This window comes from Pinus tabuliformis, chromosome 2_1, assembly GCF_031772625.1.
Source record: "Pinus tabuliformis cultivar Carrire ecotype Pingquan chromosome 2_1, CPIR1, whole genome shotgun sequence".
Taxonomy (NCBI): domain Eukaryota; kingdom Viridiplantae; phylum Streptophyta; class Pinopsida; order Pinales; family Pinaceae; genus Pinus; species Pinus tabuliformis.
This window is the reverse complement of record NC_142299.1, coordinates 904,938,937-905,011,025: the sequence shown is the minus strand read 5'-3', so window position 1 is coordinate 905,011,025 and position 72,089 is coordinate 904,938,937. Positions and strand designations below refer to the sequence as shown.

Sequence of the window (72,089 nt, the reverse complement as noted above, 5' to 3'; positions counted from 1 at the left end):
CTTGATGAAATTAGTGCATTAGAGAATTTGTTATATTTTCTCTTAGTGATCAATTTTTTGCAACGTTGGAAGTGAATGGAAACTCTCTCCTTACTTTAGTTAGGATTCATCGAATTGAAAGGATTACATTATCATATTCGATTGCATTTAGTTTTGAGTCGGGTCATAACACCATTGGTTTCGTATCCATTCCCCCTTTTGAGTAATAACAGCCTAAATAACACAGCAATTAATTAAAATTCATCTAGTGATTTTTACATTTTTAGGGCTCTTTCCACCAATCTAGCTTAGGCTAGTGTCTTGGAATAGGTTTTAGTTAACTCTCCAAGATAGTAAAACAAACAAGTAGTTATATCTTGCGGTAGGAGATAAATTCCAATTGTTACATCTATGCTCTGGGAATGCTCCTCTTAAAGGAGAAGCACGAGATCATATCTGAACTAGTGTGGGAATCAATCCTTCCTCATTGATAATGATAGAAGATATTCACGTATTAAAAATGGTAAACCTTGGATTGACCATTGTCGAGGAGCCTGGGGTCACTTGTTGGTAAACCTTGGATTATGTCAAGGAGCCTTCAAGGGGATTGAGCTTGTTACTCTGCCCTTGCATGTGTATCAGATCGTAGACTGTTCCCCTAGGTATATTTGTTTCCGTTGGTAACCTTAGTGACCATATTCTATAGGATTCTTTCCTAAGGTGACGGTGTAGGGAAGATCCCACTGTACCTAGAGCAAACGTCGGCTAGACTCACTTGGATTTTCTGGGGGGTTCTCTTCACTTGAGACGGTTTAGTGGAGAAACTTGTGCCAATCTATTCATTAAGAAGGTTGTCGGGGTAACTGTTCCAACCGCCATTTCTATATTAAATTCTGCGACGTTGGATTTCATCACCAACTAGTGTTTTCGGTACAGAAAGTTACTCTTTGTGTGTGGTTTGACTCCTAGATTTGATAGTGCGTGTTAATTTATTTGTTTTTACTTTTAGAGACCATAGGTGTGAATTGTGAATTTTAATTGTTAGGTGTGAATTTTGAATTGTTAATTTTAGTTTTAAATTGTTAATAAAATTCATTGAAGTTGAATATAATGGCAAATGTTCCGGAATTTACCAACCAAGGAACCCGTCTTAATGAGAATCCTAGTACTTTTCCTTACTTTGGAAATGTTGGTCCTCCTTATATGGCTACTTTGTCATTACCTAGATTTACAATAGGTTTACCAATATGGTTATTTTCAACTTCGTTGGCCCCAAATACTCCAATTGTTCCACCTCAACCGAATGCTTCACCTCAACAGAGTTCACCATCTCAACATCACCAACCTTCTGTTGACCCTTTACCTTCTTCGCCTAATTTTTCTTCCTCCATTTCTTCCTCTTCGCTTGGTAAAAGCTTTGATGCTACTAACCAGGTGGCTAAGAAGAAGAAGAAAGGGAAGAAGAAGAAGAAGAAGAAGAAGAAGCAAGATAAGAAAGAAGTCAACCAACCAACCATGATTGTCAGTGTTAGTTGTGTTGAGGAAAACTCCGATATGCATCGTAAACCCAAATACCCTTGCAAGCTTTGTAAGGGTGACCACTTCCTTATCAATTGTCCTGGTATTCCAAAGGTCTTGGAAGTATGGTCAGAAAAATATCATCAACTTTCCATTGATCCATCAACCAGTGATAGTAAGGTTCCTGGGAAAAAGGGTAAAGTTAGGTTTCCTTGTAAGTTATGCAAAGGGAGTCATCAAACTCACATTTTCCCTCACATGGATGAAGCCTTGAAATTGTTGGAAAACCTTACTGTTCCACAGCAAGAATTTCCAACTGGTTACCGTAAACTTTCTCCCAACCTACCGTCAACTGACGGAGTCATTGATCTAATTTCAAGTACAATCAATCCCACTCTACCATTGTAGAGTGAAACTCATATCACTCAGGTTGATGGTCCATTAGTTGATCAAGTGGTCGATTCAATTTCACATTCGGTCGATCCCACTCTCCCTTTAGAGAGTGAACTTCATACCGCTCAAGTTCTTCTTGTTACATCAGATTCTTCTATGTCGAGGGGCATTTCACCTGATTCTATAGAACCCCTTCCAAGTACTGAGGTCTTTTCCTTTGATTGGAATAGACTGACAGAACCTCGTCTTCCTTCCTCCATCCCTTTCCAAATCATTGTCAAGGTTGGTGGTAGGGACATGCACCACACACAGGTAGATGAAGGTGATTCTGTGAGTATTTTATCCTCAACTGCTTGGAAAGCTTTGGGTTCCCTTCACCTTGCGCCTATTACGCAGAATCTGAAAGCTTTTAACAGAACCATTAGTGAACCTTTAGGGATCCTTCCTAAGTTTTCTATTACCTTGGAAGGTAAAACTGTCTGTATTGATCTTATGGTAGTTCGAGGTCCCTTGGATTTGAATTTACTCCTTGGGCGAGACTATGTTTATGCAATGAAAGTTGTCGTATCGAAACTCTTTCACGTGATGTCTTTCCTTCACAATGGAAATATTGTGACTGTAGACCAGCTTTCGTTCCCTACTCTTGTTTCAACTACCAATAATATGACACCCATAAATTTTCCTGATTCTAAAGTGGTATCTACCCCGCCACGGATTAATTATGTGGCAACTGGTCCCATGTTTTCAGTTACCGATGTATGTGAGCCTCTCACTATTTGCTCATCTTCCTTTGATTTAGATTCGGTAATTGACATGGAAAACTCTATGGGATTACTTGAACATGATGTTCTTATCCCTTTTGAGTCCCTTGACATGTGTTCGTTCTAGAGAACTATTCTTCCTTCTGATGAAGACCTCTTGGAAGCCATGATCAAGGTGTGTCCATTGACATGTTTTTCTTCCAGTTGGAAGCCATGATCAGTGAGCGCGAGGATAGTTTTTTCCTGTATCAACCTCGTTAAAAAATGAAACAGGCTGTCATGAGGATAGTTCTTTTCCTGTGTCAACCTCGTTAAAAAATGAATCAGTTGGTCAGAGGATAGTTCATGTTACTGAGTCAACCTCGTTAAAAAATGAATCAGGTATGAGGACAGTTCTTTTCCTGTGTCAACCTCGTTAAAAAATGAATTAGTTGTTCGAGGAAAGTTCCTGTTACTGAGTCAACCTCGTTAAAAAATGAATCAGTTGGTTAGAGGATACTTCCTGTTACTGAGTCAACCTCGTTAAAAAATGAATCAGGTGTGAGGACAATTCTTTTCTAGTGTCAACCTCGTTAAAAAGAATCAGTTAGTCTCGAGGAAAGTTCCTGTTACTGAGTCAACCTCGTTAAAAAATGAATCAGGTTCGAGGATAGTTTCTTGTCTTGTGTCAACCTCATTAAAAAATGAAACAAGGATAGATTATATAGGTAGATTGTAGAGAGTAGTCATGAGCATAGTTCCTTGTCTTGTGTCAAGCTCGTTAAAAAATGAATCAAGGATTTTAGAGCATAGTTCCTTTTCTTGTGTCAAGCTCGTTTAAAAATGAATCAAGGTTTTTAGAGTATAGTTCCTTGTTAGGTAGATTGTAGAGAGTAGTTATGAGCATAGTTCCTTATCTTGTGTCAAGCTCGTTTAAAAAATGAAACAAGGGTTTTGAGGATAGTTCTTTTCCTGTGTCAACCTCACTAAAAAATGAAACAACTCCCACGAGTCTTTCCAAGATTTCGAAAGTAAACCTTCATTTCATCCATCTAGTTGAATGCAATGAAGCTTGGGGGGCATGTGAACTTATAACAAGCATAGTTTTTCGTTTCAAGCTTGCGTAAACATGAAACTGAATCCGAGCATAGTTCTTTTCCTGTGTCAAGCTCGTTAAAAAATGAAACAAATCCTCCTCTACTTGAGTCGAGAGTTTGACTAGGTCTCATAAATGTTAAGTTGTATATTTAGGTTAGTTATTTCAGTTTTTGCATAATTTTCTTACAGTTTTAGGTCGAGTCTTTCAAATGATCTCGTAACTAAACCTTCATTTCATTCAACTGGTTGAATGAAATGAAGTTGGGGGGCATGCGCTCTAGCAATTATGCTTAGGGGGCATCAAGCACAGTTTTCTCTCTATTTCAAGCTTGTGTAAAAATGAAACTACTTTCAAGCACCGTTTTCTCTCGGTTTCAAGCTTGTGTAAAAATGAAACTACTTTGAAGCATAGTTTTTCTCTGTTTCAAGCTTTTGTAAAAATGAAACCTATCTCAAGTCAATTTTAGTTATTTTCAAGACTCATTAAACTCATGAAAATCCCAAGATTATTTTGCTATCTTTCATTCTCGTAAACAAATGAAAATGCCTAGTTCTTTCCGTCTTTTCCTGCTCGTAAATTAAATTGAAAGTCGGCCATATGAGTACATTTTTATCATTTTTTCAAACTTGTTAAAACTTACAAAAAAGTGAACCCTTAGAGTCACCTTTAAGCTCTTTTCTGACTCCTAAAACATGAAAATATTGCCGAGTTTTTCTTTTTAAGCTCGTTAAAACGGAACCAAAAAGATGGTCCACTTACAGCGCTTTTCTGACCGTAAAAACATGAAAAGATTGCTGGATTTTTGTCGTTTCAAATTTGATATTGGTTATAAAACGACGTGTCTTTGATCGCTTTTTTACTTTTTCGGATCAGAGGCACTAATTACGAAAAGTACTCCTTGGTCGTAATGATCAAGCGGTTCTCTCAAGTATTATTTTATACATTTTAGGGCTTGGGAGACACAAATTTACGAAAAAGGACAACCATGGAGTCTTCTTAAGTTTTTTCAGACTCTCTAAGATTGAAAAACGCCAAGTTTCTCCTATACTGGACTCGTTAAAATTTAACAGTAAAGGACCTGTTCAATTACAAACAGGAACATACCACTCCTTCTTAGGGTTCGAATTTAAACTAAGTTGGACTCATCCAAAGGATGAGCTTATAATCAAGCAAATGTTATCCTCCTCAAGCTTGTCAAAAATAAAGAGGTACTTTCCAGAAATGGTGGGGGAAAAGAGAGAAAAATGAGCTTGTTTGTCATACTTTGTAACCACTCTTGAACACGACACTTTTATTCACCTGGGTTGGGAAATCCTTTGCCTAACAGTTGATCAAACCATATTGAAAGTCTTCAGCCGGTTTCTGGGTATTAACTTTGGGTCAATTGTCACCAAACCATCTATTGTGTCATTATGTGTTCAAGAGGTCAGTGCAAATAAACCATTCATCTGCAAAATATCTGTCATCCATCTTGACCATCCCTGAGTCAGTCCTTGCAACTAAATTTCTTCAAACTTGATCTATGATTTCGTGTTGTGGGCTTGCCTACGACGGATCGCTTTCTATCGACTTCAGCTCATTATCTAGAAAGATGATCTAGAAATTGTCAGTACCTTGGGATCTGCATGCCTCAATGGCAGGTTTCTTGCCTTCGACGATAGGTTGCATCATTGACCTTCGATCAAAGGATTCTGTGACATGTTCGACATCAGCACATCTATTCACATCTCATGGATTGTACTGAGTACTTTGAGAGCCATTGACATTACTAGTGGTTTCTCTCACACTTGTTAACAGTTTACATCATTGACTGGTAATCAAGTGGTTTCTACCATGTTCGACTTCGACACATTCATTCGCATGGATAGAATCGTACTATTTCTGGAAGTAGAAATGAAGACCCTGGATCTAGTTTCCGCCATCCAGGATGCGAGGAATTTTGTATTCATTATACAGTGGACTATTCATAAACAGATGGCTGCATCCATACTGTGTCTACATCTGTCTATACTTGTGATGTATTACAAGATCATTCCTATATCAAAGCAGTTTTAGTTTCTAGTCAGTTTTGATCTAAGTATGGGAATGCCTACCTCAGCGATGATATGATCTCATATATATATTTTGCATTGAATGTTTTTATAGGTTCCAACAGGGCTCTCCATAAGATGATCCTCGAAATGATAAAGTACTTCACTCTTCCTAGATAATAAATGAAATCCTCATCTACTACAGACTTCGCACTTTAGGGGGCAATCTGTTACACAAAATATTGTCACCATGACTATTTGCAGTCAGTATGGGTCTATCATCATTCATACTGTCCTCCTAAGCAAGTCTCAAACCTTAGCTCTTCATGTCAAGCTTTGAAAATGAGAGAAAGACCTTTGAAAATCAATAAAGCTCTGGTTCCGCACTTTCTCTCACTATTGCCTGTGGACCCGCACCCCCTGTTCACGTTACCTGTGGACCTGCCTGCTCTGTCTCTAAAGGAGTGGGTGCAGACCCCCGTGAAAGTCAAAAAGGCGCAAGTTTATTCTAAAAAACTCACTTTGGGTTAATTCTAGATTATTCTAGAAGGAATTTTGACGTGGATGGTTCGCTCTTAGGTGGTTCATGCATCCCAAAAGAGAAGGAGTTAATCCCTTGATGAGAGGAGCTATCCCTTTGAAGGAGGGCTTTATCCCTTTGAAGGAGGACCTAGTAACTTCCCTCCATTACACTATAAATTAAGGCATTGGGTTGGTTGCTAGAGAGGTTAGAAGCTGAACATTTTTTAGGGTAAATGCTGGTGGAATTGAGACTTCCTAGTTAAGCTTGAGAGAAGAGATCACATACCTTTTGGCTTCATTGGGAAGAGAGTGAAACTTGTCAAAGTAAAGGAGACTTCTTGTTGGACGCTAGGAGGAGCTTGTACAACATCAAGGCACAGGTTGTAAAGTTATTCTTTGATTTGAATTAATACAATCAGATTCATTTTTCTCAAAAAATTGTCTTATGTCATTTGTTTCATGAATTCCTTGATCATCATGATAAGTATGCTTTATGATATTGGATTTTCAGGTGCTATTTAATTTGTGTGTTTGTTTGTGTTTGCAGATTTGCTATAAGGGAGCTCATTTGGATCAAAGGAGCGAGGCTTCCACAAACTTGCATTGGACCCAAGGTAGGCCTAAAACACTTGTTTGCCTTTGTTTATGAATTGCATATTTAGAGAAAGATATGATTTGATTGGCTTGCTTGTCACTAGATATATTTAGATACTATGGAGGTCGATCTTGTCCACAAGAACGACTCATTCCGTGTGACAACCAGGTTAAGCATGCTTTGATGTTACCCTAGACCTACCTTCCTTCAACCTAAGGTAGATCCAGGCACTAACATAGTGGCGACCATATTGGGGAATGTAGTGTTATGTTCCTCAGCAAAATGTATCAAGTTAGATCTGATTGTTGATGGTGGACAATGATCAGACACCAAAAGACTAAAATCATTCACCTGGCGACCCCAGTGTCGAAGAATCCCAAGGTTCATAATTTTTATGGCAACTCCACTCAATTTACATTTTGACAAGTCCAATTGCTCCAAAGAAGGTATCTCGCTGAGAGATGCAGGGATCCGTCCTTCCAATTGATTTCCTGATAAATTTAGTAGGCGTAAGATACTCTTGCTTCCTATATTTTTAGGGATTTGTCATGTAAGATTATTACAAGACAAATCCAACATAGTATTTGTAGGTAATAGATATGACAGAGTATAATCATTTCCTTTCATACCAGTAATAATTTCCTCATATAACTCATCATTATTTGACACATTTGCAAAGCCAGTGAGCCTATCAAGATGTGTTGGTATCCTTCCACTGAATTTGTTGTTAGATAAATTGAACACATGCAACCTAGTAAGATTTGTGATGTGTTGAGGAATTCAACCATGCAGATTATTATAACCAAGGATTAAAGCTTCCAAGTACTGAAAGGATGTGAAGTATTGAGGAAGCTCCCCCATCAATCCATTTTTCCTTAAATCCAGGAGCCAAAGCTGCATACAATTGGCCAAAGATGCAGGCAATGTCCCAGTGAAGTTATTAGAGTGAGCAGAGAATATTGTCATACCAGTACAATTGCCAATGCCCTTAGGAATCAGTCCCTCCAAGTTGTTTTCTGATAAATCTAATGTGTCTAATGAAATCAAACCATTAATACTTTCATGTATACTCCCTGAAATATTTTTATTATATATGGTTAGTATAGAGAGATAACTCACATGACCTATGCTATATAGGATATGTCCAGTTAACTTGTTTGAATGCAACATTAAGGATTCCAACAAATAAAGCTTTCCTATGGCTCTTGGAATTGTGCCTGTCAAATTATTGCTTGAAAGGTCAAGAAATTGAAGGTTCTTTAAATTAGTAATGGATTTAGGGATGCTACCATTGAGTGTATTATGACTAAGATCTAATTGAACTAATTGACTCAAATTATTAATAGTTGAAGGAATATTACCACTTAATATATTATTACTAAGATCTGGTTGACCTAAATGACTCAAATTGGTAAAAATTATAGGAATGCCACCAATACGCATGTTTAAAGAAAGATCTCGCATTTCTAACTTAGTCAAATTGAAAATAGCTTTAGGTGTATTGTTAGTGAGCCTATTGAAAGTGATATCTAAAGAGGTCAATCTGGTCAATTTGGCAATGCATTCAGGGATGTGAGCGAGTTCATTGCCGGAGAGATCTAAAGAGGTCAAATTGGCAATTTCTAGAGGGATGTGAGTGAGTCCAATTTCGTAAAGTGCTAAGTCGGTCAGCGCGGTCAAGTTGCCAATGGATTTAGGTAGGTTTGTTATGAGGTTAAGACTAAGAGATAGATAAGAGAGGTGAAGCCTGAATATTACAGGAGGAATAGAACCAGAAATATTCAAGCCATAAATCGATAGTTGTTTAAGTTTTGTCAAATTACCCAACTGATGTGGTACACTGCCTGAAAATTCATTGCATTCCAGAAGCAGTTGCTCTAGTTTCTATAAGAGGCCCAAGTCGGCTGGAATAGAACCATTGAATGCATTGTAACTGATGTCAAGTACTCGCAATGCTCTAAGCTGGCCCAACTCAGCTAGAATAGGACCCTTCATCCTATTTTCAGAGAGGTCAAGAACTTGCAAAGCTTTAAGGTGGCCCAACTCAACCGGAATAGGACCCTTTATCCTCTGACTGCTCAGGTCAAGTACTTGCAATGCTTTAAGCTGGCAAAACTCACATGGAATTTGTCCTTCCAATTCATAATTTTCGGAAAGATCCAAGGTGTGGAGTTTGTGCAGCAGGCCCAATTCAACTGGAATAGACCCCTTGAACTCATTTAAGCTGAGGTCAAATACTTGCAATGATTTAAGCTGCACAATCTGGGGAGGAATTCTTCCCTCTAAAAGATGACCAGAAACATTTAAAGTGCGCAATAGAGATAGATTTTCGAGAGACACAGAAAGGGTACCTTCTAACAGTTGGGTAGCAGTGGGAAATGCATACAAAGAGAGGTCAATTTGGATGACTCTGCGAGTTTTCTGCCGACAGCAAATGCCATACCAAGAGCCCTGAATGTGTTTTTGATTATATATAGATTCAAGTACTCTAAAAATTTCTTGAGGTACTCAGATTGTATAGATTTCACAACTCAAACTTATGCAGGGGCAATCAGTTTATCAATATCATTGTATTTTAGTAAGACATAGGGGTCTTGTGTTTTCAAGGAAGTTGGTTTCTTAAATGTGAATTAATGTAATTATTTAGGCTTTTGAGTGATTTTAATGAGAATAGGAATTAATTGAATATTGTGAGACATATTTGTAAATATCTCGAATGTAGGAGAATATGAGAGATTTAGGATAGTTGAGAGATTGAGGGATTTGAGAATTAATTGTAAAAATCATATTAGGAGTTAGTTCATGATTTTAGGGATTGAAGAGGATCCTTAGAGATAAGGAAGAGATTCTAGGATTTTGTTGAGGAGTTTATGGATCTAAAACAGGAATTGGTTTTAGAATCCCTTTGTATAAACGTAAGCCTAAAAGGAAAAATCAGAGGAGATAGGTTGGATAGATAGCTGGTTAGGCAAGTAGAGTGTGGTTGTAAGCCTATGGGCAGATTGTAAAACAAAGGCCACTGACATTAGAAGATCAGGCCTGAGAGAGAAATTATTTAAATGTGTATTTATATATACAAAGATTAATTCAAAACTATATAGATGTGTGATTTGAGTATTGAATGATGAGTTACATGTGAATCAATGATTTTGTACAATATATGTATGCAGGCAGAGTTTGGCAGAATACACAGTGAAGAAGAATGAGACGGAGGATCGCAATGGAGAATGAACCGATTACAAGACCAAAGTAATATCCAAGAATGATAGTGATTAAATAATATGCAACATTAATCTTAGGAGGGAGTCGCGCAGCGGAACAGTGTAAGGATGAAGAACCATGAAGTAACCCAAGCCACAAATAACCATTGAAGAAATATCATAAACCTAACTAAAAAGGAAGAACGAAGAAGCGAAGCATTAATGCTCAGGGGACGTTGGATCTAACAGATTAACGGATGGGATTAAGTCACAGAGAACGAGATGATCAATATCACATCGCAACATAATTTAGGGGTAAATGAACCAGCCTTATACGATTGCGATTTGTGATAAGCGATAGCATCGCTGACCATTGGATCAACGGTGGAGGATCATTATGGAATCCCGCATCACAATAGTCCAATGGTGAGTGATTTAACCTCGGCTACAAGCAATTGTGATATGCGATTACAATGTCTGATGTGATCGGAGGTTTGTTTGCATCGCAAATATTCCATTGTAATGTACCGAGCCTTAACCAATGCGACATGCGATGTGGAGCAGTCCGATAAATAATGTGGTATGTGATGTTAAACAGGCTGAAAGGATTTGCGATGTGTGATAGAAGAGTGGACCCGAGAAAGTAATGAATGTGGTTTATATTATATTGAAGTCAAGAGGGTTATCACATATTGGATGCGATAAAGAGTCGTGTGTTAGTGAGATACGAAAGGAGAATTGTGATAGTGATGAATTGATGGAGTAAACCAATGATCGGGAAACAAATATATAAAAGTCATGGTATGATGGATAGTTGATCGCATCCCACAGATCGGGGATTTCTAATGCAAGTTCTTAAGTCTTTGAAACCCTCCGATTGCGATTGCGATAAGGCATGCATCGAGAAACGTGCATAGGCGAGGAATTTTGAAAAGGTATGGTTTGCATATGTTTTGTGTGTATTCTATTATAAAAGAAATTATAATGGGATTAAAGTGCTGATAGATGGTTTGCAGGTTAAGTCCATGAATAAGCAAAGCATAAAGGGTTTATGGGGTTTGGTTAATGTGTGTGGCATAAAGGTTAAGGATTAATCAATACTTAATGAGGTAGAGTGTAAAGTCCCAATGAAGGATTTGAACAAAGAATTAGACTGTGTTTAATTTATGAAATCATTCTGCATAAGACTTAAGTAAGGGGCCTTAAACCATTATGCATTATTGAAGATTTGACTCGGTAGAGAGTTAAATTCCTAGGGAAAAATAGATATATGCATTTTACATGCATATTGTGGGTACACGCGGGTTGTCCTACGTCACAAACTTATAATTCCAACAAATCCTTGTGAAATTATGATCAACTTTGATAAGAAAATATACCTAAAACACTCTAAACTATATAGCTTCTAATACTTTTTATTTTATTTTAATATTTTACACTACCTTTCATGGTTTAAATTTTCATTAAAGAAATTCAAAATGAAGCTTTGTCTTCAAATTTTATTTTTTATTTGTATATATTAATGTAAAAGAAAAATATTCTATTTATATGTATTAAAAACATTTTTATTTTTATATTGTTATTTAATATTAAATAAATATAATCTAAAAATATATCATTTTTAATAAATTTTAATTGAACTTAGTTCTTAAACAATAATAATAATAATAGCAGTGTCATAAAGATAAAATATCTAACATTTATTTTTATAATTAACTAATTATATTTTATTTTAAGGCACTCTTTGATGTGAAGTCATCTGTTTAATTCCTCAAGTCAGGTTGATATTTTGGACATGATGAAATTGTAGTCTCACCATATTTTGGACATGATGAAGATGTAGTCCCACCAAGCTTACAAAAATAATCTACCTTACAAATCCAAGAATTTTGCATTAGTTTCCATTGAAATTTAAAGTTTCACTTTCCAAATACAATGTAGATATTTAAGTTTTTAAATTTTAATTAAAAATAAATAATTTTAGCATGGATATTTCCTTAATTGAACTTGATGTTCCACCTTAACTTTGCTCCTGTTCCTAGGTCGTTCCATTTCATGATATTATTTGCTCCATCGATCCATTTCTTCGTGCCTTCCCTCCCATGTAGCAGAAGAACTATGGCTAAGAATGTGGTCACTCTCTGGAATTCCAAGCTTCCTAAGCCCAACCTTTCCAGAGATGAATATAATGCCCTTCCTCAACTCTTTTTTTTTAATGTCTTTCATCAATTTGACTCCAACCCCAATATAATCAATCTTAAAGTTGATAAAATCAATGTGTCTATTGTTATGAATTCCTCTTATTAAAGGACAACTCAATCCAACCCCAATATTCTCAATCTTAAAGCTAATAAAATCAATGTGTCTATTGTCATGAATTCATATTATTAAAGGACCCGGATGCGGGTGTCCTCGAGGTTCATTTAAGGCGGATTAACTCTCCGCCGGCAGCTGTCCCTCCACCTGGAAATCTGGCGCAGCTCCCACAAACCCACCGCGATTGATATGAATGCCAAGGGGTACAGAATGATGGTTATGCATTCGACAATGAATGCGCGCCCAGTTCGAGAGCCCACGCAGGTTGTTTTATCCATGGCTCGACTTCTGGTTTCTGCTATCGCTCTCCTCGGCTCCTTCCATGTCCGTCTGCTTTTTTTCCCGCACCCCTGTTTCGTTCTGGCCGCTTGGGGGTTCATTCGAAATCTGGTTTCGGCCTGGTTTGCCCACTCTCGGCCCTATTCTATCTGGTCCTGCTTAATACCCTTCCCAGGTCTCTCTGTTAGTTTGAAAATGGTGTGACGTCGTGGTGTTTCTCGCTGTGGAGGCACCAGTGGCAATCGTGGTCGCGCTTCTCAGTCTGCCCCCCAGAATATAGTTCCACTAGCCTCAGCCTCCCCGTCCTCTCCGCCTTCTGATCATGGCAGGCCCTTCCCGCACAATTCCTTCCAAACCACCCGTTTCAAATTTCACAGTAGGCTCAATAAACCCGTTCTGTCAGCCAGCATTACAGTGATCCTAGCTGAGGAGGAGGATAAGCCCAGCAGCTCTGTTCATACCACTACGTCTCAGTCTCAGGACGATAGCATTCTTTAGGGAGATGTGGCTGGTGTCGTGTTCAATGGTGACAATATGCAGGAAGAGGGGAATGCGCCTGAAGCTCCTCAGCCTCCAGTGGACTCTACATAGCGCAATTTGCCTGCGGTCGAGCCGGAGCACCCTCCCGGTGGCATTCTGAATTTGGAAACTCCTCCAGGTGGCGGAAACCTGGGAGATGAAGACAACACTGTCGTCACATGGATGGGCTCTCCTAGCCAGGTGGAAAGGGATGCTCTGGACTCTCAGAAACATGTTTGATGTATTCGGTACAATGCACACTGCTGGCAGTCTCTCTTCTGGTCTTTTTATCTTTCTGTTATGCTTCTCCGGATAATGGTAATTCTGTTTTGTTTCAACTCCTGGTTTGGTAACGATACTCGCCATTATAGTATTATGAATTGTATCAGGTCATGGCTCAGAAAGCTATTGTTTTTGTCAAATTTTGTATATGGCTATCAAGGCAGAATGATTATCAGTAAAGCCATAGTCTTCGATAGTTTTGCAGTGATGATCACAGCTCTGGTTCACACTTTTGTCTGTAAGGGATTTGAAAAATATGTCTTAAGTTTTCTCAATCCCGGGATGGTTGTCACAGGGGTTTATGTTTATCAGGATATCTGGTTGAGGGATGGCTTCAGCCCCCTCTGAGGTCTTGACCTCTCTGTACATATATTTTTCTCTTTTTTAATAGAAGTAGCCTTTACGCAAAAAAAAAAAAAAAAAAATCTTATTAAAGGACATTCAATAATTGCAATACACCGTTCTACAAAAGTTTACATCAATAATAAAAATAAATATTTTTTTAATAAGTAAACAGAGATTTAAAATTAAACAACAAATTTATGTGTGTGTGTGGTAAGCTTGGCAGGATTATATCTTTATTATGTTCAATATATCACCTCAATGTGGGAAATCAGTGACTTCACATCAAGAAGTGACTTAACAAAGCACCCGAGTTTGGTAAGCTTGGCAAGATTATATCTTCATTATGTTCAATACATCACCCCGATGTGGGAAATCGATGACTTCACATTAGGAAGTGCCTTAACACAACACCCGATCACCATCTATCCAAGACCCCATGGACATAATTAAATATATATAACTAAAATGGAATGATTTTGATATTTTTATTCTTTAATATCAAATAAAAAAAATTGTAATCATTAAACGTGTAATATTTCATCTTTAATATAAGTTAATCGATATCAATATTTAAAAATTAATAAAAGTAATTTAGAGGAAATGAAATCTCTAATATTTATTCTTATAACAAAAATAAAAAAATAAAATATCTATACTTATTTGTTTTCTTCTACTCATGTCAAGTCAATATATTTATTTTAATAAAAACAAGCCAATATGAGTCCCTCAAAAGCATTGATAAAGATTAATACAAAGATTAAAATCTCAAAAAATCCAATTTTCATTTTATTAAATAAATTATCCCCAAATTTCTTATCTTTATGCTTCATTTATGTCAGATCAATATACTTATTTCTCATCACTTATGTCAATTTAATACACTCATTTTAGTAAAGACAAGTCAATATGAGAGACTCTTTTCCTTCATCCATCCTAATATGGTTAAGCCAATATGAGTAGCTAATAAGTATTGATATAATCTAATAAAACCATGAAAGTTGGAGGAAAATGCAATTTTCATTTTGCTAAAGAAATTTCCCCCAAATTTCTTGGCCCCTATGCTCCACTTATGTCTCGTCAATACATTCATTTCAATAAATTCAAGTTAATATGGACCCCTCACAAGAATTGATAAAGTCTAATAAAAATATTTCAATCCCATAAAAATTCAATTTTCTCTTTATTGAAGAAATTTACTCCAAATTTCTTACCCATATATTTTATTTATGTCAAATAAATACATGTATTCCCTCCACTTATGTCAATTCAATCTACATATTTTAATAAAGTCATGTTAATACGAGCCACACTCTCCTTTTCTCCATCTTAATAAAGTTGAAATTAACAAGGCCGCATAGCTAGTGTTTCCTACCGCATAGTTTAATTATTCAATTTTGAAAGCTATGAACCAACTCTTATATTTATATTTGAAGAAGGGCTACAAAATATGATAGCTCAATTGGTGATTATCTTTTCTATGTAAACTATAAAATTCAAAGCCTTGCCAGTCATTCCCAAAGGAAAATCAACATTCTTAATTCAAAAAATTTATGTGTCATTACTTAAACACACCAATTAAGCAAAAAAGTTTTGGATTCTTTATATTGAAATTTTTTTCTCTATATATGTATGAATTAATAATTCATAGTATATTGGTTAGAATAATGTTTTGAACAATATTTTAATTTTTGAATCAAGAATATAATTGTTTTTGAAAAAAACAATTTAATTAGTACATTAAATATTTTTCTTTATAATATTTTTATAAACAAGAATGTGGAAATATTTTCCTAATCATTAAAAATTAAAAAGATATTTTTGTTCATTCAAAATAAAAATAGAATTAAAATTAAAATATAGACTAGAAACCTTATTTAACAAATAAAATATAATAAATTCAGATGTTCTTTGCTTTATATGTATTTAAATTGTTTAAGTTGTGTGATGGCAAATTGTTAACTAAAAGAAAATAAATTTGCTAATGGGGGAGAGAGTGCACATGGAGAGGCAACTATACTATAGCTAGTTAGAGCCAAAAATATGTTAGTAAAAAAATTGAGAGGAAAAAACCGAGATACAAAATTGTTGGCAAAGAGCTCTCTAGTTGAGCCACACTGTCAAAATCAAGCTAGGTTAGTAGTGGTAAACTCATGAACTTCAACACCTAAAAAGTGGATGAGTAGTGAAAGTATTGTGAGTGGAATATACCTTTTTTTATTGAATTTTATAGGAGGATTTTTATTAAGTTTGAAATTATTTTTTTGGTAATTTTTTGTTTTAATTTAACAATTTTATGTTTATTTTAAAAATTTAATGATTTTAAGTGAAATTGTGATTTTTAGTCATTTAAAATGTATTTTTGATTATATAAATAAATTCAATCTTCTAAAAAAATCTTTAAAATATTTCAATTGTGTAATAATGAATAATTGTTTGATTATTGAATTATAAAATCTTTAAAATATTTCAATTGTGTAATAATGAATAATTGTTTAATTATTTCATTATAATTCAATGATCTAATTTTTAATAAGATCTCAAATATTTTATGTTTTAAATTGTATTATTAAAAGTAGAAAAATATCTTAACTATTTTATGTTTTAAATTGAATTATTATAGGCAGAAAAATGTTATTGAAAATATATGAAATATTTAGACTATATTGCATCAACAATCCAAAACTATGATTTCCTATTTTTGAAAAAATGTAATTTTAAACTTTTATATCTTTATAAAAAAAATTCATTTCTAAATTTAAAAATATAATTTAAAAAATACAATATTAAAATTTTATAAAGAAATAATTTTTAATTTAAAAATATAATAATTTTAGATTATTAAATTTACAAAAATATCTTATATTTTTGAAAGAATTAAATCTATTTTATATTAAAAATATTATTTAAAGAAAGAAAATTACAATTACAAATTCTACGCCCAACAAAATAAACATCATTACTTCTACGCCCAACAAAATAAACATCATTACTTGAATTCTACGCCCAACAAAATAAACATCATTACTTGAAATGTTTAGATTCGGTGCCACTGAATTTGGTGGGTGAACATATCCTGCAACAGTCGTTTATTTAGTCAAAGTGCCAATTTTGGAGGTATTGGCTGCCATTTAATTATGTGCAATCACTGAGGTTGGTGCAGAGTAATGGGTTGGAGCAGAGAAATAAATAGTAGAACCACGTATGAAAAACAAACCAAACCATACTTGTGGTGTGCAATCACTGAGGTGCATTGAAGATTTGACATACAGCGGCAACACAAACAAGACTCTGTCGTGTGCAATCACTGAGGTGCATTAAAGATTTGATGTACAGCGGCAACCACATGATTCAGCTTCAGCGGAGGCACCATGATTACGAAAGGAGTAGTCTAGAGGAATTGCTCGGACAGTCAAAAATGGCTGGAATCTGGATATAGAAATTTCAAAAAATCTTGTAGAGATAGTGTTTGAATGGTGGAAATGGATTCAGCACCATCAAAAACTTCTGGGACACTTAAAATTTTGAAGTTTAAACAACTATAACTTGGATTTACAAAAATCTTTGCCGGATTTTGTCCAAATATGATTGGAATTTCCATGACTTTCCGGACAATTCCTTCGGCTAGTTAGACTACTACATTAATAAGACCTGAGCTATCTTGACCTTACGGACCACCAGCCTGTTATTACAGGTGGCGTGGTTTTCTTTGATAACACTGATGAGTCACACCAACATTTGCGAATAGCAACCAGAGATGGCAGTCCTCACTATTGGTTTGACACCTGAGTTGAATAGGTTTTGCCACCTTAGAGAAAAAAAAAAGAAGCAAAATAACTATTTAACGTTCAATGCATTTGCCATTGCATTATATCCTGCGGAGGCAGGAATAATAACTCACCAACATTGATATAATCTAATAAATACATTAAAATTAGAGAAATTTGCAATATATAAATACATTAAAATTAGAGAAATTTTTTGTTGATGAAATTTACCACAATGAAAATTTAAATTTCCCCAACATTGATGTAATCTAATAAATACATTAAAATTAGAGAAATTTGCAATATATAAATACATTAAAATTAGAGAAATTTTTTGTTGATGAAATTTACCACAATGAAAATTTAAATTTCCGCCTTTGTATAGCTTTAAGTTTTTATTTTTTAAATACAAGTAAATAAATATTTTTCATTTATACTTTTATAAAGTAAACATAGTTTCAAAATTAAACAATAATTTTTTTTAAGTTCATATATTAATAAATATGTGAAAAATAATATATATAATTAAAATACATCATTTTTTATATTTTAATTTTTTACTATCAAACAAATAATTTTTATTTTTTAAAAGTTTATATATTAATAAATGTGAAAAATAATATATATAATTGAAATACATCATTTTTTATATTTTATTTTTTTTAATATGAAGTAAATATTTTTTTTTGTGTTTCTCTTTAGCCCATAATGATAGAAATGTTATAATGCAATATCCTATAAATCTTAAGTTTGAAAAATAAAAGAAAAAGAAAAAAAAAGAAAATAATTAATAATTATAATTATCGATAAAAAATTGATTACCTGCAATTACATAAAAATAAAAATAATATAAAATATAAAAGTAATATTCGAATTCAAGCTTATGTGATCCATTTCATAATGTATAAAACATTTTTTGGAAGAAGTCATATTGAAGATTTTGGTCAATGTGAATTCTTCCTAAAAATATTTTATACATTATAAAAGTTATATATATATATATATATATATATATATATATATATATATATATATATATATATATTAATGAAGACCAACCTAGATCCATATTAATTTCCAATTTACCAAATATCTTTCTTTTTAAAATATGTGTGTATATAGATCCATCTTAATTCTAGATTTACCGAATGTCGAGAGGGATTAAATCTCTAGGTTTGTATCTCCATAGATTTGATTCCTCCTTGGATTGGGGTAATCATTAAATATGTAATATTTAATCTTTAATATAAGTTAACTAAGTTTAATATTTAAAAATTAACAATAATAATTGAGTAGAAATGAAATCTCTAATATTGATTTTTATAACAAATATAAAAAAAAAAAATGAGTAGCCCATTATGGTAGAGATGTTGTAATGTAATGTCCCATAAACATTTTGATTTTTTCAAAATAAAATAAAATAAAAATAAAAATAACCTTACGTTAAAATAAAAATAACTCCAAAATAAAATAATAATAATAAATTTCTACATTATTTTATTAATTACATTTCTTAATTTTTGTTGAGTAGTTAAGGTAGACTTGACTTGGTCAAGTTATCAGTGGTTTTTGAGCTCTAGATTTATGACAACCCATGGCATTCATGTGGAATATAGCTTATTTAAAGTGGAAAGTTAAATCAACGTAGATCCATCTTAACTTCCATCTACTAAGCCCCTAGAGGGATCAAATTGCTTGAGCCTCTCACAAGCATTGATAAAGGTTAATAAACATATTAAAGTACAAAAAAAAAAAAAAAAAAAAAACTAATTTTCATTTTGTTGAACAAATCATCCCCAAATTTTTTATCCTTATAGTTTAATAAAAACATGAAAGTTGGAGAAAAATGCAATTTTCACCTTGCTAAAGAAATTTCCCCAAAATTTCTTGGCCACTAAACTCCATTTATGTCAAGTTAATGTATTTATTTTCTTCTACTTATGTCAAGTCAATACATTCATTTCAATGAAGTCAAGTTAATATGGGTTCTTCACAAGTCTAATAAAAATATTTTAGTCCCAAACAAAATCAGTTTTCTTTTTATTGAAGAAATATCCCAAAATTTCTTGTCCTTATCCTTTACTTATGTGAAATCAATATACTCATTTTAACAAAGTCAAGTTAATATGAGAAACACCCTCCCTTTCTTCATCTCAATATAGTCAAGTCAATATGAGTAACTAACAAGTAATGATATAGTCTAATAAAAACATTAAAGTTGGAGAAAAATGCAATTTTCCCTTTGTTAAGAAATTTCCTCCAAATTTCTTGGTCCCTATACTCTACTTGTCACATTAATGTATTTATTTTACTCCACTTATGTCAATACATTCATTTCAATAAAGTCAAGTTAATATGTCCCCCTCACAAGCATTGATAAAAGTCTAATAAAAATATTAGTCTATAAAAATCTAATTTTCTCTTTATTGAAGAAGTTTCCTCCTAATTTCTTACCCCCATACCTTATTTGTGTCAAATCAATACACTTGTTGCCCTCCACTTATGTCAATTCAATACACTCATTTTAATAAAATCAAATTAATATAATCAATTCCCTACCTTTCTCCATTCTAATAAAGTTGAATTCAATATGAAACCAATATAATTGAATAAAAACAATAAAGCTCTAGAAAAATACAATTTTCACTTTGTTGAAGAAATTTCCCCAAATTTTGTCTGGTGTCTATGCCCCACTTATGTCAAATTAATATATATATTTTCCTCCACTTATATCAAGTCAATACATTTATTTTAATAAGATCAACTTAATATAGATCCCTCACAAGAATTAATAAAGTCTAATAAAAATATTAGAGTCCCATAAAAAACTGATTTTCTTTTTATGAAAGAAATTTCTTCCAAATTTCTTACCCTTATCCTTTATTTATGTTTAATCAATACGCTTATTTCCCTCCAATTATGTAAATTAAACTTAATATAAAATAATTAATTAAAATAATTAATCTTTAACATAAATTAATTAAACTTAATATTTAAAAAACAATAACAATAATTTAGTTAAAAATGAAATCTCTAATATTTATTTTTATGATAAAATTTATAATATATATCTATATATATATATATATATGGGGTAAAATTTATAAAAATATATATATATATTTTATTTTATTTTATTTTATGTTATTTTCTCTCACTCAGTTAATACATTTATTTCAATAAAAGTAATTTAATGAGTCACTCATATATATTGATAAAGTCTAATAAAAAGTCCATTTTTTTCTTTATTGAAGAAATTTGGTTCCTATGCTTTAATTTTGTTAAATCAATACACTTATTTCTCTCCATTTATGTCAATTCAATGCACTTATTTAATAAATTCAAGCTAATATGAGTAACTCCCTCTCTCTATCCATTCTAATAAAGTCAAGTCAATATGAGTAATTCTCTAATAAAGTCAAGTCAATATGAGTAATTCACAAGCATTGGTATAGTCTAATAAAAACATTAAAGTTGGAGAAAAATATAATTTTCACTTTGTTAAGAAAATTTCTCCCATTTTTTTTTGTCCCTATGCCTTACTTATGTCAAGTTAATATATTTATTTTCATCCACTTATGTCAAGTTAATATATTTAATTTCCTCCACTAATGTCAGGTCAATACACTCATTTGAATCAAATTAAGTCAATATGAGTCCTTCATCATCATTGATAAAGTCTAATAAAAGCATTAAAGTTGGAGAAAAATACAATTTTCACTTTGTTTAAAAAAATCTCTAAAATATTTTGGTCTCTATGCTCCACTTATGTCAAGTTAATATATTTATTTTCCTCCACTTATGTCAAGTTAATATATTTATTTTACTCCACTTATGTCAAGCTAATATATTTAATTTCCTCCACTTATGTCAAGTCGATACACTAATTTGAATAAAATTTAGTCAATGTGATTCCCTCACAAGCAGTGATAAAGTCTAATAAAAACATTAAAGCTAGAGAAAAATACAAGTTTCACTTTGTTGAAAAAAATTCTCTCAATTTTTTTGGTCTCCACGCTCCACTTATATCAAATTAATATATGTATTTTCCTCCACTTATCTCAAATAAATATATTTATTTTACTCCACTTATGTCAAGTAAATAACCTCATTGCAATAAAATTAGGTCAATATGAGTCCCTCACAAGCAATGATAAAGTCTGATAAAAACATTAAAGTTGGAGAAAAATGCAATTTTCACTCAATTGAAGAAATTTCCTATGAATTTCTTGGAACCTATACTTCACTTATGTCAAGTTAATATATTTATTTTTCTCCACCTATGTGAAATTAATAGATTTATTTTCCTCCACTTATGTCAAGTTAATATATTTATTTTCCTCCACTTATGTCAATTTAATATATTTATTTTCCTCCATTTATGTCCAGTGAATACATTCATTTCAATAAAGTCAAGTCAATATAAGGCTCCACAAGAATTGATAAAGTCTAATAAAAATATTGGAGTCCCGAAATAATATAATTTTCTCTTTACTGAAGAAAGTTCCTCCAAATTTCTTACCCCTATGCTTTATTTATATCAAACCAATACATTTATTTCCCTCCAATTACATCAACTCAATACACTCATTTTAATAAGTTAAGATGAGCAACTTCCTCCCTTTCTCCATCTTAATAAAGTCTATATGAGTAACTCACAAGCATCAATATAGTCAAATAAAAACATTAAAGTTGGAAAAAAATACAATTTTCATTTTGTTAAAAAAAATTATCATAAATTTCTTGGTCCCTATGATCCACATATATTAAATTAATATATTTATTTTCTTTCACTTATGTCAAATAAATACCTTCATTTCAATAAAATCAAGTCAATATGAATCCATAAACATGGCTGAAATGTAATAAAAACATTAAATTAGCGAAAATTGAAATTTTGACTTTGTTAAAAAAATTTATCCCAAATTTATGGGCCCTTATTCTTCATTTATGTGAGATTAACATACTTACTTGAGCAACTTTATTGAGGAGTTAGCCCCTTGAGGGTTATCACTTTGGTGGGGGGCGGTGTTTCACGAGCCGCAAAAGTTAAAAAAAAAAAAACTTTTTTATCGGTATAACGGTGTGTTTCTACGGGTTATATCTTTAAAACTTGTATGATATATGATGATTAAATTAATTTAGGAGAAAATTTTTTGTGATCTGAAACATTAATTTTTTATTATATCGAAGTTTGCAAATTCGTTTTTATTATAGAACAATAAATTATAGTATATTTATTTATTTATTTAGTAAATGATTTAGATGAATTTTAAAATAAAGATAAAATGTGACTAAGGCTATAATTCGTTTATGGCATTAGATACGTCCAAAGAAAAAGGATACCGCTTTTAACGCAATCTACATTTTATTAACTATTTATAAATTATATATTTAGAAAAAATATTATGAATCATTTGTTTCCTCATATCATATATTATTTAAATAAAATTTATCATTTAGATATTATATTTATATTTAAAATAAATTATTTATATTTTCTATTTTATTTCAAAATATTATACAAATTTAAAAAATAAAAAATATTATTCATTTTATTTTTTTATCTCATATATTATTTAGTTTAAAAGTCATAATTTCAAATTATCATAATTGTGTTTTCAAATATTTGTTTTATTTTTTATTTATTTATACTGGAAATGAATTATTTATATTTTTTATTTTATTTCAAAATATTATATATAAATTTAAAAAATCTAAAATATTATTCATTTTATTTTTATCTCATATATTATTTAGTTTAAAAGTCATAATTTCAAACTATCGTAATTGTGTTTTTAAATATTTGTTTTATTTATTTTATTTATTTTAAACTTTAAATTATATCTAATTAAAAAATATAATTTTAAATTATTATAATTATTTTGTTAAATAATAATATTTTATTTAGTGTGGTTTAATTATTATACATTTTCAAATTTTTGAAAGGAAAAATATTTTTTAATTAAATTTTATTGTTATTTCAAATGTTTTTTTAACTATATATAAATTTAACATCTAAAAAAATTAATAATATATTTAAATTAAACTAATAATATATTTAAATTAAACTAAAACTATATACGTAAATATTACAACATTTCATTTCATTTTATTTTAAGATTTAGATTTTCTTGCCGTAATATTTTGGATTACTTTTCCTACAAGTTTAGATTTCCCATTAACAAATTCAATGTAAAATTTTATCATTAAATTTTATTCTTTTAAATTTTAATATATTGAATTTTCTTTATTATTAATTATTAAATAAATAAATAAAATTAATTTAAAACTATATAATTTTTAATTTAAAAATAATAATTTTTAATTTTTAATATAATTTAAATATTTAATATAAATTATATAATTTTTAATTTAAAAATATATAATTTTTTATTTTTAATATAATTTAAATATTTAATATTTATCTTTGTATTAGAATTTAGGTTTTTTTAATCCATATTTACATTTTATGAGAGATTCTTCAGCGTAAATCACATAGAATATCATTTGTGGAAGCGTTTCGAACCAACTAGTGTGGTTCATCGTCAGGACAACTTGTCGAGACGATGAACCACACTAGTTGGTTCGAAACCCTTCGACAAATGATATTCTATGTGATTTACGCTGAAGAATCTCTCATAAATTGATATGGATCACAGAAGCCTCAATTCAACAACCATATTTACATTACTAAGATTTTTTTTTCACACTTATTTTTTCTTGTTCATATGTTTTGCATTAATCTTGATGAAAATTTGTCCACAAGGTGTAGAGTAGAATAGACAGTGATGGGGTAATTCGAAACTCTATGGGCAAAAATCCAGTCATGTTAACGGTTGGTGTTCTAATCATGTTAAGGGTTGGTGTGGCCCAAGCCAGCCTTGATTCTTGGGAGATTTTGATGGCTTAGATGCCGCTAGGTAGTCGCTTCTCAAGCCACAGGTGAAGCCATATAATATCTAATGATCTAATGGGATGAGCTCAGACCACTTGATGAAGAAGCAATCTCTCCCATGGGCTATTTTTAGCCTCATGAATGTTAAAATAATTTATTTCTTCCTTTTATATATATATAGTCTAATTTACAAAAGGGTCTTTTCCATTGAAATCCCGACAATACAATTTCAACCAAATTTGTGGTTTTTTGTTGTTTAAAATGAATTTTTGAATACAATAAGATATCATGAAAAACCCCTGAGGCACTCAAATTCTACACTTTGAACAACTCAAACTTGAGTTTCTAAGTATATCTACCAAATTTTCGTTAAAATTAACTAAAACAAAAGGCTGAAAAAAATTATTATACATATAAAATATTTGGCACATTTTTATATTTTTTTTAATGTGAAATAAATAAAATTCTATAATCACTAAATGAGTAATATTTAAACTTAAATATAAGTTAATTAAACTTAATATTTAAAATATAATAACAATATTTTGGTGAAAATGAAATCTTTACTATTAATTCGTATAACAAAAATAAAATATTTTTAATTATTTGTTTTCCTCCATTATATAAAATGAATATATCTATTTCAATAAAACCAATTCAATATAAATTCCTTTGGAGTATTAAGTCTAATAAAAATATTAAAGTTCTAAATAACCCAATTTTCTCTTTATTGAAATTTTTTGTCCCCTCTATTTTATTTATGTCAAATCAATACATTTTTTTTCCTCTTCTTATATAATTTCAATATACTCATTTTAATAAAATCAAGTTAATATGAGTGACTCCCTCTTCTTCTCCATCCTAATAAAGTCAAGTCAACATGAGTAACTCACAAGCATTATATAGTTTAATAAAAACATTAAAGTTGGAGAAAAATGCAAATTTTCACTTTAGCTAAGAAATTTCCCCCAAAAATTTTGGTAATGCAGGAAAATCCTACTTTTCGTGCATTTGCAAACTACTCCAAATCACATAGTTTTTGGCCATGTTTGCCACAAAATCGTGCTGGAATTTCTCGCCATCATCAATGCTCATTACTCAAGTTCAATTCCACCATTAATAGATATGTTATACTCCAATGCACTCCAAATGTGTGTTTTTCCCATCTCATGCAAATATACTCTAACATGCCTTCACACATGCATCTAGCTTGGCACTTACAATGCTCACATCAAAAATTCAAACCTCTCCTTCTAGCACATTCAAGGCAAGATCAAAAATCATTTTCATTCTCCAGTTTCAAATACAATGTTGTTGAAGTTTCTTCGAAGGATAAACTTACAAATTCCGCCTTCTCCAAATCAACACTAAGTTTGTAAGGTGCAAAAATCTCTCCCTCATAAGGTAGAGAGAGAGTTAATTGTCATCTACGTCATTCTATAGGCATCCTTTGACAATCTTCTGCAAATGAAATTCATGATTAGACATGCGTTGAATCCTCTTCACAGGATTCTACTACAATATGTACAAAATACTTCACCAGGTTCACTTCATTCAAATTGTCTTAATCCTTGTATTGGATTTCTTTTAAAAATGATAGATTAATCAACAAATCTATCATTAGTTTCAGACTCCACACATATATTGAAACTCTTAGAGTTTAACATCATGTTGCACATAGACTCTAAATTTCTATTAATTCTAAATTTTACACAAAGACTAGAATCCTTATATATTCAAACAAAGGTAATTCATGAACATAATTACATGAAATTGTATTTCATTTCACAAATGTGTACATAAATTTCTACTCATAAATATGTGTTCCTCTCTATAGTTTGATTTCACTTTCATTTGGCCATCCTCTTTTCCTCACACTTGCTCTATTTTTTATTGTCCATAAGCTTACAATAGATATAATTTAGAAACATCATAGATTTTTCTAGATTTTAAAATCACTCCATAAATCGGTCCATAAATCGTATTTTCCTAACTCCTAAATCACTCAATCTATCCTTAGAATCACTCCATAAATCACCCTTAAATCTCTTGTGCTTTTTATGATAATTAAAGAAACTAAAATTATTTATAATAAGGAATTATAATTCCTTCTCCATGTCAAACCCCCTTTGAATCTTTGTCTCCAAAAGGATTTGATAGTTTTGGGAGTGAGAATGCTCCCGATTCCCAAAGTAGAAAAATTTATGACCTCCTAGAAATAAGCCTTTGAAGTAACAATCCTCATGGATCCCACATCTTGTTCTGCAGATTTCCACGCATTTTGACTTCAAAATATTTTAGATTCAACTGGATGTTATTGTTGATTGTTTGCTTCCTTCACTATATCTTATTTTGGGATTCGTCTTCATAAGTTCCCATAGCTCATTTATTTCGATATCCAACTCATCCATTTGTGGTTGGATCTTCTCTTTCATACGATTATCATAAATCTTATCCCACTCTGCTTCGACATACATCTTCCAACAAATTCTTAAGAAATTTATATGCCTTCTCCACTGCTGCTCTACAACAGATTCATTGTTGTCTTCTTCAAAATTCTCCATTTTGATTTCATATTTCATCTCAACAATACTTTTTTGCATTTCCTCTTCATTTATGCCACTATTTTATTGCACTTTGAGTTTCTCCTCAAAATCAGCTAAGCTTGTAAATTGTATGTAGTCCTCATTACATGTATCCTTTTTCATCCATTCCTCTAATAACCTTATTTCTTCCTCAAAATATCTAAACATTTTCTTTGAATGTTTTACTTGATACTTGATTTCATCTTAAGTGTATGCTTCCTCTACATCTTCAACATGTTCTTCCTCTTCTTCAATAATTGGTTTATTAGAACGATTGATGAATCCTATCTGCTTTATTTTGATAGGTAGATCCTCATCAACTTTCACAATGTAGTCAACTACCATGTGTAGTATTTTATTATAACACTTGTACCTTTTGCTTCTTTAGAGTGCCCTAATAAGATTCCTTCATAAACCCTAACATCAAACTTTCCCAATTTCTCGTCATTATTTTTAATATAACACTTAATGTTGAACACTTTGAAGTGTTTATTGATGTTGTTTTTCCACGCCATAACTTAGAGGGCGTCTTGTCATAATTAGGCCTGAGATATGCTTTGTTTAGTATGTGAATTGTTGTGTGAATAGATTCAGCTCAATAGGTATGTGGTATGTTTCCTTCCTACATCATAGCTCTAGCCATTTGTTGTACTTACCAGTTCTTCCTTTCAACAACTCCATTTTGTTGGGAGTGTATGCAGTAGTATATTTTCTCCTTATTCTATGTTCATGACAAAAATCTACAAATTCATTTGATGTGAAATCTCCTCCTCTCTCTAATCATATGTGCTTTAACTCATAGCATGTTTGGTTCTTTACTAGTGCTTTGAATAACTTGAATTTCTCAATGCTTCTTATCTATATATCAAGAAGGATACCTGTGTTAGTCTGGAAAATTAGTCAATTACTAGAATGAAGTAATACTCACCTCTAAGTTATTTTGTTATAGAAGGTCCACATAGGTCCATATGTACTAGCTGAAAAGGCTTGCTAGTTGATAGTTGATCTTTAATCTTGAAAGAAACATGAACTTGTTTCTCCATTTGACATGAATTGCAGATATGATTTTATGGCTTTGTGATTTTGGGCAGGTCTCTTATAGCTCTCTTTTTGTTGAGTCTAATGATATGGTTGAAGTTTAAATTCCCTATTCTTCTATGCCATAGCCAACACTCATCTTGTTTCCCCGAATGACATTCTTTACTATATTCCTTCAAAACATATATAATGGTTTCTATTCATATTCCATTGGCTAGTATCTTTCATGTTTTAGCTGACTCTATTTCACATTCCCGAGCCTTAAAGATGACATCATATCCTCTAATGCACATCTGGCTCACACTCAGCAATTTATGTTTCAGTTCAACCACAAATAATACATCATATGCTTTGCCTCTGCCATTATTCAAGCTTACTCTACCTTTTCCCATTATTTTCCCTGGTGCATCACTATCAAAGGTGACATTGCCAATTTTGTTTCCATTTAGAGTCAGAAACTTGCTCTTGTCTCTAGTCATATGTTTGGAGTAACCATTGTTCACATATTGCTAATTGTTCTAATTATGAACATCAAGAACTAGACTACACTTATTGGTTTCATTCTCTTCCTTTTTATTTTTCCACAACATGGATTCCTCTATACTATGATTGTCCTAAGACTATGGTTTGAAGTTTATGAGTTGACATTCATAATACTTATGTCCAAAATTGTGGCAACAACAATATTTAGTGACATCAAAAAGTAGGGGAAATGGATTATTGTTCTTACTTATGTTTGTCCTTGCATTTACAAATTTGTTGCTGACTTCATTTATTTTCTAACTTCTTGTTTCATTCCTTCTGATATATGCTTTGTAGTTCACAACATTATGGCCAAATTTTTTGCACAAAAAACAATATCCATAGAAGAAATTTTCATACTTGGGAAAAGATGGTTCTTGTGAATATGATCTCTTTGACATCTTATAGTTTTGTCTTTTGAAAAAATAAGGCTTCTAGTAACTTATTGCTAGCTTGTCAAATATTCTTGTGTGTTGTAGCCGAGTAAGATTTTTCATTTTCTGCTCCTGAGCGGGATTTATCTTTTGTTATTGTTGAGTAGTGTTGTTCCTTTGTTCTTGTTGAGGTGCATTGTTTCCATGTTATTTCTAAGGTGTGTTGTTGAAATCATTATACATTAGGTGCTAATTGTTATCATTATCTCCTATGAATACTTTAGTGAAGTTGACGGTGTTTTTATCCTCTGTCTTTTGCTTAGTGGTTTCTCCTTCATAGCCCAAACTAGATTTCATAGGCGAAAATATATGAGTATTCAATATCTCATCCAACCTTTTAGACCCCCCAATGTGTTTAAAGTTCATATTTAACTCAACTTGTTCTTTCTCTAACTTCTTTCTCGTCACAACTATTTCTTCTTCTAGTTTCTCACATTCTTTCCCTTTCTCTTTTAATTGTTGTAGTAGGATGTCTTCAACATTTTTTTTTCTCTTCTAACTCAACCTTTAATTGGAGAAGCTCTCATACTTAGGCTCTTCTTTAATATATTTAATCAAAATTTCCTTTCGTTTTCTATTCTTTTGTTTGAGTCTGTCAATTTTTTCTAAAGAATTATTTAGCTCTTCTTCAAGGTAAACTTCACCCTCTTATTCTTCACTCGACTCACAATCATTAAGTTTTTCAGATTAAGATTTTAGAGCCATAAGCATAAATTCACTAATTCCTTCTTCATCAAAAGATTCATTTATATCACCGAAGGAATTTTTATCTTCTTGTGTATACAATATTTCTTTTTAAATCTTCTCATTCTTTATTCTATTATATTTGTTCTTTTATTTACCTTTTGATTTATTTCTTACGTCTTAAAAGGACATTTTGAGGTGTAATTACCTACTCTTCCACAATTAAAGCACTTGAAAGGAAGCATATATTTATACTTACCAGTCCCTTTCTTCAGCCTTCTCACAAATTTTGCTTCTTATTCATCTAAGTCTGAACATGAGCAGTCCTGGACTTCTGTAGATTTATTATTTGTTTTGAATGTTTCATCCCTTATGGTTGATTTTCCTTTTGTGATCGTCATTTCGTAGGATGTTAGACAGCCAAGCAATTCATCCCTTGTTAGGGTTTTAATGTTAGAAATTTCTTCAATCGTTGATAGTTTGGGATTTAACTTAGCAGGGAGTGATCTCAACACTTTTTTGACTATGGTGGATTCCTTAAAGGTTTCATCAAAACCTCTCATAACATTTACTATTTCACAAACTCGAAGAAAGAATTTTCTATATCTTCATCATCACTCATTCTCAATGACTTAAGCTGCATTTTGTAACTTGTAATTTAGCCATTTTTACTTTATCATCTCCTTCATGAATGTTTTTAAGTTTATCCCACTTTTTTTTAGCAGCCTTACAGTGCATTACTTTTACAAATTCTAATTTAGCTAGTCCACTTAGGATAGCATTCACAACTTTGGTATTGCATGAAAAGTCCAATTTATCATCATTATTAACAATGATGGGTGGTTTCTCATACCCATACTCTATTGCACCTGGAACATCTACTCAAAGGGACATCAAATATGTCTTTGTTCTAACTTTCCAAAAAGTATAATTAGTACCAGTAAACAAAGGATCTTTGCTTATAGAACACCCTTTATCACTAGCCATTACTATGAGTTAGATCTTCCTTTCGGATGTTAGGCTCATGCAAAAATAATTGGCTCTGATACCAATTGTTGAAAACTAGGCAATTACTAAGGGGGGGGGTGGGGGGGTGGTTGGTGTGAATAAGTAATTATGTCTTTTATATGAAAATTTTCAAATTATTTTAATAGCCTTTTAGCATTTTCTTTTATAATTAGTATAATTATATCAGTGTTCAACAATTAACTATGAATTCATAAGTAAACACACAAGAAAGACATTTAGCTCATGTAGACACTAGATATAAGTGGAAACCCATAAAGGGAGAAAACCACAATTTTTTTGTTGTGATGTAAAGGCAAGCACCAACTTCGTATTTTACATTAATTTTGTAGGCTTCTACCTATAGGAGGCTTCAACCTTTATTTTCTTCTGTGAGCTACAACTTGTTGGGAGAACGTACTCCCTCTTCTACAAACTCCAACTTGTTTCTTTTCCCTGAGAGATGTCTTGATTACAAACAAAATGATTACTAGCTCTCCACTTCCTTGGCACTTGAGAATGACCATATATAGCCATATTGAATTGACATGTTTTACATTGACAAAAGTATTCAAAATTTGGTTTATATTTGTTCCATGTGTAATTGATAATTAGCAGATTGAATCATAGTATTTGGAATGATGGTCTGGCCATTTTTGGCGATGGTCTGGTTCCGCAAAGGATTCTATGGTTTAACTAAGAGAGTGACAGAGGGCAACAGGTACCGATGGAGGCCCAGGGAGGAGGGAGCTCCACTCCCTCCTCCCTGGGAATAGAGAACAGAGCCAAGATGGGGCCCTGTAAACCAAAGACCATAACTAAACCTCGAGTTATTCTGAATGATCCAGCTCTGCAAGCACACAGAGATCACATGGCAAACTATGCCATCATTTGCAAATTTATGGGAATCTGGCCGTCAGAGAAAGCATTGTACACCTCGATAAAATACAACTGGAAACCAAAGGGGGAGTTGAATATACATCTTGGATCCAAAGGTTTTTTTACAGTGGTGTTCATGAACATGGAAGACAGAGACAAGATTTTTGAAGGAGGACCATACTTCTTTGTAGCTGTTGGTCTCTATATGCAGTCATGGATGATGAACTTTGTGCTAGAACATGAAACCTTCACTTTGGTACCAGTATGGATTAGACTCTACTCCTTACCTTTAGATTACTGGATGCCAGAGTCTTTAAAAGCTATAGGCAATAAATTAGGTCATTTCTTAAAAATTTCAAAGGCAACTCTACGGAGAAAATACACCTCCTATGCCCGTATATGTGTGGAGATGGACCTATCAGGAGCCCTTCCAGATGAGGTCATTCTAGAAGTCTATGACGAGGAAAGGGTTCAAACAGTTGACTATGAACATATCTCGTTCAGATGTCACAAATGTCATGAGCATGGGCACCTATCTAGAGATTGTCCTCTTAACAGAAGGGAGGAAAACCTAAACACCAACAAAGGGAAAGACCAGACAGGTTTCACCAAAGCGGGAGGAAAAGGAAAAGGAGGGGGGAAGGAAGACACAAAAGAACCCTATTGCAAATGATAACAAAACAAGAAGTCACAACAGTTTTGAGATCGTAGAAGAAAAAGAAGTAGATGGAGGTGATCAAGAGAGTACAGAGAATCAGTCAGCAAGGGGGAAAGGAAAAGAGACCAGCATGGATTTCACCCAGTAACAGAATGAACACACGAAGTACCCTTTGAGCACCATGGAAATACAAAAAGACCAGGAAATGACTCAAAGTGAAAGTGGTATAGAGGACCAAGACTTACAGGAGATCCTAGAGCTGGAAAAGTTCCTAGAACAAGGAGGAAACCTGGGAATAAAATCCATCCCTCAAGAGGATGTGGATAAGGTACAACAGATATTCCTTAACAAGTCACATTAAACAACTGCAGGAGTCAAAAGAGGACATGATAACCAGGAAAATAAATGAACTTCCTCAATAGGATTAATAACAGGAAAACTGACAAAAAATCCAGGTAAAAGGACAGGAAGAAAAAGACAGAAAGAACTACTACTGGAATGTGGCAAACTCATGTTTGACTCAGAAAGGATGAAAGATCTTTCCAGTTACTCCTTTAAAACCCCACCTCAATGAAAATCACAACCTGGAACATTAGAGGACTAGGGAGCAGAAGAAAACAAAGGAACCTAGGTAACAGGATCAGAGAGGAAAAACCTGACATAGTATTCATACAGGAAACAAAATGCTCTGTGGAGAAGATCCGCGAGAAACACAGCAAATGGTTAAACAGATATGAATACCTTGAAGTTAAGGCAAATAAATCTGCTGGTGGCATTCTCACTCTATGGGATCCACAGAAATTTGGTGTGATTGATGCAAAGGCATCCAGACATCACCTTTCTCTGATTTTCCAACCGGTGGGTGACAAACAATGTTACATGATCACCAATGTCTATGGTCCGCAGCCAATGGAGGACAAAATTCAACTCCTCACAACACCGGAGGAGTTGAAGAAGAGATACCCAACTCTACCCTAGATTCTAGGGGGGAGACTTTAACATGACAAAATCACTCATGGAGAAGAAAGGAGGAACTAGAACACTTGGTAGAGATTTAGTTGCCTTCCAGAACTTCATCACCAATATGAAATTGGTTGATATGGAAACAAGCAATGGAATCTACACTTGGAATAACAAAAGAGGGGGCCATACCCAAGTAGCCTCAAAATTGGACAGATTCATTGTTTCAGAGGAACTTCTTCTCATGGGAAACAACATTACTGTGCACATACTGCCTTTTGGAGGTTCAGATCACTGGCCTATCCAATTGGAAGCTTCTTTTTTTGGTAAACCAAGGAACTCCCCCTTCAGATTTGAGAATGCTTGGCTCACACACTTAGATTTCCTCACAAACATTGAAAAATGGTGGAAGGAAGAGCTTCACCTTCAAGGTACAAAGATGTTCCTTCTACACTGCAGGCTCAAACACATTAAAGGTAGAGTCAAAGAGTGGAATAAAAAGGAATTTGGTAATATATTCAAAGCTAAAGGAGATGTGGAAAAGAAACTAAAGGAAATAAACCATATTCTTATCACAGAAGGCTATACAGATGAAAGGAAAGAGATGGCAGAGTCACTCCAGCAGGAATGGGATAACAGATGTCTTCAAGAGGAAATATTCTAGAGACAGAAATCTAGAGTTCAATGGATTAAAGAAGGGGAGAGAAACACCAAATTCTTTCACAGATCCACCATAGCTCACAGAAACAACAATTGAATTGTGAAACTTAAAGATCAGCACGGAATAGAAAGAAACACTCATGAAGAGATGGAGAAGGTTCTAGTCCAGCATTTTCAAAAGATTGTTGAGGAAACACCGGAAGACAGAACCCAGTTTACGGAAAAAATTTCTTAGTACATTCCTAGATTGGTTACTAGAGAAGATAATTACAATCTCAATAGACCAGTCACAGAGGAAGAAATTGAGGAAGTCGTTAAAGAGATGCATAATGGGAAAGCACCAAGCCCGAATGGCTTCAATGTGGAATTTTTCAAAGCTTGTTGGAGGATAGTTAAACTGGATATCTTGGAGGTAGTGGAAGGCTCTCGACGTTTTAAGACAGTCTTAAAGGCGCTTAATGTATCCTTCATAGCCTTAATCCCCAAACAGGAAAAGGCCACCTCTCTAGACAGATTTAGACCTATAGCACTATGCAATGTGGTATACAAAATAATATCCAAAGTAATTGCCAACCATCTCAAACCACTCCTCCCAACCCTAGTGTCAGAGGAGCAAACGGGCTATGTGGAAGGGAGACAAATTCTAGATAACATAATTCAAGCACATGAAATGGTTCATTCACTCAACACCAATAAACAGGCAGGAATGATAATTCAGCTGGACATAGCAAAGGCCTATGACAAACTTAGCTGGTCGTACATAAGAGCAATATTAAAAGCCTATGGCTTTGATTACAATTGGATTAAATGGGTTATGGCGCTAGTCACCACCGCCAGCTGTTCAATTCTTCTCAATGGCTCTCCCTCTGAAACCTTCAAGCCTTCTAGAGGTCTCAGGCAAGGAGATCCTCTTTCTCCCTTCCTTTTCATTCTAATGATGGAAGGGTTAGGGAGAGAAATCAAAGCTGCTAAGGAGGAAGGGATAATTCAAGGTCTGAGACTCACTCAAGGAGGGGACACGGTGACACCTCAGCAATTTGTGGATGATACTATGCTTCAAGGCACACCCACTGTCAAGGAAGCCAAAGCATTCAAGCAGATTCTGAGTGAGTTTGCTAGGGCAGCAGGCACAAAGGTAAGTCTTACTAAATCAAAGATCTTCTTTTTCAATACAAAGAAATCTTTCAAGAATTTTAGGCTTTCAAAGGGAGTCACTGCCTGCGAAGTACCTGGGAATTCCCCTCACCGACAAACTGCTACACAAGGATATCTGGAAGCCTGTTCTTAATAAGCTAAAAGATAAGATTAGCAAATGGACAAATAGAGCACTAAATCTAGCAGGGAGACTGATTCTAACTAAGGCTATCCTCCAAAGTATCCCTATTTATATGTTTTCAGCCATTCTGGCACCAATTGGTGTAATCACTAATATAAGAAATATTCAGAGAGACTTTCTCTGGGGGAAAGGTGAAGAAAAGAAGAAATGGGCCCTTGTGGCATGGGATAGGGTATGCAAACCTAAGTCCCATGGTGGTTTGGGTCTTCATGACCCAGGAATTCTTAACAGAGTTCTTGGAGCCAAAATCTGGTGGAGATGGCTAAAGGAAATACAAGCCCCCTGGGCAAAACTATGGAAGCAAAAATATGCAAGAGGGTGGCAGGAGAAGAACCTCATCAAAATGACAGGACAAGTTAAAGGTTCTGCAATATGGAATAGGGCATGGGAGAACAGGGCCCTAGTCCAAAATCACAGTTTCTGGGAGATAAGAAATGGAAATCTGGCCTGGTTCTGGGAGGATAATTGGCAGCAGGAGGACAATCTCCGAAGTGAAGAATTAGCAGACATTCACACCGATACCATCAACAAAGGATTAAGGTGGGTACGTGACTATTGGGACCAATCAAGGAACAATGAGAAATGGAGAACATGGAAACTTCCAGACTACAGTGGAATAGGCATGTTGCACACTCAAGCTATAGCCCTTAAAGGTCTTTTAGACAAAAGGAAAATCTTGACCTCAACCTTGGACGATCAACTAAGATGGGGAAAGAACAAGGCAGGTCTCTTCAACCTTAAGGAGGCCAAAAGGATAGATTCAGGGCTTAACCTTCCAAACATTGATAAGACGTGGAAAGAACTCTGGGATAATCCTCATTGGATGAAAGTCAAACTGTTCAAGTGGCTGGTTCAACAGGGCAAGATTCTGACATGGGATAACCTAAGAAAAAGAGGCTTTGTTGGCCCCTCAAGATGTCACTTATGTAGACAACAGGAAGAAACTACAAATCATCTCCTGAATAGATGCACTTTCACTACAATACTTTGGAATTGGGTGGGAGAAGTCTTTAAGCAGACAGACAAAAATGTAAATGACATCATTGCTACTTTGAAAAAATGGTGGAAATTTTTTTCGGATAATGAGATCATTAACTCTGCCTAGATGTTGGTCCCAGGATTCATAATCTGGAATGTTTGGAAGGAGCGCAACAACAGGATTTTCAAGGATAAAGCGAGTCTGATGAGAAACATCCTTAAGCTAATCCTTAGACAGCTCAAAGAGACTATTCACATCTTGGGAGGTGTAGCCACTGGCAAACCTACCAGACAAAGAGAAGCCAGAATATTGAAGAAGTTAGAGCTCAAGGTTCATCCCCCTCAAGGTTCTATGCAGATCAACAAGAATACCTCAGCAGAAAAGGCTTCATGGCAACCCCCTTCACATGGCTTTTTAAAATTTAACATTGATGGGGCATCAAAAGGGAATCTGAGAGAAACGGGATATGGAGGGGTCATAAGGGATGAGGAAGGAAACATACAAATCATCTTCCACAGTTATCTAGGAAAAGCTACCAACAATATGGCTGAGCTCATGGCGATGGAATTATGCCTGGAAATATTGCTCGAGTACAACATTCACAATGTCATCATTGAGGCTGACTCGGAATTAGTCATTAACTCAGTGAAGAGGATAAGTGCGGTGTTGCACCAGAGAAAATCCCAAGACATTGGTGGCTTCTGCAAGTCTACCAAAGGATCCAAGTGCACTTAAGAATGCTGAGAACACTTAGGTTGGTGCATGTCCGTAGGGAAGCCAACAAAGTTGTTGATTGGCTTGCAAATGAGGGGGTTTGAAACAAGCATATCAACTTGTGCTACTGGTGGGAGGGGGTAATGGATGATAGGTTGAAGGAGGAATGCTCATCCCGGGCCCTCATTGACAAACAACAGTATCAGGAAAAATCAAGAGAAAGAATTTTAATTTATGAAAATGATAAATAAGTTCAATTCAGATAGCCCATCAGCAAAGAGGCACTGTGAGTTTTCTAAGGGAGCTTCTAGTAACAGAGGCAGATATCTGTTCACAGGAGGAATGATTCCATGGAAGACAAAGGTGTTAAAGGATGAGATTACTGGGTATCTCGTGAGCAATTGTGTGGTCCGATTTGATCTGTGGCCATCAGATCTAGAGAGGGAAGATCATTGGCCACCTTTTTGGTGTGCAAGTTGGTGGGGCAAAAAGGAGAAAACCACTTATGGTTTACCACCTTCAATGAGCACCTTCCAGACCAAAGATGACTTTAATGAAAATCCAGTGATTCCACTCAGGAAGCAACACGTGGCGAAGGACCAAAAAATCAAATCGCCTTCATTACGAGGTATTCAACATGATTTTTAAGTCGCGCGATATGAACTCATACCGTCGGATCAGAAGGAAAGGATCAACGGCCAGCGTTGATCGTGCAACTTTAGGGTTTTTCGCGAGTAGTTGTGTGGGCCGATTTGGACTGTGGCCGTCAGATCTGGAGAGGGAAGATCAACGGTCACCTTTTGGTGTGCATGTTGGTGGGGCCAAAAGGATAAAACCACTAATGGTTTACCACCTTCATCGGGCGCCTTCCAAACCAAAGACGGTATTAAGGAAAAGCCAGCAATTCCACTCAGGAAGCAACACGTGGTGGAGGACTGAAAAAACAAACCGCCTTCATCGCACGGTATTCAGTAGGCTTTTAAGCCGCATGATATGGACTACGGTCGTTGGATTAGAAGGAGAAGATCAATGATCAGCGTTGATCGGGCAACTTTAGGTTTTTTTTTAAGAACTGCTCCCTTGTGCGAGTTGATTCTTGACCATCAGATTGTTAGAAGATAGCTCTTTGGTAAGTTTTGGGCAATCTAGACGTTGTTTTGATCTGATTTTTTGAGGTTTTTTTTCAGGCACTTAGGGTATTTTCACTCCCCTTTGTAGGAGTTTGGGCCTCTGGGAATTTGTTGTAACATGTGTAAAATATTTTTTTACCTAAGTTAATAGAAGGATCATCTATTGCTTAAGAAAAAAAAGATAATTAGCAGATTGAATCCTCAAACACTTTGTCTCCAAATTGATTGAGGTATTATGCACCATTAAAAAGAAAATTGAACTCCTTTGCTGGGTTGATATTTCCACAAGTTATTATAATGAATTGCTTAGGTGCATTGATAGTTCAACTCCTGTTTGGTATTGATCCTTTATTCCTTTGCAACTTTCAGACCTAAGTGTCTCTCTCATTTCTTCTTGTAGGAGGAAGAGACTCACTTGGAGTTTGCTCAATGATCCATTGATAGTTAGCTCAATCAGTGTCATATTGAAACAATTCTCAATGCTTACCAAACAATCTATTGGAATTTCAAAAAGGCTATGGGACAACTGTTGATTTGAGAGCCAAAAACATATGAACTTCTCTTTGAAACTTAAGCTTGACATCAATATAAGTTTTACATTAATGAAATCGAGTATGTACTTGGTGGAACTGTTATCAGCTTCCGGAGTGCCCTTGTTTCCTTTAATATTGTTACCCATGTTATCTTTATATACCTCACTATACTTATAGTCAAATTTATGGAATAGATCATTCATGAGGTCATAGGTGGAAAGACTATTGAGGGTTCTATCATACATGCTTCTAATGCACAATTAAAAAATGGAATTAAGGCCAACTTCATTAGTCTCTGCATTATGATCATTTCATTTGTACCCCATGTAGACATGGGAGAATCTACAAAGATTAAAAGAAAAGTTGCTACAGGTCCTACATATGCTAACTCGGATTGGAGCATTGTTTGTGTCTCAGACTGAAACAAAGTAACCCTCATATACTTCTTAGACTAATATTGATTACCTGTATCAATATGAGGATGATAAGCATAAGCATTGTGAGGATGATACCAGTGCTAATGTGGACTTATTCTTGTTAACTAACCTTTGACATCAATGCCAAAACCTTCAACAATTACATCAATAATGAGCACTTTTGTCCAATTAAAACATCAACGGGCCATTTTTTAAGCAAAATGTAACACGACAAGGAACTTGCTGGTGAATTTGTACAAAGATTTACAATTTGGGGCATCCAAATAATGAGTGTCTATGAATTCAAATTAAGGGGATTGGAAGAAAAAGATGTCATGCACCAACTCATCAAAGAAATAGAGATGAAGATTGGATATTAAGAATTGTTGACAATCATATTTTGTTCATTATTATTTTTTTAAGTTATCAAAAAGTTAGAAATCTATTATAAAATTTTGAAAATTTTATCACCTCACTTATATATTTTATATTTTGTTTTGAAAATATACATTTTATTTGAAATTAGAAAACATTCAACATGTAATAATAATATTATTTAATTTAACTAAACATTTTTTTATAACATTATTTTATTTTTTTATTTTTTCCTAAAATTATAATTTTTAATTACTAGTAATATTTTTTTTTAAATTATAAATATTACATTTCTAAAAGCAATAAAATTATTCAAAAAATAGAGATAGTATTTAATCCAGACACAGATACACACTTAATTTTAAAACGTTCAATCATTTAGAATTAATATTATCAATCAACATATGGTAATACTAATGATCTCCTACTTTAATCCAAACGATAGTCATATTATCATATTCTAATAAAAAATGGTGACCCAGATAGGGAAAGTGATAAAGAGAAATGTCGGTATTGACTTGACTTGAGTGGGCATATGGTTCAATAATTTGCCTGCAAATTTCTTCGCTGCACAAAAAAATCGCGGGTATTCTCATATTTTAGCAATAGAGTGGAAATTTCTGCGATAGAATGGAAATCGCAATATTTTGAGATTCCAACGTACTGTACTTCAAATCTCGTGAGAGAATATGATCAGATTTTAATGAAAAATATCTGAATGAATTAGAAGAAATGCTTCCACTGAGTTTATTTGAGTGAGGGAATAAAGTCGGCGGAAATCTTTTTCAATGGAGAGAAAATCACAATATTTTAAAATTCTAATGAAAAATGACACTGCATTCGCATGAAATTTACAATTTAATAGTAAAATTAAATGACAATGAAACAAGTTTTAAAAAATGTATTTGAATTTTTTTAGGAAAAGACTATTGTTACAATAATAATAAGACATACATTAATATATTGAGGTATTGAAAAGATTTTGTGATTTTAGGAATTTGTAAACTCTAAAAATTTATATTTTTGAAAATTCGGGAAAAAACAACTCATACAATAATAATAAGACATAGAACATTACATTGAGTTATATAGACAAAGCCTTGTGACCTATTTTGGGAATCGGTAAACTCCATAAAATGGCTTTCGTGTGTTGGAGGACATGCCCATTACCCAACATCTTGCTTTGTCCCAAATGATGAACATAGCAACGACTCCACCAAATCCGATCCCTAATCCCAATGAAAATGCTAACAAGGACACTTTTTCGTTGGCATAGGTCAACAATCCTCTTTTAGCATTACTATTATTGCTATTACCTCCAGCAATTGTTCTATCATTTTGCTTGCATGTTGGTAGAGGAAGCCCACATAAGCATTCATTCTTGTCAAAAGATGTTACATTGAAAGTGGAAAATTGTGTCCCTGTCGGAATTGGGCCACAAAGGTGGTTATATGAAACATCAAAAGAAGCCAACATTGATAACTTAGAGAGAACCTCAGGAATAAGTCCACTCAAATTATTTTTTGACAAGTCCAATTGCTCCAAAGAAGGTATCTTGCTGAAAGATGTAGGAATCTGTCCTTCCAATTGATTTCCAGATAAATTTAGTAGGCGTAAGCTACTCATGTTTCCTATATTTGTAGGGATTTGTCCTGTAAGATTATTACAAGACAAATCAAATATAGTGTTTGTAGGCAATAGATATGACAGATTATACTCAATCCCTTTCATGTCAATAATAGTTTTCCAATATAATTCATTATTATTTGACACATTTGCAAAGCCAGTGAGCCTCTCAAGATGTGTTGGTATCCTTCCACTGAATTTGTTGTTGGATAAATCCAACACATGCAACCTGGTAAGATTTGTGATGTGTTGAAGAATACAACCATGCAGATTATTATAACTGAGGATTAAAGCTTCCAAGTATTGAAAAGATGTAAAGTACTGAGGAAGCTCCCCGGTCAATCTATTTTTCTTTAAATCCAAGAGCTGAAGCTGTGTACAATTGACCAAAGATGCAGGCAATGTCCCAGTGAAGTTATTAGAGTGAGCGGAGAATATTTTCATGCTTGTACAATTGCCAATGCCATTAGGAATCGGTCCCTCCAAGTTGTTTTCTGATAAATCTAATGCCAGTAATGAAATCAAACCATTAATACTCTCAGGAATACTCCCTGAGATACTGTTATTATATAGGTTTAGTACAAACAAAGCTTTTAATTGACCTATACTATATGGGATATGCCCAGTTAACTTGTTTGAATGTAACGATAAGTATTCCAACAAATGAAGCTTTCCTATGGCTCTTGGAATTGTGCCTTTCAAATTGTTATTTGAGAGGTCAAGGAAATAAAGGTTCCTTAAATTGGTAAGAGATATAGGAATGTCACCAATAAGCATGTTTGAAGAAAGATTTAGTTCATCTAACTTAGTCAAATTGAAAATAGCTTCAGGTATATTGTTAGCAAGTCTATTGTTACTGACATCCAAAAAGGTCACCCTGGTCAACTTGGCAATGCATTCAGGGATGTCACTGAGGTCATTGCCCCGGAGATTTAAGTACGTCAATTTGGTCAAATGGGCAATTTCTACAGGGATGTGAGTGAGTCCACTTTCGTAAAGTTCTAAGTGGGTCAGCGTGGTCAAGTTGGTAATGGCTTTAAGTGCGCTCCCTGTGAGGTTAAGGCTAAGTGATAGATAAGAGAGGGGAAGCCTGAGTATTTGAGATGGAATAGAACCAGAGATATTCAAGCCAGAAATGGATAGTTGTGTAAGTTGTGTCAAATTACCTAACTGATGTGGTACATTGCCTGAAAATTTGTTGCCTTCCAGAAACAAGCACTGTAGTTTCTGCAACAGGGCCAAGTCAGCCGGAATAGAACCATTGAGTACATTGTGACTGACGTCAAGTACTCGCAACGCTTTAAGCTGCCCCAACTCAACTGGAATAAAACCCTTGATCTGATTGAAGCCGAGGTGAAGTTCTTGCAATGATTTAAGGTGGCCCAACTCAACTGGAATAAAACCCTTGATCTGATTGCAGCGGAGGTTAAGTACTCGCAAGGCTTTAAACTGCCCCAACTCAACTGGAATAAAACCCTCGATCTGATTGCCGCTGAGGTCAAGAACTTGCAAGGATTTACGCTGGCCCAACTCAACTGGAATAAAACCCTCAATCCCATTCCAGCTGAGATCAAGAACTCGCAACGATTTAAGGTGGCCCAACTCGGGAGGAATCCTTCCGGATAAATAATGACCAGAAATATTTAATGTGTGCAGTAGAGACAGATTGCCGAGAGACACAGAAAGGGTACCTTCTAACCAGTGGGTACCAGTGGGCAATGCATACCAAGAGAGGTCAATGTGGACGACTCTGCGAGTTTTGTGCCGACAGCGAATGCCATACCAAGAGCACATGTTCTGCGAGTTGTGTGCCGTCCAGTTGGAGAGCACACCTGATGGATCCGCTGTGATGGAGTTACGGAAGGACAAGAGAGCATGGAGGTCCCTTTTCTCGTGGGCGTCCATTGATGATGATGATATGCGTTCAGACTCAGCCATGCGTTCAGACTCAGGGTGACGTTGGAGCGTACTGAATCCAGCAAGGGGCATGTTGGAGCCCTCTCCGTGATCACTGGCATGCAAATACAGAGATTGGTGATGATTCCACGGTGGGTGATTCATAGACGTTGCTGCAGGCATAGAGGCAGCCACAACGCATAGAAACAATAATTTGAGAACCTCCATTTTTCCCTTTCCGATTACAGAGCCTTTCAGAAGCTCAGGTTAAAAACTTCAGACCTTCAAAGTAAAAAACCTTTCATAACGAACTTCAGAACCTCAAATTACAGAGCCTTTTAAGTACTTGTGTGCTTCTGCCTATCTACACACACCTATTTATATATACAGGAAAGTACTGTTGGAGACGCAGAGCGATATTTTCTCGGGAGGAATTGGTGGGTGGGGGCACACAGACGAAGAGAAGGCGCGGGGAATCATTGTTGATAACTTTATTGAGAGGGAGGCGTGTGGTAGCAGTTAGCCCCTTCCGCGTGACCCATTTGGTGTGGGGGTGGTGTTTCAACGAGAAGGAAAGGTTTAGCGTTTTAAATTTTCTTTTATAACATATATATATATAACAACAACATTTTCGGAGCATATTTTAGTTTTGTTTTCCGGCAAGTTTAAATTTCGACCTCGCAAATTCAACGTGAACTTTTATGTTTAAAATTTTATTCTTTTAAATTTTAATATATTCAATTTTTTATTTTTTAATATATTAATTTTTTTTTATTTTTTAAATATTAAATAAATAAAAATATATAGTTTTTAATTTTTAATATAATTTAATTAAATTTAATACTTAAACAATCATAATATTTTAAAAAGATAAAATATCTAACCTTTATTTTTATAAACTATATATTTTTAAAAAAATTATGAATCATTTGTTTCCTCGCATAATATATTACTTAATTAAAATTTATAATTTCACATTATTATAATTTTATTTAAAATAAATTATATATATATTTTTAATTTTATTTTAAAATATTATTATAAATTTAAAAAATAAAAAATATTATCTATTTTATTTTTATCTCATACATTATTTTATTTAATTTAAAAGTCATAATTTCAAATTATCATAATTGTGTTTTTAAATATATTTTTTATTTTTAATTTATTTTAAAATTTCAATTATAATATATATATATATATATATATATATATATATATATATATAATTTTACATTTAACCGCTTGAAAAAATTAATAATGTATTTAAATTAAACTAAAATTATGTATGAAAATATAACAACATAATAACAACATTTTATTTTGTTTTAAGATTCAGATTTTCTTGCCATAATAATTTGTATTACTTTTCCTACAAATTTAGATTTCCAGTAATAATTTGTATTAATTTTCCTACAAGTCTTAGATTTCAGTTTCCAATTAACAAATTTAACGTAAAATTTTATCATTAAATTTTATTCTTTTAAATTTTAATATGTTGAATCTTCCGTATCGTTAAATATTAAATAAATAAAATTTTATAATTTAAAAATATATAATTTTTAATTTTTAATATAATATAATTTAATTTAAATATTTAATATTTATTTTTATATTTGAATTTAAATTTTTGTGATCTATATTTAAATCATTAAGATTTTTTTTTATTTTCATATTTATTTTTTTGTTCATATGTTTTTACATTAATTTTGATGGAAATTTGCCCACAAGGCATAGAATAGAAGGTGACCGGGTGTATTCTTAAATCACTTCGTGATGTAAATGTCACCAGTTCGAAACTGAGGCAAAAATCCAGTCATGTTATGTTAAGGGTTGGTGTTCTAGTCATGTTAAGGGTTGGTGTGGCCTAGGCCAGATTTAATCTCTGAGAGATTTTGATGGCTTGATGGAAATTTGAATTTCCATGTTACAATGACAAGGGTATTTCCACTTTCCAAATATATATATATATATATATATATATATATATATTCTAACTTATAGACAAAAGAGTCTTTTTGAGTGAAATCCCAACAATACAATTTCAAGCAAATTTGTAGTTTTTTGTTGTTTAAAACACATTTTTGAATGCATAAATAGATATAATACCATGAAAAACTAGTGAGGCACTCAAATTCTACACTTTGAACAACTTAAACTTGAGTTTCTAAAAATATCTACCAAATTTTAGTTAAAATTAACTTAAACAAAAGACTTTGGAAAAAATTATATTTTATATATATATATATAAAATATTTGGCACATTTTTATTTTTTCATGTGAAATAAATAAATTTTTATAATCATTAAATGTGTAATATTTAAACTTAAATATAAGTTAATTAAACTTGACATTTAAAGTATAATAACAATACTTTGGGGAAAATGAAATCTCTACTATTTATTCTTATAACAAAAAAACAATATTTTTTATTATTTATTTTCCTCCATTATATGAAATGAATATATCTATTTCAATCAAATCAATTCAACATAAATTCCTTTGGAGTATTAAGTCTAATATTTGGAGTATTAAGTCTAATAAAAATATTAAAGTTCCAAAAAAACTCAATTTTCTCTTTATTGAAAATTTATTGCTCCTATACTTTATTTATGTCAAATCAATATACTTATTTCCCTCCACTTATATAATTTCAATATACTCATTTTAATAAAATCAAGTTAATATGAGTGACTTCCTCTCCTCCATCCTAATAAAGTCAAGTCAACATGACTAACTCACAAGCATTGGTATAGTCTAATAAAAACATTAAAGTTGGAGAAAAATGCTAATTTTCACTTTGGCTAAGAAATTTCCCCCAAAATTTTTGGTAACGCAAGAAAATCCTACTTTTCCTACATCTTCAAACTACTCCAAAACACATAGTTTTTGGCCACGCTTGCCACAAAAAATCATGTTGGACTTTCTCACCATCACCAATGCTCATTACTCAAGTTCAATTCCACCATTAACAGATATGCTATACTCCAATGCACTCCAAATGCGTGTTTTTCCCATCTCATGCAAATATACTATGACATGCCTTCACACATGCATCTAGCTTGGCACTTACAATGCTCACTTCAACAATTCGAACCTCGCCTTCTAGCACATTCAAGTCGAGATCAAAATCATTTTCATTCTCTAGTTTCAAATATAATGTTGTTGAAGTTTCTTCAAAGGATAAACTTACAAATTCCACCTTCTCCAAACCAACATTAAGTTTGTAAGGCGTGAGAATCTGTCACTCATAAGGCAGAGAGAGTTAATTGTCTTCTACGCCATTCTATATGCATCCTTTGACAATCTTTTGCAAATTAAATTCATGATTAGACATGCATTGAATCCTCTTCACAAAATTCTACTACAATATGTACAAAATACTTCACTGGGTTCACTTCATTCAAATTGTCTTAATCCTTGTGCTGGATTTCTTTTAAAAATGACAGATTAATCAATAAATCTATCATTAGTTTCAGACTCCACACATATATTGAAACTCTTTGAGTTTAACATCATATTGCACATAAACTCTAAATTTCTATTAATTCTAAACTTTACACAAAGACTAGAATTCTTATATATTCAAACAAAGGTAATTCATGAACATAATTACATGAAATTCTATTTCATTTCACAAATGTGTACATACAGTGCTACTCAGAAATATTTGTTTCTCTCTATAGTTTGATTTCACATTCATTCGGCCATCCTCTTTTCTTCACACTTACTCTATTTTTTATTGTCCATAGGCTTACAATAGATATAATTTAAAAACATCATAGATTTTTCTAGATTTTAAAATCACTCTATAAATCACTCCATAAATCATATTTTCCTAACTCCTAAAATCACTCAATCTATCCTTAGAATCACTCCATAAATCACTCTTAAATCTCTCATGCTTATTATGAAAATGAAAGAAACTAAAATTATTTATAATAAGGAATTAGAATTCCTTCTTCGTGTCAAACCCCCTTTGAAGCTTTGTCTCCAAAAAGATTTGATAGTTTTGGGAGTGAGAATGCTCCTGATTCCCAAAGTAGAAAAATTTATGACCTCCTAGACATAAGCCTTTGAAGTAACAATCCTCCTAGATCCCACATCTTGTTCTGTAGTTTTCCATGCATTTTGACTTCAAAATATTTTAGATTCAACTAGACGTTATTGTTGATTGTTTGCTTCCTTCACTGTATCTTATTTTGGGATTCGTCTTCATAAGTTCCCATAGTTCATTTATTTTGATATCCAACTCATCCATTTCTGGTTGGATCTTCTCTTGCATAATATTATCATAAATCTTATCCCACTCTGCTTCGACATACATCTTCCAACAAATGCTTAAGAACTTTATATGCCTTCTCCACTGTTGCTCTACAATAGATTCATTGTTGTCTTCTTCAAAATTCTCCATTTTGATTTCATATTTCATCTCAACGATACTTTGTTGCATTTCCTCTTCATTTATGCCACTATTGTATGGCACTTTGAGTTTGTCCTCAAAATCAGCTAAGCCTACAAATTGTATGTAGTCCTCACTACATGTATCCTGTTTCATCTATTCCTCTAATAACCTTATTTATTTCTCAAAATATCTAAACATTTTCTTTGAATGTTGTACTTGAGACTCGATTTCGTCTTAAGTGTATGATTCCTCTATATCTTCAACATGTTCTTCCTCTTCTTCAATAATTGGTTGATTAGAAGGATTGATGAATCCTATCCGCTTTATTTTGATAGGTAGATCCTAATCAACTTTCACAATGTAGTCAACTATCATGTGTAGTATTTTATTATAACACTTGTACTCTTTGCTTCTCTAGAGTACCCTAAGAAGATTCCTTCGTCTACCCTAACATTAAACTTTCCCAATTTCTCGTCATTATTTTTAATATAACACTTAATGTTGAACACTTTCAAGTGTTTATTGATGTTGGTTTTCCACACCATAACTCATAGGGTGTCTTGTCATAATTAGGCCTGAGATGTGCTTTGTTTAGTATGTGAATTTTTGTGTGAATAGATTCAGCTCAATAGTTTTGTGGTATGTTTCTTTCCTGCATCATAGCTCTAACCATTTGTTGTACTGACCAGTTATTCCTTTCAACAACTCCATTTTGTTGGGAGCGTATGCAGTGTTGGAAATAATACTAAGAGGGGGGGTGAATCAGTATTATTAAATTCTTTTCATTATATCTTCCTTATTTATACTTTGAATAATTCTTCAAATATTGATCATTACTTTGTATGTCAGTATCATAAAATAATGAGCATGAACAAGAAAAGCAAATAGTCACACAAAAGAACACCAGATATAAGGTGGAAACCCAATGTGGGTGAAAACCACCTGCTGCAATATGTCTCTATCTTCTTTTAATAAGAAACTCCTTTTACAATGATTTTTTACTGGTGCAGTCCTTTACCAGTACGCAGGCTACAACCTGCAGAGAGCTACAACCCTCTTAGCTCTTGTACTAGCCAAGATACTAGTACGTAGGTGCTGGCCTACTGAAGGCTACAACCTTCTTTTTCTTCCAGGGACCACGTTTCATAAATTTTCAGACTGGATCCATGAACATCAATCAATCATCAAGTATATCTGCATCAAACAATCTCCTTTTCCCAATTAGCACTGAATCAAGTAAACACTTCTCTGACAGCTGTACCCAAAACACAGTAACAGTAACCACACACTAAATTCTGAACCCAGAATACTGCAGCAATAGACAGAGGCAGCTAGATCATAATTTAAAGGTATACGCTACTTCAACAACCTGAAACCTGCATGCAGATCTATAAAGGATAATTCCTTCTTTCAAATATTCAGACACTAATTAACCTAGATTGTCAGATTTATAGATCAAGCATGCGCCTCATATAACAGATCAAAATCATGCAAAGATACTATTATTCAAGCATAAAGATTATGACCCATCAAAAGAACTTATCCTTCTTTATGCGCTAAGGTTCCTCCTTCATTCAGATCCAGATCTGCACCATAACCCAATCACAAATATTTCAGATCTAGCACTTATTAGATATTCAATTCATTCGATGATTCTTTGCCAAATGATCTCCTTCCTCTTTTATAGTCTTAGGCCTTCCACAATACCACGGTCCAAAACCATAGGATCAAAAAACTGTTGGACTAATACCATGAACCAACCATGAAAGTGCGTGAGATCAACACTTTTGGATGCAATACCACGGGCCAAAACCATAGGATCAAAAACTGTCGAACTAATACCATGAACCAACCATGAAAGTGCGTGAGATCAAACCTTTTTTCTACATGAAATAAACTTTTCTCTGCATAAAAGTGCGTGAACTTTTCTCTCCATGAAATAAACTTTTCTCTTCATAAAAGTGCGTGAACGTTTCTCTACATGAAATAAAATTTTCTCTGCATAAAAGTGCGTGAACTTTTCTCTACATGAAATAAAATTTTCTTTGCATAAAAGTGCGTGAACATTTCTCTACATGAAATAAACTTTTCTCTGCATAAAATTGCGTGAACTTTTCTCTACATGAAATAAAATTTTCTCTGCATAAAAGTGCGTGAACTTTTCTCTACATGAAATAAACTTTTCTCTGCATAAAAGTGCGTGAACTTTTCTCTACATGAAATAAACTTTTCTCTGCATAAAAGTGCGTGAACATTTCTCTACATGAAATAAACTTTTCTCTGCATAAAAGTGCGTGAACTTTTCTCTACATGAAATAAAATTTTCTCTGCATAAAAGTGCGTGAACTTTTCTCTACATGAAATAAACTTTTATCTTCATGAAAGTGCATGAACTTTGCTGCACTATAATTTATCATCTTAGATGAGTGGGTTGCCATCAAGTACAACATATGTATCATAATGCCAACATGCAGTAGTATATTGTCTCCTTATTCTATGTTCATGACAGAAATCTACAAATTCATTTGATGTGAAATCTCCTCCTCTCTCTAATCATATGTGCTTTAACTCATATCATATTTGGTTCTTTGCTAGTGCTTTGAATAACTTGAATTTCTCAATGCTTCTTATTTATATATCAAGAAGAATACTTTTGTTATTCTGGAAAATTAGTCAATCACTAACATGAAGTAATACTCACCTCCGAGTTAATTTTTTATAGAAGGTCCACATAGGTCCATATGTACTAGCTGAAAAGGCTTGCTAGTTGATAGTTGATCCTTTATCTTGAAAGAAACATGAGCATGTTTCTCCATTTGACATGAATTGCAGATATGATTTTATGGCTTTGTGATTTTGGGCAGGTCTCTTATAGCTCTCTTTTTGTTGAGTCTAATGATATGGTTGAGTTTTAAATGCCCTATTCTTCTATGCCACAACCAACACTCATCTTGTTTCCACGAATGACATTATTTACTATATTCCTTCAAAACATATACAATGATTTCTATTCAGATTCCATTGGCTAGTATCTTTCATGTTTTAGCTGATTCTATTTCACATTCCCGAGCCTTAAAGATGACATCATATCCTCTGTTGCACATCTGGCTCACACTCAGCAATTTATGTTTCAGTTCAACCACAAATAATACATCATGTGCTTTGCCTCTACCATTATTCAAGCTTACTCTACCTTTTCCCATTATTTTCCCTAGTGCATCATTATCAAAGGTGACATTGCCAAATTTGTTTCCATTTAGAGTCAGAAACTTGCTCTTGTCTCTAGCCATATGTTTGGAGTAACCATTGTTCACATATCGCTAATTGTTCTAGTTATGAACATCAAGAACTAGACTACACTTATTGGTTTCCTTCTCTTCCTTTTTATGTTTCCACAGCATGGATTCCTCTATCCTATGATTGTCCTAAGAATATGGTTTGAAGTTTATGAGCTGACATTCGTAATACTTATGTCCAAAATTGTGGCAACAACAATATTTAGTGACATCAAAAAGTAGGGAAAATGGATTATTGTTCTTACTTATGTTTGTCCTTGAATTTAAAAATTAGTTGCTGACTTCATTTATTTTCTAACTTCTTGTTCCATTCCTTCTGATATATGCTCTATAGTTCACAACATTATGGCCAATTTTTTTGCACAAAAAACAATATCCGTAGAAGAAATTTTCATACTTGGGAAAAAGATGGTTCTTGTGAATATGATCTCTTTGACATCTGATTGTTTTTTCTTTTGAAAAATAAGGCTTCTAGTAACTTATTGCTAGCTTGTCAAATCTTCTTGTGTGTTGTAGTAGAGTAAGATTTTTCATTTTTTGCTCCTGAGTGGGATTTATCTTTTGTTATAGTTGAGTAGTGTTGTTCCTTTATTCTTGTTGAGGTGCATTGTTTCCATGCTATTTCTGAGGTGTGTTGTTGAAATCATTATACTTTAGGTGCTAATTGTTGTCATTATCTCCTATGAATACTTTAGTGAATTTGACGGTGTTTTTATCCTCTGTCTTAGGCTTAGTGGTTTCTCCTTCATAGCCCAAACTAGATTTCATAAGAGAAAATATCCGAGTATCAATATCTCATCCAACTTTTTAGACCCCTCAATGTGTTTAAAGTTCATATTTAACTCAACTTGTTCTTTCTCTAACTTCTTTCTCGTAATAACTATTTCTTCTTCCAGTTTCTCACATTTTTTCCCTTTCTCTTTTAATTGTTGGATTAGGATGTCTTCAACCTTTTTTGCCTCTTCTAACTCAACCTTTAATTGGAGAAGCTCTCATACTTAGACTCTTCTTTAACATATTTAATCAAAATTTCCTTGTTTTCTATTCTTTTATTTGAGTCTGTCAATTTTTTCTAAAGAATTATTTAGTTCTTCTTCAAGGTAAACTTCACCCTCTTCTTCTTCACTCAACTCATAGTCATTAATTTTTTTGGATTAAGATTTTAGATCCATAAGCATAAATTCACTAATTCCTTCTTCATCAGAAGATACATTTATATCACCAGAGGAATTGTTATCTTCTTGTGTATAAAATATTTCTTTTTAAATCTTTTCTTATTCTTTATTCTATTATATTTGTTCTTTTATTTACCTTTTGATTTATTTCTTCCTTCTTAAAAGGACATCTTGAGGCATAATTACCTACTCTTCCAAAATTAAAGAACTTAAAAGGAAGCTTGTATTTATACTTACCAGTCCCTTTCTTTAGCCTTCTCATAAATTTTGATTCTTCTTCATTTGATTCTGAACATGAGCACTCCTCGAATTTTGTAGATTTAATATTTGTTTTGAATGTTTCATCCCTTATGATTGGTTTTCCTTTTGTGATCATCATTTTGTAGGATTTTAGAGAGCCAAGCAATTCATCCATTGTTAGGGTTTTAATGTTAGAAATTTTTTCAATCGTTGATAGTTTGGGATTTAACTTTTCAGGGAGTGATCTCAACACTTTTTGGACTATGGTGGATTCCTTAATGGTTTCATCAAGACCTCTCATAACATTTACTATTTCACAAACTCGAAGAAAGAATCTTTCTATATCTTCATCATCACTCATTCTCAAGGACTCAAACTGCATTTTGTAACTTGTAATTTAGCCTTTTTTACTTTACCATCTCCTTCATGAATGTTTTTCAGTTTATCCCACATTTTTTTAGCAGTCTTACAGTGCATTACTTTTACAAATTCTAATTTAGCAGTCCACTTAGGATAGCATTCACGGCTTTGGTATTGCATGAAAAGTCCAATTTATCATCATTATTAACAATGATGGGTGGTTTCTCATACCCATACTCTATTGCACCTGGAACATCTACTCAAAGGGACATCAAATATGTCTTCATTCTAACTTTCCAAAAAGTATAATTAGTACTAGTAAAAAAAGGATCTTTGCTTATAGAACACCCTTTATCACTAGCCATTACTATGAGTTAGATCTTCCTTTTGGATGTTAGGTTGATGCAAAAATAATTGGCTATGATACCAATTGTTGAAAACTAGGCAATTACTAAGGAGGGGTGAATAAGTAATTATGTCTTTTATATGAAAATATTCAAATTATTTTAATAGCCTTTTAGCCCTTTCTTTTATAATTAGTAGAATTATATCAATGTTCAACAATTAACTATGAATTCATAAGTAAACAAAAAAGAAAGACATTTAGCACATGTAGACACCATATATAAGTGGAAGCTAATGCAGGAGCATCTAACCATGCTTAATTAAAATTAAATTCAAAACTATGAAAGGGGAGATGCGGACAACGATCCGAAAAGGGGCGTTAAATTCCATGAAATTTGGCTCAAAGTGATAAATTTGTTATCGACGCGGCTTCTAGAATATTTCAATTCGTTTCAAAATCTGTTATGTAATTAAGAAATGAGTGATTCTAGGTGATTTGTGGGAGGAAATCGCGGATCCTATATGTTCCATGCTTTTGCAATTTCTTTTTAAATGCGAACTCTGTTTGATGTGGAGGGTGAGCTACAATGTAGACCTGCGAGTGAAAACTAGGGCCTTGGGAGGCCACAGAAAATGTAAAATCAGGCTTGAGATTTAAATTAAGAAAGTGTGTATTTTATGTATCGAGGAATGTTCTGTTTCATGTGTTATCTGTGTGCATTTTATATTTGTCGTTATCTTCTTAGGCGTGTTTGTTCGAGATGTATATCTGCATGAATGTGCTTTGTAGCATTGATGTGAATTGGTGTGGAGCCACAGAGCTGAGCGCTATTTTACTGAGAGATCCAATCGCAATTGTTCCAAAGTGTTCCCATCGCATATCATACATCGACAAAGAGAGTCACGATTCGTGAGGAGCTAGACGAGTGAGGGGCAAAACCATAATAAGCCGAGATTGTGATCTACCGAAGTGCGACATATCTTAAAATATGCGATATTTTGGAAAGGGTTGGACTTGAGATTTGTGATCAGAGTCGTGCCAAGCGGAAATTAATCAAGTTTTGTGGGCCACAACCCAAAAGTCCATGTATTGATTTCAGGATGCAGTTTTGCTGCATCAAAGTAGTATCAGAGTAGAATACGATTCTACGTGCAATTGAAAGAGGTGCAAATGTGTTGAGGATTGGTAAGCGTATGGTCTTTATATTGTCATACAAGTAGCGGCAGAAGAAAGTGAGAAGATTGCAGTAGCCTAGAGCTAGGAGTGCTCAAATGGTTCCAAAGAAGAGAGAACCAGAGAGATTCCAAAAGACTGAGCTCAAAGGAGAGAAGCTTGGTGAGGTATTGGGTAGCAAGGAGGACTTGTTACTGCAGAGGTTTTGTCGCATCTCATAGAAAGATCATAAAGCCAATTCCACAGAGGATGTGGGTAGAATTTCTAAGGGATGAAGAAGGCATATGACCAGGAGGTCATAGAAAAGTTTTGTACCTCGGGAGTCTAATGCAGGAGCATCTAACCACGCTTAATTAAAATTAAATTCAAAACTGTGAAAGGGGAGACGCAAACAACGATCCAAAAAGGGGCGTTAAATTCCACGAAATTCATCTCAAAGTGATAAATTTGTTATCGATGTGGCATCTAGAATATTTCAATTCGTTTCAAAATCTGTTATGTAATTAAAAAATGAGTGATTCTAGGCAATTTGTGGGAAGAAATCATGGATCCTAGATGATCCACACTTTTGTAATTTCTTTTTAAATGCGAATTTTGTTTGGTGTGGAGGGTGAGCTACAATGTAGACCCGCGAGTGAAAACTAGGGCCTTGGGAGGCCACAAAAATGTAAAATCAGGCTTGAGATTTAAATTAAGAAAGTGTGTATTTTATGTATCTAGGAATGTTCTATTTCATGTGTTATATATGTGCATTTTATATTTGTCATTATCTTCTTGGGCATGTTTGTTCGAGATGTATAGCTGCGTGAATTGGTGTAGAGCCACAGAGCCGAGCGCTATTTGACTGAGAGATCCAATCGCAATTGTTCCAAAGTGTTCCCATCGCATATCATACATTGACAAAGAGAGTCGTGATTCATGAGGAGCTGGACGAGTGAGGGGTGAAACCGCAATAAGCCAAGATTGTGATCTGCCGAAGTGTGACATATCTTAAAATATGCGATATTGCGGAAAGGGTTGGACCTGAGATTTGCGATCAGAGTGGTTCCAAGCGGAAATTAATCAAGTTTTGTGGGCCATAACCCACAGGTTCGCCTATTGATTTCAGGATGCAGTTTTGCTGCATCAGAAACCCATAAAGGGAGAAAACCATAATTTTTTTGTTGTGATGTAAAGGCTAGCACCAACTCCGTCTTTTACATTAATTTTGTAGGCTTCTACCTACAGGAGGCTTCAACCTTTATTTTCTTTTGCGAGCTACAACTTGTTGGGAGAACCCACTCCCTTGTCTACAGACTCCAACTTGCTCTTTTTCAGGCTATTACCTAAGAGGAGACACCAATCCCTTGAAAAGATTAAATATTTACTTTGTTGATTTATTTGGTATTTGAATTATGAGTTCCTCCTTATCTCTATTTTGTACTTTTTTTATGATCCTTTACAAATGCCTATCTCTTGCTCTTTCTCTTCAATTTTGGTTCACTACTGCTCTTCTTCCTCTTCTTTCTTTTTCGAACAATTCATGAACTAGGTCTCACAAAATTCAATCAACTAACAATTCTGCCATCCAAAAATGCATCTTTTTGTAGACATAACTCTCGCTGACTGTTTATATTCTAATGCAGGGATTTGAAGAGGTTTAGTTTGTCTTACCATCTCCAAATAGTCTGTTCATTTCAAATCCTTATCAACGTTGTTGTCTTTTACTCAAAATTAAATCAACATTTGAAGTGGAAATAATAAATATTATCAAATGATGTGTAACTTCTAGATTGCCTGCCAATACTTTGCCTTCATCACTAGTTGGTCAAGTTGTTCTCACTCTTGTAGGTCAGCATAATGACTCATTTTCTCCAGCACTCCAATATAAACATATTCTTCTCACCTCGGTTTTAGTTTGAGAAGGGAGGTTTGGATTGCTCTAAATTCAGGTTAGACTTTTTCCACATACTTTCTCTTGGTGCAAGTTCAGATCTAAAACATGCTACAAGATTTTCCTTTAAACATTGATATAGATATATAGGATTTCAAATCACTGAATGTAGTGATCTACCTAAACTTTTGAGCTTGTCCTTCTAAATTAGCTTTACTTCAGGGCCACTCCTTGTGCATGATTAAAGAGACATGTCACTCCATTGCCAGGAACAACACCTACTACACATGTTGGTATTTATGACAACATGTCTCACGGACCTTTGTTTGGTTGTAGATGTCCCTGAGAGATGTCTTGCTCACAAAGGTGTTGGACTACTTTCATCATCTATTGTATTAATAAAATACTATGATCATGTTTATGTTCCCTGAGAGATGTCTTATTTGCAAAGGTGCTAGACTACTTTCATCATATAACATATTCATGGAAGGCTTTGAACTTGTTTCTTTTCCCTAAGAGATGTATTGATTACAAACAAACTGATTACTAGCTCTCTACTTCCTTGGCACATGAGAATGGCCATATATAGCCATATTGAATTGATATGTTTTACATTGACAAAAGTATTCAAAATTTGGTTTATATTTGTTCCATGTGTAATTTATAATTAGCAGATTGAATCCTCAAGCACTTTGTCTCTAAATTGATTGGGGTATTATGCACCATTAAAAAGAAAATTGAACTCCTTTGCTGGGTTGATATTTCCATAGGTTATCATAATGAATTTCTTGGGTGCATTGATGGTTCAACTCCTGTTTGGTATTGATCCTTTATTCCTTTGCAACTTTTAGACCTAAGTGTCTCTCTCATTTCTTCTTGTAGGAGGAAGAGACTCACTTGGAGTTTGCTCAATGATCCATTGATAGTTACCTCAATCAGTGTCATATTGAAACAATGCCCAATGCTTACCAAACAATCTATTGGAATTTTAAAAAGGTTATGGGACAACTGTTGATTTGAGAGCCAAAAACATATGAACTTCTCTTTGAAACTTAAGCTTGACATCAATATAGGTTTTAGATTAATGAAATGGAGTATGTCCTTGCTGGAACTGTTATCAGCTTCTAGAGTGCCCTTATTTCCTTTAAGATTGTTATCCATGTTATCTTTATATACCTCACTATACTTATACTCAAATTTATGGAATAGATCATTCATGAGGTCATAGGTGGAAAGACTATTGAGGGTTCTATCATACATGTTTCTAATGCAAAATTCGAAAATGGAATCAAGGCCAGCTTCATTAGTCTCTACATTACGATCATTTCTTTTCATTTCATTTGTACCCCATGTAGACATGGGAGAATCTACAGAGATTAAAAGAAAAGTTGCTACAGGTCCTACATATGCTAACCCGGATTGGAGCCTTGTTTATGTCTCAGACTGAGACAAAGTAACCCTCATATACTTCTTAGACTAATATTGATTACCTATATCAAGATGAGGATGATAAGCATAAGCATTGTGAGGATGATACCAGTGTTAATGTGGGCTTATTCTTATTAACTAACCTTTGACATCAATGCAAGATACAACATCAATGCCAAAACCTTCAACAATTACATCAATAATGAGCACTTTTGTCTAATTAAAACATCAGCTTGCCATTATTTAAGCAAAATGTAACGCGACAAGGAACTTGTTGGTGAATTTGTACAAAGATTTGCAATTTGGGGCATCCAAATAATGAGTCTCTATAAATTCAAATTAAGGAGATCGGAAGCACCAACTCATCAAAGAAATAGAGATGGAGATTGGGTATTAAGAATTATTAATGATCATATTTTGTTCATTATTATTTTTTTAAGTTATCAAGAAATTAGAAATCTATTATAAAATCTTGAGAATTTTATCACCTCACATACATATATATATTATTTTTTTTGGAAATATACATTTTATTTGAAATTAGAAAACCTTCAACATGTAATAATATTATTTAATTTAACTAAACTTTTTTTGATAACATTATTTTAAATTTTTAGTTTTTCAATTATCTAAAATTATAATTTATAATTACTAGTAATATTTTTTTTAAGATTATAAAGATTACATTTCTAAAAGCAATAAAACTATTAAAAATTAAAGAGTATTTAATCCCACACATATATACACACACGTAATTTTAAAATATTCCGGGTATTTCCATGTGAAAAAACAAGTGTGCAAATAAGAATTTTAGAATTAATATTATCAATCAATATATGATAATACTAATGATCTCCTACTTTAATCCAAACGATATTGTCATATTTACATATTCTAATAAAAAATAGTGACCCAGATGGGACAGTGATAAAGGGAAATGTCGGGATTGACTTGACTTGAGTGGGCATATGGTTCAATAAAGCGTTCAACGTATTTCCATATGAAAAAACAAGTGTGCAAATAATAATTTTAGAATTAATATTAGCAATCAATATATGATAATACTAATGATCTCCTACTTTAATCCAAACGATATTGTCATATTCTAATAAAAAATGGTAACCTAGATCGGAAAGTGATAAAGAGAAATGTCGATTGGTTCAATAAATTGCTTGCAAATTTCTTTGCTGCACGAAAAAATCGCGGGTGGAAATTCTCAAATTTTAGCGAATAAGTTGGGTGGAAATTTCTGTAATAGAATGGAAATTGCAATATTATGAAATTGCAACGGACTGTACTTCAAATCTCGTGAGAGAAAAGCACAATATGATCAATTTGAAGAAATGTTTCCACTGACTTGATTGGAGTGAGAGACACAGAATAAAGTGGGTGGAAATCTTTTTCAATGGAAAATTCTCAATCATTTTTAAGTCTCAATGTTTCTAATAGGAAGGGATGTGAAAGAATGAATTTGCACAGAGAAATCATGTTTTAAGTTCATAGAAAGGGATGTGAAAGAATGAATTTGCACAGAGAAATCATGTTTTAAGTTCATAGAAAGGGATGTGAAAGAATGAATTTGCATAGAGAAATCATATTTTAAGTTCATATTAATGTAAATTTATAACTCAAATTATAATTATAAATAATAAGAAGGTAAATTATAATGAATGCATTAGAACACATAGAATCATAGTTTTATGCACATATATAATGTGATGTGTGTGGCGTGGATGACTATGTTATGAGGTGGGGGTGTTGTGCCATGTCTATATATGATTATCCTTGCTACGGTGGTAGCCATGTGTGTTAGGTAAATTTGACTCGATGAAAGAATTATGGTAGTTTTGGGAACATGGCTTTGGTTTACCATGGTTTTGTACTTGTGGATTACATGTAATGAAGCCTTTAAAAGGATTGGGAATACTTCATTGTAATGTGCCCGTGAGGTTAGTGGTTAAGGATCACTTGGTCATCTTGGTTATGTTTGGCCAAGGGACACTAACAGAATATTTTTTTAGTTAGTTTTTCCATGGATTGGGGTTTTCTAGGGTAAACATTGTGTTTTATGTGTTTTTTTGTCGTTGGTAAATTTAACTTTCTCGATTAATTTCTCTCAATATTCTTTTAACATGGTATCAAAGCCATGGGGTGAGGTGAAAGTTGAGAGAGAAGAGTATTGTATTTTGATTAGTAGGTGTTAGAATGACAAGAGGCATGGATGGAATGCTTCAAAGAGATGATTTATCATGGTTTGTTTGCTTAAGATTGTAGATTTTCAATGGTGAAACAAGTGACCTATGGAAGAGGGAGATGTTGGTTGTGTATTATAAACAACAATACTAATATTACGATGGAGTTGAAAAATTTTACATGTAAATGGGCATACTATTGTAAGACCTAGTAAGACATGCATACCTTGGGAAATTACTAGTAAAGTTTGGAGTTAGAACTAAGTGAAAGCGTCATGGTGGTTTTGAGCACATGGTTTTGTTGCCCATAGTTTGTGCTTGTGGTTTGCATGTAATGAAGCCTTCAAAAGGCTTGGGGATACTTTATTGGAATGTTCCAGGAGTGAAGGCTCACTTAGCCAGCTTGGTTAGTTTTGAGCACATGGTTTTGTTGCCCATAGTTTGTGCTTGTGGTTTGCATGTAATGAAGCCTTCAAAAGGCTTGGGGATACTTTATTGGAATGTTCAAGGCTCACTTAGCCAACTTGGTGGTGGTTTTTAGCACATGGTCTTGTTGCCCATAGTTTGTGCTTGTGGTTTGCATGTAATGAAGCCTTCAAAAGGCTTGGGGATACTTTATTGGAATGTTCCAGGAGTGAAGGCTCACTTAGCCAGCTTGGTTAGTTTTGGCTAGCTAGCTTGGTTAGTTTTGAGCACATGGTTTTGTTGCCCATAGTTTGTGCTTGTGGTTTGCATGTAATGAAGCCTTCAAAAGGCTTGGGGATACTTTATTGGAATGTTCCAGGATGAAGGCTCACTTAGCCAACTTGGTTATTTTTGGCTAGCTAGCTTGGTTAGTTTTGAGCACATGGTTTTGTTGCCCATAGTTTGTGCTTGTGGTTTGCATGTAATGAAGCCTTCAAAAGGCTTGGGGATACTTTATTGGAATGTTCAAGGATGAAGGCTCACTCACTTAGCCAACTTGGTTAGTTTTGGCTAGCTAGCTTGGTTAGTTTTGAGCACACGGTTTTGTTGCCCATAGTTCAAAAGGCTTGGGGATACTTTATTGGAATGTTCCAGGATGAAGGCTCACTTAGCCAACTTGGTTAGATTTGGCTAGCTAGCTTGGTTAGTTTTGAGCACATGGTTTTGTTGCCCATAGTTTGTGCTTGTGGTTTGCATGTAATGAAGCCTTCAAAAGGCTTGGGGATACTTTATTGGAATGTTCAAGGGTGAAGGCTCACTCACTTAGCCAACTTGGTTAGTTTTGGCAAGCTAGCTTGGTTAGTTTTGAGCACATGGTTTTGTTGCCCATAGTTTGTGCTTGTGGTTTGCATGTAATGAAGCCTTCAAAAGGTTTGGGGATACTTTATTGGAATGTTCAAGGATGAAGGCTCACTTAGCCAACTTGGTTAGTTTTGGCTAAGGGACGCTAATAGAATATTCTATTAGTTGATTTTTTGTTGGAGTGAGCTTTTATAGGATGACCAGTGCGCTTATGGGTATTTTTTGTTATTGGTAAATTTAACTTTCATAGTTAATTTCTCTTGATAATTTTTTTAACAATGCACCCCAACCTTTCCCCTCTCTAGCACCCCATCTTAAGAAATATTCATTTTAAAGTTATAATCATAATTTATTTTTACATTTTCAAATGAGTTAACCATTTTAATCAAAGCCTAACCTTGAGGGCATCAAGGAGAATTGACCTGGTGACCTCCCAATGGAAAGGTGCTTTAGCAACACGACCTCGACCAATTGAGATAACCCTCAAGGTCAAACCTTTTATAATTTATAAATTATAAATGTTGGCTTTGTTTATTTATTATGAAATGTGGCTATCTTTATTTATTATTTCTAATATAGATGCATTACCATTTTATTATATAAATGTTTTTGTTGTTGTTGTTGCTATTATTATTATTATTATTCAACTTAATAATAATAATAATAATAATAATAATAATATTTATATAATATAACATAAATAGAATTATATATATATATATATATATATATATATCTATATATATATATATATATATATATATATATATATATATATATATATATATATATATATAATGAATTATAAAAAGGATAATTTATTGGAATGTAAATATAAATTATGATTATAACTTAACTAGTGTAACCATATAAATTAAATGACTTGTAAACATCGATAGACATCAAATCGTGACAAACATTAAAACCCTTATGATACATCTCATGTTGCTAAAATAAAAATAAAAATCATAAAAAATAACTAAATTGTTTCTTTATTATTATTATTATTATTATTAATTATAAGAAGATTTAATATATAAATTAAATATTTTTACGAGATGGGGATGTGGAAGAACCTAGGACTTTCACCTCGAAAACTGCAAAAAGTTAAAACCACTAGGAATAGGTGTAGACTATGCTTGTAATAAGAATGCTCCCTACCACAGGCCTCACCATTAACTAATATCACTTGTCCCTCTTTGTCAACCCCACATCTATTGGCTATCTCTGTAGTTGGAAGGTTCGTAAAATGTGTCTGTGGTTCCTTAATAGGTATAGCGGTTGATCTATCGGTTTCTAGCTCAAGGTCTCACATTGAGGAGGAAGAATAGGTTGACTATGATCTAGAAGAGGGTGGTTTCGAACAAATTTTGGCAAGTACCCTAGAATTCACCCACGTACAAGAGGGAGATAACTTAGAAGCTCACCTCAATAGCTCTATTCCAGCATGAAGTTGATAAATTTAAGTCGTTTGGAGGTTTAGAGGTCCTAAACCTAGCCTCAAAATCATAAGGAATGGGATTACAAGGATTGGTGAATTTAGGACCAATAGTATGGAGTCAGGGTTTTTGAGATCTATCATGGACTTCATTAGAAGTCACCCAATCTATGTAGTCATTCCTTCCTTCACCCATCATGAATAGTAGGCCAAACTTTCAACACTTTTCAGTGTCTTTAGGGTTCACAAAAGGAATTGAATGCAATGAAGGATTACAAAGGCCTTTTTGGTCTCGTTCTCTCCCCAGGTTCCTTTGACCTCACAATATTTAAGTAGATTCTTATGGGAAATCCTTATTTTGAAGGTAGAAGAAGAGTTGAATTAAGTATCACATGAAGCTATGGCACCGGGGAAGAAACCCTCACCAACCTCAGAAGGAAAAGAGAACAAGGAGGTTGAATTTGAGAAATTCAATAAGAGGAAAAAGATTCATTGTGTCAAGAAGACCCGTAGAGGCCAATTATCCCTTTTTTTGGTAGTAGACATCTTCATGCATAATGTGCAAGAAATTTCTAGGAAATATCTCGTTGGATGGGCGAGGGGTCGAAAATTTGGTGTATCAACCTTAAAATTATGGATGAGCAAGGAAATCACACCCATTGTTAATAATCCTCGGGAGGTGGTTCCATTGACCAAAGGATGGATCCACCTAATTTTCAAGGAAGTGACTGATGCCCAAAAGGTTAAACAAAAGGTATGGATGATTGGATCAACTCTTATTCTCTTTAATTTTTACACTCTATTTTTTGATGCAAAATTGGGGAGAATGGATACAATGTTGATTTTGGTGTGCCTACTAGGTCTTCACCCTCATTACTAGGATGCACTAATCTTCCAAGACATAGGAAACTCCTTGGGCACCTATTTGAACCATGACTCTATATTTTTCGATTCACAATATGGCTCTAGCTTATGTCCAGGTTAATTTTGATGTTAGAGAAGGGTATCTAGAGGATATGGACATAGGGATCAAGGAGGAAATAATTTATACATTGGATTATGCAGGTATCCTATTCAAGTGAAGATCATGTCGCATGCATGGTCATTTGGTTAAGGACTACAAGATGCCACTTTCAAAGAAATCACATTTGTCCAAAAGAAAGAAACATGACCATGGAAATTTAGGAAAGGTTCTGACACCTATCTTGGATGATTTATTTACCATAGAAGAGAACGGGGGCCAAGAGGTCACTGGAAAAGATAATACAATGATTTAGGAGGAGCATGCAACTCCAATCTCATAGGTTGACATTATGGAAAAATCAATTGTGGGTACTCCCCCATTTTCCCCTTGCCAAATTATTTCCCTAGTATGTGATGTATGTTCTACTTTCATGTCATGTGATAATATTCTTGGGGCTCATTTGGAGCCCAAGGTATCCCCACACTCTCCGTTGTCTTCCCTAGATCCCATCCCCTATGCATCTTCCATTGTTTCTCTAGTTCATCCTAGCCCTCATTTACATGCCAATAGATGTCTTGGCTTCCCTGCCATGGATGAAATCCCTCCCCTTCGTTTTCCCCTTCCTGGGATTCCCACTCCTGTTTAGGCCCTGCGCCCTTGTCCATCTATGATGAGAGAGCACTCCTCCCTTGCATCCTCTCCCTCTCTGGGCCAATCTCAAGCCTTGATAGCCCAAGTGGAGGTATACAATCTTTGTTTCAGGTCAGTTCTTCCTCGTTAGGATAGAATTACATGGAGACTTGGTAATGTGTTCCTTTCAATTGCATAGGATAGAGGAAGAGATCCAAAATATCACTTGACAAAGATGAAAGAAAAATCTCTCTTACACCTAGCTACGAGGAAACAAATTTCTATTCAGGGGGGCCTTAGAGTTATTTCATCCCCTAGAGGGTTTTCCCAATGAAACTCCTTTCCTTTAACTATATGGCTCCAACATGTCCCCCAAAAAAGCATGCTCTAGGTATACTAGTTGGAGAAAATTTCCCAAATGTGATTTTCCTTCAAGAGACCTTGGGTCATGGTGATGCCATATTCAACTGTTTATAGTATCTGTTAAAAGGTTGGGGGTTCTTGGCATTGTATGCTAATGGAAGATATTGAGGGGTTGTAGTGAGTTGGAATGTCAAGAATAGTCAAGTCTCAAATTTTTGGTGTATGGATTATAGGTTGGGTTTCAAGGCCTTTTTAGAGGGCCTTGGCTCTTCATTCACTCTATTAAATATATATGGTCCTTCTCTCAACTGCAAGGATTTCTAGGATAACCTCCTTGAAAAATATTTTATCAATTCTCTGAGCCTCATCCTTGGTGGTGACTTGAACTTCTCCCTAGGCACATCTAAGATATGGGATCCCAATGCTAGGCCAAAGCCTTTTATTGATTAGATTTTGAATAAAATTGAAGGTTGGAATTTAGTGGATGTGGAACAAGTGAAATTAGCTCCTATTTGGAGGAATCATTGTACATGGATTGACAAAGTGGTCAAGAGGATTGATTGTTTCTTACTATTAGAGGCTCTAGTGGGAAGTTTCCCTCTGATTAAATAATGGATAGGGGTTGGGGGTGATTCAAACCACTCCCCCATCTTTTTGGAAATTAGAGGGGCCTCCTTGAAACTAGTCATCCCTTTCAAGATGAACTCCTCCATAAAAGAGGAGGAGGTTTTATCCCTTATTAATTGTCAGTGGAAAAATTTTGTTCCTCAGCTCGACTACCATGTGGCCAACTAATTTTAGGATAATATTAGGCTTATTAAATTGAAAACTAAAGAATGGGCTAAAATAATAAGTTGAATAAGGTCTAGGAATTGAGGGAGATTAAAGAACAACTAGTGAACTTTGTTGATCAATATGGGGAAGGATTAATCTCTCCTAAATCTAGAGAGGCTCTTATGACCTTGGAAAAATGGGAAAACATGCTATTAGGAGAATGAGAGGAGGAGTGACAATTAAAAAAATGAGCCATCTGGTTGGCCAGTGGGGATAAGAAAACAATTTTTTTCCAAGCCTATGCTAAGGAAAGGAAAATGCACAATAGCATATGGAGTCTTTAGGGTCCTAATGGCACAAAAGTTACAGATTTTTATGGCCTAAGATTCATGGGAAAGAGTCATTTTGAAATCCTATTTCATGTCACAACTCGAGCCTCAATCACAAAAGTAATTAGAATTTCTTTGATTTTCTCCAAGTTGGTAAATGAAGATGAGAATAGGCCATCACGGATGAATTTCTGAAGATGAATTAAAAAATGTTTTACAAAATTTTCAAAGAAACAAAAGCCTAGGTCTTGATGGTTGGGCTTTGTAATTATTTCTTGATCTATTTGACACTATCAGTAATGATCTCTTAATGGTGACTGGAGAATCTATAAGGGAAAAGCATATGTTTCCAACATTCGATACAACTTTCATCTCCCTTATTCCCAAAGTGGACCATCCATCTTCTCTAGAATTTTTTTGACCTATCTCTCTATGAAATGCCATATATAAGGTCATAGCAAAAATAATCTCATTAAGAATCAAACCCATCCTCTCTTGATCTATTTCTAAAGAAGAATTTTATTTTTTGAAGGGGATATAGATTCTTGAAGCAATTTTTGTTGCTTAGGATGTCTTACATAGTCTAAAAATCTTGAATTTAAAAAGGGATGTTGTCAAAATTGATCTATATAAATCTTATGATAGAGTAAATTGGGTCTACATAAGGCTCTTTATGACACATGTGGGCTTCAACCTAGACTTCATTGCCTAGGGGATGAGTTGTATTCAGACTATTTAATTTTCATTGTTAATTAATGGATCGACCTCCCCTTTTTTCATGCACAAAGAGTTTTGTGCCATGGATGTCCTCTCTCCCCGCTACTATTTTTGTTGGTAGCTGAAGGGGTCAATCACCTATAATTAAAGGAAAAGAGGTGATGTGAATTCCATGGTACTCTTACTACTCAAGCGATGGCCATCACACATCTTCTATTCATTAATTACATCCTCATATTTTGTAATAGTTCTCTTAGAGAGGTGAGATTATTTTCATGCATTCTCTCTTTGTATGGGAAAGGCACTGGTATGGCAATAAAAAATAGGAAATACACTATTTCCATGCAAAAATTGGATGATGGGGTAACTCATCATCTTATATAGATGCTCCCTTTTGCATCTATACCACTAGATGAGGACTTGAGGTACCTTGGATTCAATGTCAGGCCAAATTGTTACAACAAGGAGGATTGGTTTTAGCTCATCACTAAGATTGAGAAAATACTGAAAAGATGGTCCTTTCAGCGGCTACCTCAGGCTAAACACTTAGTGATGATAAAATAAGTTTTAGAAGCTATCCCTGTCAATTGGATGTCACTTGCATGGATTCCAAAAGGTGTCCTAGAAAAATGAGAATAATCTATTTCAATTTTCTTTGGTTGGGGAAGTAGCATCACGGTTTACTTCCTTGGGTTAAAAGGGGAAAATTAGTTATCCCTAACATATTAGGAGGATGGGGCTTAAAGAATAGATTATTGTTCTCTAAAGCCCTAGTTGTTAAATATGGGTGGAGATTGAACAACTTATAGCTTTTGGTCAACCATTGTCACTAAAAAATACTCTGTTCCAAGTTCATTAAAAGATTGGATTAGGAGGGCGGAAAAGTTGCGAGAAAATATATTCATGATTTGGAGGGTTGGCATGGAAAGTTGGTAGAGGGGATTGGGTGAGAATTTTTCTTGATCCATGTCCAAGAAGTGGTCAAGGCCACCTCCTTCCCCCCTTTAATTGACCACTCGAGAGACATAGGTATCTCTAAAATCTCCACATTACTAATCCAACTCTTAAAATGATATGGAGCCAAGAACAACTTTCATATAAGGATTAGGGACTTGAAGGGGACTATAAAGAGGTATGGAATGAATGCATAAATGTCATATCAACTGATCACATCTACCTGACAGATAAATAAGATGAATTTTATTGGATCATCTCTCTGTTTGGAACTTATACCCCTAATCTTAGATAAATTTGTTATGTGGTAGTCAAAGATGATGTTGTTACCAAGTGGCGGTGGAAGGAATTATGGAAAGCTAAGTGCCATGCAAAATCAAAACTTTTCATGTGGTGCTTGTTGGAAAATAAAGTTCCCACTCGGGATATTCTTCCAAAAATATTTTTTATACTATTTAGCTAGTGTTCCTTGTGTGAAAATGACAAATAAAATACAAAGCACTTCTTCATGACTTGTCCATTTGATTAGCATGTATGGCATGTTTTCTAACAAGTCATGGGTCACTCTAGGGTATGGGTTGAACAAAATTTGGAGGGGGCATGGAGGGTTTGGATCTCCAACCTATCTTGTTGTGATTTCAAAGCTCTTTCATTAATCATATGCTCGGGGGTATGGTTGGCCCGGGAAAAAGGCATATTGCATGATAAACATTTTATCCCTAAGGATTTTGTTGTTGAAGCATTAGCTATCTTAAAACACTTCCCTCAAGATAGAGGTATTTCCTCGCTAAGGGTAATTATTGCAGAAAATCATGATCACTCTATACCATGGGGTTTTTTGATTTTGCATCTTATAAGTCTAGGCATAATAGTGGATGGGGATTCATTCTTTTCCTCTCTGATTCACAATTTCTCATGTAAAAGTGGGTTCTGGTTTAGGATCTAATAATATGTTATAAATATTAGCCTATAAAATTTTTCTCCTATTCACTTTAGCTAAGGGATGTACTTAGATCCAAGTATATGGGAACTCCATGTTGATAATAAAATGGCTCAATAACATACAAGAATACAAAAATATTTTACTCATGCCTATTTTAGGAAGAAACAATTTGGCTTAAAATTTATTTTAATTTCTTCCCATGTTCATACATCTATAAGGAAAGGAATAAGCACACCACCTCCCCAAAGAAGGCCTGTTAATGGAAGAAGGGCATTGGGGGATAATGGAATAGTGAGAGGTATTACTACTACAACTTTCTACCATAGGCCCCGTTATCCCCCCAAGAAACTCTCCTAGGTTGTATCTCGGAGATGCTTGGGAACATTACAAACTCAACACAATGTTGGAGATGGATGAATGGGAGGTATGATGCATATTCAAGCCAGATAACCACTTCTATTATGCTTAACCCCAGACATGGGTGAACACCCCCAGACTACAAGGCTTTAGACCACCAATTACTCACAGTTTAAGGAATAGGTGAATATGGAGAATACTGACCACACCAGCAGATGCACAAGACCATGTGATGGCCAGCTGCAACCAGTAAAAAGGTCTGTAAATCTATTTCCTAATGCACAGACAGGATGACAGCTCTCTGTCACTAAGTAAATAGAAACCTGAAACAACACATTCACTGATACATGCAAGATTCTAACATAGAGGTGGGATGACAACCCCTCTAATGCTAAATATCAAGAGCACATGAAAAATGCATAACAGGCACATCCTAGAGCAGAGAAGAAGTGGAAAGTGAGCAATTAACAACAAAAGAAGCTTGTATTAGCTGAAAATGAAGACCATACACTGCAGGTATCAAAGAAGTTACAATGTACAGAAGTTGAACCTTACATCAAAACCAAAACCATCAACCCCCATTACATTGTCTTCTGGGTATATATAGAGTTTGTTTACAAAAAATATCCGCTACTCTATGCGTGGAGGGGTCTTAATGAACCACCAACCACATTAATTCTCTGAGATGGACCTCTGTTGCATTTTGCTGCTTTAATGAATCAGTTTGACATTCTGTGGTACTCTGTTGTACTCCTCAAGTGGGTGGAGTGAAATATGGGTGGAATTCCATGCCTGATAAATGCTTTAACTGCTCGAGGCTTTGTACCTTTTTGTCCTTCGGGCATAATTCCTTGAATACGGTAGCTGAAGAATGATTGTGCCGTGTACAGGTAGCTGGCCACCTTCATCCTTTGATTGCTTGATAGAAGTCGAGGATAAAAGGACTGCATGGCGGGTGGAATGAGGAGGAGGCTTAGCCATTAGATTGCACAGATCGACGGTGGAAACAACACGATAGGGGCTATCAGGAAGGTGAGTTGAGAGATAGCGAGCGGGGAAGGCAGTTTTGGCGATGAGCAGTATTCATTGCACCGCCTATCGGATGTGGGTGGTAATCGCATAGGGGCGTTCGATACGAGTAATCGACTGCCGTGTGGCAGATTAGACGCGGGGAAAACCGCTTTCCCCGCAGGTTAACATGCGGGTAAGTCTCGGCATCGGGAGGAGCGGATAGTGTCAGATTATGGTGAACGTGATCACCGGTGGGAAAAGTAAACTGTGTTTAATGAGCGGGAAAAGCAGTGGAGACCGTCAGATCTCATGGTAAATGATCGGACGGCGGGGATCAAATATGCGCGTTTTTCAATTGATGTGATAGGAAAGGCTGGGGAAAGCGCGCGGTCATGTGAACTTAGTCATATTATGGCCAAAACTTTGCGCTCGGGGGTTAGGGGAAAATGGGCTTACACGGGGTTTACAAGAGTGCAAGTAGAGTTAAAGGCATGGGCAGGATGGCTGATGCAAATCTCCTTTGATCAAAAACACCCTGATCAAGCCTGCATTTGACGTTCCAACATTGAATTAAGTAGTAGAGCTAACACTGGCTCCTTCTAGGGATGAGATCCTCCCTGTGAGGTCTCAAGAACCTACAGATCAATGCCTTTCCGATGAAAACAAATTAGCAAAACTTTCCCAGTGTTCCATTGGGCATGGAGTCTGACTAAACCTACACTAAGACTAATAAAATCAAATATTTACAATCGTAAGGCCAAAAGACCTTAAAGCACATAAATTTTCAAAAACCGCCCATTAACTGGGACATCAAAAACTGCCTCTCCTCCCATACTTTTCAGTATGAAGGTGTTGTTCCCTTGGATCCGAGAAATAATAAAAGGCCCTGTCCAGAAAGCATCAAACTTCCCATGGTTTCCTTTCTTTTCTTTCAGTGCATCCCATTTAAGGACCATGTCTCCAACCTGAAAATTATCTGCCTTTGTCCCTTTGTCAAAAGCTTCCTTGGTCTTTTTCTGATGTGCTACAGACTTTTCAACTAGCTGTTCTCTGATCTGATGTACCTCTGCTAAATCAGTGATTCTTTTTGCCATGTATTCTTCCTCATTTTGTTTTGTTTGCAGGAACTTTGCTACAGGAAGGGTAAGCTGAATTGGAAATACTGTCTCTGTGCCATAGATCAGCTTAAATGGAGATTTCCATGTAGATTTCTTAATGGTCACTCTGTCAACCCACAGTGCATACTTGAGCTTGGAATCCCAATTCTTTTTGTTGTCCTCCAACAGCTTTTTGATTATCCTTATTAAAATCTTGTTGGAAGATTCTGCTAGACCATTTCCTTGAGGGTAATATGAGGTGGAATGAACCAATTTGATGCCCATTGAATTGCACATGTCCACCAATTCTTTTGCCTTGAAGGCTGCTGCATTGTCTGTGACTAAATTATGTAGACAACCAAATCTGGTAATGACATTTTCAATTAAAAACTTCATGACCACCTTATGATCAACCTTCCTGGTAGGGATTGCTTCAATCCACTTAGTAAAATAATCAGTGGCTACTAATATCCATCTGTGTTGGCCACTGGAATGTGGATTGATTTCTCCAATGAAATCCAAGCCCCACTGTTGAAAAGGTCCTTTTGCATGTATCGGTTTTAAGGGCAGGGACTTCAACTGCTGTTTCCCTTCAAATCTTTGGCACCTGTCATAGGATTTAACAAATGAAAATACATCAGAAAATAAGGAGGGCCAATAATAGCCAGCCCTGAAGATTTTATGGGCTGTAGTTTTCCAATAATGGTGCCCTCCACACATGCTGGAATGAAATTGTTGCATAACTTCTATTGACTATTCTTTGTCCAGACACCTCAAAAGCACTCCAGATGGATCCCTCCAATAGAGCAGATTTTCATTAATGCAATATTTAGCTGCTCTAAGCTTAATAGTTCTGGCTTGACTTGTGCTTGAGCCTGGAGGGATTTCTAGCTTTAGCAAGAATTTAACTATTGCAGAATACTAATCACAAGAAGCTAGATTTTCTGCCACTGACTGATTTCTCTCTGGTTCAGCTACTTCATCTTCTTCTGTTTGACCATTTTCTACATCTGTACCCATGAGATTTATATCCAATGCTCTGCAATTTTCTTCAGCTAACAATCTGGCAAGACCCTAACCTCTGACCAGCTTAGTGGGCTTTAGTTCTATATTAAACTCAATCAACTTTGCAATCCATTTAGCCCTTCTTCCATCAACATTAGGTTGTGTTAAGATACCTTTTGTTGCAGCAAAAGACACATATGCAATGATCTTGGAATGCAGAATATAAACTTTGAAATCTTTCAAAGATTTGATAAGAGCATATGCTTATTTTTCAATGATATCATACCTCAGCTCAGCATCCCTTAATGTCTTGCTGAAAAATGCCACTGGATTCTTCGAGCCTTCTTCATCTGTTTGCAATAAAACTGCTACAAGGGTGTCTTCAGAGGCAAAAGAAAATATATGGAACTCCTTGTTGTAATTTGGACTACTTAGAGTGGGAGCTTCCATGATGGCTTTCTTAATGGAATCAAATGATTTTCTTGCTGCTTCAGTCCATTTGATTTTTGCCCCCTTTTTCAACATGGAGGTGATATATTTCACATGTTCAACGAAATTTGGGATAAACCTCGTCACAAAATTTATTTTGCCCAGAAAGGACTGGATATCCTTCTTTGATCTTGGGACGGACAAGGTCTGTATTGCTTTTACTCTTTCTGGTTCCATTTGGACACCTGCAGTAGAAACAATATGTCCTAACAGCTTGCCTTCTTCCAAAGCAAATTGTGACTTTTTAGGATTGACTGAAATCCCAAACCTTCTACACTTCAGGAATACTTTCTTCAAATGCTGCAAATGATCTTGATGGCTACTAGAGTATACTGTTATATCATCAAGGTAGATA

General features: G+C 34.1%; 1 protein-coding gene across 1 annotated transcript; it reads right to left on the bottom strand.

Annotated features, from left to right (window-relative positions):
* Window positions 1-40,455: 40,455 nt before the first annotated feature.
* Window positions 40,456-43,156, bottom strand: LOC149203575 (uncharacterized). The gene has a single exon (XM_089400209.1). It carries the CDS (start codon window positions 43,135-43,137, stop codon window positions 40,495-40,497), a length of 2,643 nt encoding a protein of 880 aa, XP_089256335.1. The 5' UTR covers window positions 43,138-43,156; the 3' UTR covers window positions 40,456-40,494.
* Window positions 43,157-72,089: the final 28,933 nt, after the last annotated feature.

Bases quoted from the DNA above. Each gene is read 5' to 3' on its own strand.
- LOC149203575 (XM_089400209.1), bottom strand. From the start codon at position 43,137: ATGGAGGTTCTCAAATTATTGTTTCTATGCGTTGTGGCTGCCTCTATG.